Here is a 72,089-nt window from a genome sequence, read left to right on the forward strand (position 1 = left end):
AAGGCGGAGACATATAAGAAAATGAAACATACTCAAAAAGCAACTAGTCCAGAAGCATACTCTCTAAGTAATTGTATTGAATGCCTTGAGGGTCTTGATGAGATAAATGATGACATATATTTGAAAGCAACTGAAAAGTTCAAGGAATTGCATTATAGAGAATTGTTCATTAAGATGAGTATTTCCAGGAAGTTTGCTTGGTTGAAGAGCTTGGACTGACTTGAAGTTTGCTTGGTTGAAGAGCTTGGACTGACTTGGGTGGTTACTGAATGCAGGGTTTAGTTTTTGGTTGCATGTAACTTGAAACACATATTTGGTTTTATGTGTTATTGAACAATTTCCTTATGCCTTCTTTTTTTTTTTTTTTTTTCTTTGTTTTTTTTATGCATGTGACTTTATATTATATTCGTGTGGGGGACAATTTATTATGTTTTATGTTATGGAAACTTTGTTTTGGTGTACCTTTTATTATGTTTAATATATAATTTTTCATGTACCTCTTTTATTGTATTTAAATTTAGGAAGAATGTACATAGAGCCCCATAAAGGGGAAACAAAATACAATCATATAAACAAAAGTCCTTATCTTAAGGATAATATAACTCAAAATGACACAACAATGTTTTCAACACCAGCTTGCATAGTAGCACTAACCAAAACTTCAAAACTTAGACTCCAAACTCCTCAAACTTCAATGACTTCAAAGAGATCTTTGGACGCCAGCTTGCTCCCGAACACCAAACAGAGCCTTCATTTTGGAGTTATGCAAAAAGAGGATTGTAATTAAACTTGATATATGTATTTATGCAACTGCTATTAAGTTAAGACTACTAGTTAAAATGAATTTACCTCCAACACTTATTTACATTAATAGTTAAAATCATAAATTAAAGAAATAAAAAGTGAGGTATAATAATATTTTTATATATTTTCCTAGTTTAGAAAACTATTTTAAAAAACTCATACAACCAAGTAGTTTTATGAGTTTTTATTTTTTGAAAACTGTTTTGTAAATTCTCTTAACCAAACAGGTTTAAAATCTGAAAAAACTGAAAACTGTTCTCTAAAAACTATTATTGAGAACTGTTCTCTGAAATGCAATCCAAGCAAGGCCCTAGCTCTTTAAGCCACTACCAAAGAGGTTTAAGTTGAGAAAGCTCTTGATAATGAAGAAGAAGAAGAATAAATTGCACTCATCACCAAAACCGTGAGAAGAGTCCTTCAAATGAAGAAGTACTAAAAGAGCAACAATCTCAAAAGAAGTGGTTCCACAAGTGAACAAGGAAAAAAAGAAACACCCACTTGTTTTCATTGTGAAAAATCGGGGCATTTCAAATCGGATTGTTATGCATACAAAAATGAAAAGGAACGGAAGCCATGCGTGCTACATGGGAGGATGATGATTCAAATGGATCCGGAAGTGATGATGAACTTTATGAATTGGTCAATCTTTGTCTCATGGCCGATGAAGATAAGGTAAACTCAAACCATGACTCATTTGATTTAGAGACTACTTATGATAAATTAGTTGATGCTCACAATTACTTACTTGATGCTTTTAAAGAATTGCATGACGAATTAGGCAAGATGGTTCAAAAATGTGTTAGTCTTAAAAGAGAAAAATACATTATCTTTCAAAAGCTTGAAAAATCTCTTCTTGAAAATGAAGCATTGAAAAAGGAAAAAGAATGTGAGTTAGCTAAAGAATTAGCATCTATTGATTTAGTCTCCGAAAATAAGTCCTTGAAAGTCATAATTGAGGATCAAATTGAGACTTTAGCCAAGTTCACAAAAGGGAGAGAGAATTTAAGTCTTATGCTTGGTAAGCAAAGAAATGCTTACGCTAAGGATGGACTTGGATATGATTCTCACAATAAAGATTCTTGTTTAACAAAAAAGATAAAACCTTTGAATGACTATTTTATTAAAAATTCCTCTTAAAATCCAAAATGCAATTATTGTAAAAGGTTAGGATATAAGATTAATCATTGTCCCATTAGGCCATGCAAGATAAAAGAAATTTGGGCTATTAAAGGAACATTTATACTTCTTCCTAACTCCCATGGACTTAAGAAAATGTGGGTACCAAAAGAAGATTACTTAAATTCTTTTTGTAGGTTTGCTTGAAGACTTCATCATCATCCAAGGACAAGTGGTTCCTTGATAGTGGATGCTCAAGACATATGATGGGAGATTGTTCAAAATTTCTCTCTATCAAGCCTCACAAAGGAAGAAATGTCACGTTTGAAGACAACTCAAAAGGCAAGGTCATTGGCATTAGATCTATTGGTATCTCTTCTTCCTTATCTATTGATGATGTGTTACTTGTCAAAGGCTTAAAACATAACTTACTTAGCATTAGTCAACTATGTGATAAAGGTTATGATGCGCTATTTAAATCGGATAAATACATTATTAAAAAGAATAACAATGAAGTGTTTCGTGCTCTTAGAAATAGTAATGTGTATACTTTACTTTTATGTAAATTGCATGATCAAGATGTTAAGTGCCTTGTATCTTCAAATAAAAATAGTTAGTTGTAGCATAGGAGATTAGGTCATGCTAACATGGAATTGATTTCAAAATTATCTAAGCATGAGTTAGTCAAAGGCCTCCCAAAGGCTAATTTCTCAAAAGATAAAACTTGTAATGCATGCCAAATAGGCAAGCAAATCAAGTTATTATTTAAAAGAAAAAAGGACATAACGATTACAAGACCACTTGAATTAATTCATTTGAACTTATTTGGTCCAGAGAGAGTAACTAGTCTTGGTGGAAAGCTCTATGCCTTTGTCATTGTTGATGACTACTCTAGATTCACTTGGGTATTTTTTCTTACACACAAAAATGGGACTTGTACAATTTTCTTTAAATTTTGTAAAAAAGTCGAGAATGAAAAAGAATATAGGATTAAAACTATTAGAAGTGATAGAGGTAGAATATTTGACAACCATGTGATACCCCCGGATTTCCGAATGCGGGTTGGCCAGGCCCACGCCCGAATACCCGAGGATATCAAAAATAAAATCGATAATAAACGAATATAGAGTACAAAAGAATAAAGAAGAATAAATAAGCTGACAAGAAACTAAAATGATAATCTAATAATAAACCTCAGAATATATTTCCATTAATTAATAAACTCTTCTGATACAACTGATTCTCTAAAATACAACTCGAGAATCCATACTATGTGGACCCTTAGAAAATCCAAACTAAACAAATCATAGCAATTGATGAGCACCGAAAAGTGCGCATTTAAACCCGTTAAGCTTAAGCATTCTAGTACATTTATCTATCTTACTTTTCCGTTTTAGACTTATTGCGTGTTATTTATATTTTCAGGCACCAATCCCAAAATTGAGCTAACTCAGCCAAATAAGAGCTTAATTGAAGCAATCCTGAGATAAACGCAAGGAGGGAGCAAAGTGGAGAAAGAAAGGAGCAAAAAAGAATTAAGTTGTGCAGTTGAAAAGTTCGATCGATCTAACTTAGAGTTCGATCGATCGAACATCTATGATCGATCACAGTACTTCTCGATAGATCCAAACTTGGCCTTTGCTGAAATTCCAAGTTCGATCGATCGAACATCACCTTTGATCGATCGAACCCTATTTTGTCATATTCAAATGATTGATCTTATCCACAGCTATACGCCTACCAACCACTTTTGTCCTTTTCCCCATAAATATCTTCGAAATATCTCAGCCTTGTCCTTATCCAGAGGAGTCAGACCACTTCGATCGATCCAAGATGCAGTTTGATCGATCGAACCCATCTTCGATCGATCCAAGTTAAGGTTCGATCGATCGATCGAACTTCCTCCAGCGAGAAAAAGTTAAAGTCCTGCTCATTTATTCCGTCCTTCATCCAATCATTGGAGAATATGCCTTGCACGACCACAGCTCATCATAGGGTGTATTTGACCTACCTATATAAGAAATATGATACACTTTTTGGAGAGGGCTCTAGAGTCTCTTGTCACACATTGAAAATCATCTTGGAGGCTATTCTTGGAGAGGAAGAAGGGAGGAAGCTAGAGTAACCATTGGAGGAGATCTTCACCAACAAGGAGCAGCCATGGAGTTAGCCCTTGAGGGTTGGATCATCACTACCATGAGTGGCTAGACATCTTCTTGGGGCTAGAGTTAGCCCCAAGCATGCTTTCTATACTCTAATCTTGTGTATTATTGAGGGATTAGTGTTGTATGATACATCTTGATATTCATGTATATATAAATCTTGATTATTTCATGGTTTGTATGGTTTAATGCTTCCAATTGACTATTCTATTCTATCCATATGTCTATGTATGCTAGAGTAGGATATTCATGTGCTTATTTCTAGATTTAGTGTTTTTGATGCATGTCTATGTGTATTGATGCTATAGATCTAGAGATTATCAAGATGATATGCTTAATGAATGCTATTTTGGTTCATTTGATGGCTTTTGCCTATTCTTGATGGTTTGTGCCTCTCCCCTAGTCTAGATAGCTTTATTTTCATGCTAGTAGTGTAGATTTAGTGTAGTGGTAGTGAAATGTTAGATGGGAGGACAATCTACTCTTGATGTTTGATGTTCCATGCTTGTGAGTCCAAATGGCATATTCCTCTAACATTGTGTTGCATGTGGATTGTGAGCTTAATGAAGGATTAATGACTTGTTTTGATCATTGTGCTATCCCCATGTTGTCTAGACAATATATGCTCTATTGTTTAGATATATTATGCTCTTCACATGATGTTTAGACAATACTTGTGTAATACCCCTAATTTTAAAAGGATAGTCTCGGTATTTATTTATTTATTTTTATTATATTTTTTTAATTGTTTAATTGATTATTTGACTAATTGTTTATATGTTTAATTGAATTAAGTGTTACTTGGTTAATTGGCTACTTATCTATGTGTTATTTGTATTTTGTCTAGGTGTTATTTGTATTATTTGTTTAATTAGATTGTGCACTTAAATGATGTATTTGATTAATTGTAATTAATTATAAATTAAATGATTAAATGTTTTATTTTATTTTATTTTATTTTATGGTTATGATTAGTGGTAATGGACTAACTAATTGGGTCCCACGGACTACTTGAATAGGAGGTTGGATGGGTATGGATAATTACACATGGATAGTTGTATATGTATATATATAGATATATATGTATATACATATATATAAAAAGGAAAGTAATTTATTAATATTATAGTAACTTTAGTATTAATAAATAATCTGATGTATATATTTTATATATTTATATAATAAGGATATACATATATTTTATACGTAACATATTTTAAGTTACCTTTTTAATATTATGGTAACTTTAGTATAAATAAATAATCTGATGTATATATTTTATTTATTTAATAAGGATACAGATAGATTATATACGTAACATGTTTTAAGTTACTTTTTAATATTATAGTAACTTTAGTATAAATAAATAATCTGATGTATATATTTTATTTATTTAATGAGGATATAGATAGATTATATACGTAACATGTTTTAAGTTACCTTTTAGTATTATGGTAACTTTAGTATTAATAAATAATCTAATGTATATATTTTATTTAATTAATAAGGATATACATAAATTATATACGTAACATATTTTAAGTTACCTTTTTAATATTTTTATTTTTTATTTTTCTTTATTAAGTTGACTTGGATTGGGAAAAGGAATAGGGTTATTATTTAGCCTATAAATACACAACTATAGGTTGAAAAATGAGTGAAAATATATCACGTAATATATTCTATAGAGAAAGAGTTAGAGAGAGAATGAGAAAGAAGAAGGAATGAGGAGAAAACCCTGTAGAGAGAAGATCAAGGAAGAAGAAGTTTAACTTTCGATTCGAAAGTTTAAGGCAAGTTCTTCTTCTATCTCTTTCCCTTTGATTTGTGTTTCTGTACATGCCTAGGAAATTCCAGAATTTATTAAACACATAAAATTAAATAATTATGCATGTTTAATTGGGTTAGAACATAGGTTTTATGAAATTGGTTTATATCTATTCTTGTGTTATGAATTGATAAAATGCATGATTTTGATTTGATTTCTTATGTGAATTTTTACATGTTTAAATTATGTATTTTTCATATTTGTGGAATGATGGAACATAGAAATATACCTAGGATTCCTGAACATTAAATAGGGACTAGGTTTGGGTTTTCATAAATTTGAATAGACTCAATCATAATGATGCTTGCTATTTGAATGTTTTAAACAAACGAATGGATTTAATCTTTTAAAATATTTTAGCAATTGAGATTAAATGTGTAGGATGAATTGGATATAGAGAATCATTATTTAACGGTATAATAAAATATCATTATGTATAAGATTCAGTTTGTGTAGGACATATGATATAGGAAGTTTAAAGAAATAATAAGTCATTCCTATTATGTGATAACTTGATATCATATTTATCATAGTTATTTATGGAATGTTTGATGTATTTCCTTAATTGTTACATCAATTGTTGGATTGCGTGGTTTAATGCACCGGTATGGGACGGTGGCATTCTAGGGATGGATTAACTTATCAGTTAAGTCCTACCTATTTTATATAAGGGAATGGATTAACTAAAATGTTAAGTCCTACTTATATTTAAGTCAGGTCAGCTGAACAAGTTGAATGACTTATGGAGGATTAATTTATTATATAAGGGAATGGATTAACTAAAATGTTAAGTCCTACTTATATTCAAGTCAGGTCAGCTGAACAAGTTGAATGACTTATGGAGGATTAATTTATACTGGATAGGATGGTTACTAGATTTTATATATATAAATATGGTGCCATGATATGAGCTTGAGTCTCAGGATCAATGGTTAGGGCGCGTATATCGCCAGGGATGTGTAGCTAGATATAGTGTAGTTGTGTACCCTGGTAGGTCTAGGTACTCATGCCCACTATATGTGCGTTTTGCATGTTGCCTACTATTCAGGTTGAGACAACCCTATAGTCTAGTGGGGTTCCTTTAGTGTGTATATATATATATACGGACTATTAGTTACTGTTGGATTGATTAGGATGTATACGTGTATCGGATATCTGCTTGGACTGTAGTAGAGTAGAACTTGTTTGTGGGCCTGACCCACCATTATTTTTCAGGTGTTCGTCACGAGTAGAGGTTGTTCGTGCTGAGCGGGGATCAGTCTACTTCATTCTTCCGATGCTACATAGGAGTTCCTTTATGATTCAGTTTCCTGTTTTAGATTACTGTCATTTGTTTAGTTTGGATTTTCTAGGGGTCCACACAGTATGGATTCCCGAGTTGTTTTTTGGAGGATCATTTGTATCAGAAGAGTTTATTAATTAATGGAAATATATTATGAGGTTTATTATTAGATTATCATTTTCTTTTTTGTCAGCATTTTATTTATTCTTCTTTATTCTTTTGTACTCTGTGTTCGTTTATTATCAATTTGTTTTGATATCCTCGGGTATTCGGGCGTGGGCCTGGCCAACCCACATTCGAAAATTCGGGGGTATCACAACTTGCTTGATTTGTCATCCTTACTAATTGAATCAACCTAATGCACACACACCCTTATCATATTGCAACACATCCATTACCCTCAATTGATCACTTGTTAGTAGTATAGAAAAGTATTGCTTGGTGGTGATCTCTACACCCCAAGACCTCTCTCTCTCTTGTTTACGTCATATTATTTTATTTAGTTGAATTCAATTTAGCTTAATCAACCAACCAACCAATTGTGTGATCACTCGACCTACTAACCCTAATTACCATAGTTTCACAATTCGATACACCATCAAATCCCTTGGGACGATCCCTATTTGCCCTATCTATATTTTATATAGAAAAAGGTAGTAGTGGCTTCTATAAATGTAAAACTTGGCCACCTCCTAAATTCACATACAACTTTCAAGCTTTGTTGGTTGTGGCGACTCCATCAAGGAAACCAACAGCAAGTTTTTGGCGCCGTTGCCGGTGATTTTAAATTGGCAACGTCGAATTGTGAAATTCAATTAGGATTAGTATTCTTTTGATCGTGTCTTTACTTTCTTTTTATTTTCTGTTTTTGATTACTTATTAAGTTTGTTCTTCATTAACAAGGTGCATTGAGCAAGGAGCTAGCAAAGAACTTCAAAGCTAAGGAGCAAAGCAAGCAAAAAGGAAAAAAAAAAATGCTAAAAATGAAGAGTTTTTTTTTTTGTTAAGCTAAGCTTTTAAATTTGGAGTTGAAGTGCTAAAGGACTATTGTGAGACCTTCTTACTCAATCTCCTTAGTTAAATCGGGGGCCCACGTGGAGGCATTTATTTGACATACATTACATTTGAAAATTGTGGTTGTGAAGTTTAATTGCATTGTTGAAAAAGTTGCTTATTCATGTTGCATTGTGCATGCATGATCGTCGTTCATTGAGACCTACTATTGTCCCTCTTGATTTGCATTTAGAATCCACTATTAGGAATCCAAGGGGAAGAGGAAGTTCACATAGAACCAATCTACCAATGGACGTTCTCAATGATGATCATGTTGAAGACCTTGGTCACATAGACCAACAAGGCATCCTTCACCCTAATGTGCAAAATGATAATATGCAAGTTCCATTAGGCATGCCTAGGCCATACATTCATCAACCTCCTCAACAACAAGGCCAAATTCCAATGGGAATTCCAAGGCCAATGTATACACCACAACCCCCCATCATTAATCAAGCTCAATATAATCAAGGTGTCCATGTTGCACCTCAAGTTGCTAATCCACCACTCGCATTGAGAGATCACTATGTGCCTAATGAGTATAATGCACCCACATGCATTCAATTGCCACCATTTAAAGCACACCATTATGAGATTAAAGCACAAATTATCCAAATGCTACCTAACTTTCATGGACTTCCTAGTGAAGAACCTTACAAGCATTTGGATGAGTTTCTTGAAGTTTGTTCTACCGTTCGATACACGGACATGCCGGAAGAAGTTTTAAGGCTGAAACTTTTTCCATTCACCCTTAAAGATAAGGCGAAGTATTGGTTTAACAACCTTAGGCCTTTTTCTATAACTTCTTGGGCAGAAATGCAACAAGAATTTTTGAAAAAGTACTATCCGGTTTCGAAGACCAATGCTATGAGAACCGCCATTAGGGTATTCACACATGGGGAGGGAGAAACTTTCCACGAGGCATGGGAACGCTTCAATGAATTGCTTAGGAAGTGTCCTCACCATGACATGCCTAAATGGCAATTGGTCCAATTCTTCTTTGAAAGCTTATCGGACAATTATAAAGGCATGATTGATACTTCAATGGGAGGTTCTTATATAGACCGGCAAGAGGAAGACGTGTGGCGTCTTTATGAGAGCATGAGTGAAAACTCTTTGCATAGAACATTGTCATCTAGGAATGGTAGAAATTCTCAAGGTAGGAAGAGTGTTGGCTTGCATCAAGTTGACCATTCAAATGATATAACCACCGAGATGAAGTCTTTATCTCAAAAGTTTGATCAATTGATCAATCAAAACTTGGCGAATCAAGTGTCTTCCTTTCCTAACCATTCTCCTAGAGCTCAAAATGAATCATGTATGACTTGTTCTAGTGTTCTTCATTCTACTTCTAATTGTCCTCATGGACAAATTCAAAATGAACCCATTGAGCAAGTTAATGCAACATTTGTGAACCAAGGGAATAATCCTTATGGTAACCATTACAATCCCGGTTGGAGGAATCATCCTAATTTTTATTGGAAAAACCAAGGGGAGGGCTCGAACTCTTCCCAAGGCGGTTTTCAAGGGAAATACATTCCACCTCCACTTCAAAACCAAGGATCCCAAGGTTCAAGACCATATAACTCACAAGGAAATCAATTTGCTAGTTATCCTTTTCCTAACCAATCATATTCTCAAGGAAATTCTAGAGGTTCCGCTTTTGAGGAAAAGGTTTTAAATGCTTTGGGCACTCTAGAAGCAAATACTCAATTGTTGCATTCTCATTCTCAATCAATTGCCAAGCTAGAAACCTAAGTAGGGCAAATAGCTGAAACACTTAATGCTAGAGAGAAGGGAAAGATGCACATGAATGCCCCAATCAAACAACAATGTGCTGTAGAAACCAAATCCTCATTGGAAGGGCATAATGTTGAGCATGTCAATGCGGTAACAACCTTGAGAAGTGGTAGGGTAGTAGACAATCAAGTTAGAATGCCTAAAGAAGAGAGTGAACCGGTACAACCTCAAGTTGTCACCCGTCCTGTTCCACACACTATTCCTCATTCATTGCATGTGCATGATCTTGAGAATGAGAAGCCCTCAAATTGTGAGTTGAAAGATGATTTCCAAAGAGATTCATTGAAAACAGTGTTGAAAAATGTGTTTGAGAAAAGTTCTTTAAAAAATGTTATTCATGATTCTTCTTTGAAAAGTGATTTGAAATCCAATGAATCGAACAAGTCCAATGCTGAAAATTCTTTGGAAGAAAATGCTGAAAATTCTTTGAAAGAAAATGCTGAAAGAGTTTTTGAAAAAGCTCCATTTCCGGATGCCTTGAAAGGGTCCATTTCAAAAGAAAGGCAAAAGACCAAGAACAATGAGATAATGGATATGTTTAGGCAAGTCACAGTCAATCTTCCACTTTTGGATGCAATTAAGCAAATTCCGGCTTATGCCAAATTCTTAAAGGACTTATGCACCCAAAAGCGGAAGAACAAGAGCCAAACATCAAAAAAAGTGGTCTTAACCGAATAAGTGAGTTCCATTCTACAACACAACACTTTGCCAAAGTTTAAAGACCCCGGTGCACCTACAACATCTTGTGTCATTGGTGAACATGTCATCAACCGGGCACTTCTTGACTTAGGGGCTAGTGTTAACCTTCTTCCCTATTCGGTTTATGTCAAATTGGGCCTAAGTGAATTGAAACCGACGTCGGTGGTTTTACAACTTGCCGACCGATCCATTAAGAAGCCTAGGGGGATAATTGAGGATGTGTTGATTAAGATTGATAAGTTCTTCTTCCCGGTTGACTTTGTCGTCATTGACACGGAACCGGTGCCCAATCCAAAGAACCAAATTCCGGTTATCCTTGGCAGTCCTTTCTTGGCAACCTCAAATGCCAACATAAATTGTAGGACGGGGATAATGAAGATTTCTTTTAGGCACATGAGAGTGAAGTTGAACATCTTTAACCCCACACCCAATCCATTTGACAAATATGAGGAAGAGGTTAATGTGGTAGAGGAATATCATGATCTTGCTTGTGAAAGGAATGAGCTTTTGTGCATGAACAATGTTTCAAAGCCTTCATTTTCATCTTCAGCATTGCATGCAAGAAAAGTGATTTCGAACTCTTGTTGTGAAAGGGCGTGGAAGCCCAAGGAAAGTTTTGACAAGGAACTCAAGACGTCTTTTGAGTTTACCCCAACAAGTTCTTCTAAGAACCATTTGTTGGGAGTGACTCAAAACATCTCTCATCCCAAAAAGGAGGGGATCCATTGCAAGATCTTTGATCTGGGTTAAAAGAACCCTAGGTCTTGCTAGAGACGTTAAAGACTAGCACCGAAATTCGTAGGATGTCAAAACCCTATTCCTCCCTCATTTCTATCTTGCATTTTGATTCTTGTGAAGTCTAGATACTGTTTTTGTGGTTCATATACATTGGAAGGAACTGAGTAAGGGATTGCATGAGCATTCAGGTCATTTTGAGCATTTAGGCATAATTTCAATCGATCCAAGTTTTGGTTCGATCGATCGAACTTTGGTTCGATCGATCCAACTATGGACTCGATCGATCCAGCTCTCATTTTGCACCCAACACTTAGAAAAATTTTGGACCTGCATCCAAATTCCAAAATGCATGCTTTCGGGATCTCCAAATTTTCAAAAGTTCGATCGATCGTAAACCATTTCGATCGATCGAACTATCTTTCGATCGATCCAACATGTTGTTCGATCGATCATGAGTCCCAACACTTAAAAAAATTTTGGACTTGCATCCAAATTCCAAAATGCATGCTCTCGGGACTTTTCAAAATTTTTCATGTTCGATCGATCGAATTCCAAGTTCGATCGATCCAAGGTTCCAACACGTGTCAACTCTTGAACCCTTAAACTTGTACATTCTTTATCCTCTTCGATCGATCGAAATTTGCATCTCATTAATTTAATTTCCTTTGATTTTTCAAATTTCATGGTAAAAAAAAAAAAAAAAAATGCCATTAAGAGTGGAGACCTAAGTTCGATCGATCGAACTCCATCTTCGATCGATCGAACTCTGCATATCATGTTTTTAAAATATAACCGAGTTGGATCGATCACTTTGGATCGATCCAACTTCAAAAGGAAACCGAACCCTAGTCTCCCTCCTCTCTCAATCTCATCCTAATCCGGTAAAAACCCAATTCCCAATCATCTTCCCCATCTCCGGCGAGCAAATTCCGGCCAACTCAAGCCTTATTTTCACCGTGGCTTCGCCCCCTCTCTCTCATCTCATCCCTCTCGGTTTTGAGGTAAACCACGAGCCATTTCTTGATTTAAAAGTTAATCGATGCATGATTCATGATTTTCTATATTGATTTATGTTGTATGTGTATTAATCATCCATTTTGAAGCATCAATTTCATGATTATGATATACATATTCACACATGCATTCGGCCGAACCAAAATTGGGGATTTTTGATTTGATTTGGCATTTGGGGAGTGTTTGGGTGTTGAGGATTGGATGTTTGGTGTGTAGATGGGCCCACAAACACATTTGTGTGGGCCTCGTGCTCTAGATCTCACAGATCTGCCACTTTACAGATTCGGCATTCACACAGTTTGATTGATCGAACTTGTGCTTCGATCGATCGAAGTAGTGAACTGCATTTCAATACCTTCGATCGATCCAATCTTGTGCACTTTCATGCTTCGATCGATCCAAGTGTTGGATTGATCCAATTCACTTCGATCGATCCAACTTTTGAACATTTTTCACTTCGACCGATCGAAAATTTCTGTGATCGATCGAACTTAAAGTTCGATCGATCGAACTTTCAAAGATCACACATACACACTCCATTCATCTTGTGTCGTCTTCATGCTATCTTTATACGCACAATGCCTGTGATATTCCACATTGGATGCATTTTATACCTACATTGCTTAGCATGACTCACATTTCATCATTATCATAGATTCATGTCATCCATATTTTGTCTATCTTATTTGACATACATGTTTCTATTATGCATTTAAATTCTTATATATCTGGCATTGACTTATATATTGAAATTTTCTTGTCTTTTTACAGATCATGCCTTCGCGGTTCAAGACAGTAGCCAAGCGATCTTCGGGACCATAGCGACCCCGCAGACATATACGGCCCAGGATAGAGATGGTTGCAGAGCCATCTCATGCTCATGAGGAGCCTGCACAGGCTACTCCCCCTCAGTCCCCATCCCACGAGGCTGAGGAGGGAGCTGACCACGTGCCATCTACATCCTAGGCTCCTCCAGCCTTCACACCATCACCTTCTCCTGTGCACCATCAGGCAGATGCAGCCGCCATGCCATCACCACAACCACCTCTATCGGCTCAGCGCCGTGACTAGTTGCTGCCGAGATATGCAGCCATGACCGTGGCTCAGGAATCGTACTTCGATACTGAGTACTTCTCCGAGTCTATCCTGACCCGGTCTAGCTATCAGGATATCATGCAGCGGGGCCTCTCAGCCATCCTTGCCCCAGTCACCGGCCTAGTATACCCGCGACTGGTGCGGCTATTCTTTCAGCATCTCCGGCCCTCGCCACGATCTATCGCGGAGATGATCACTACACTGGACGTCCACGAGATTGTCATCACAGTTGACACTCTGGCCCGTGCTTGCCGGTGCCCACACCGGTGTCCACCTGAGCTTGCAGAGACATACCCGAGGCTGCATAGGCATTTTCTGACATGGATGTCTCCTTGACAGGCCATCATGCCGGTGGTTAGACATTCACCACCAGGACCTTCTTGCCTGACAACCTCTGGTTCATCGACACAGTTCTCTTCCAGAACATTTACATGGTAGGCCACAAGATCCAGAGGCGTCATGACTACTTGACAGCTCTTTACGCTTTTTACACGGGCTGCTGGGTATCTATCCCAGTCCTCATCTGGAGCGTGATGAGGTTGCTGTATGATTCTTTCATTTCCAGGAAGGACCCTAAGCGGTCCAAAGTCCTGCCCTTCGGACACCTCATCACGCAGATCCTTCTTGACCAGCGCTACAGAGTGCCCCCAGATGAGGAGCCCCTTGCACGGTCCAGCTTCTATAGGAGGAGCGACTGGAATAAGAGCTACAATGCTCTTATTCGGAGTCTTCAGGAGCCAGCTGTAGAGGCATCAGCTGAACTAGAGGAGGGGGAGGCAGCCCAGGCACAGTCGGCACCTCCAGCAGCAGCAGATATCGCAGCGGACGACGCACCAGTCGGTCCGGCTACCGATCGCATGGATATTGACCTAGAGCGACCTGCGGAGGAGTATGCCGATGCTGCAGATGATGCTGATGCCGATGATACCATTGATCGAGCCGCTGCTCAGGAGCGAGTTCGGGAGTCTTCTTCAGAGGCATCTCTGCCTGAGTCTCCAGTTCCCACTCCCGGATTCGGAGCACGCTTGCAGACACTAGAGGAGGACGTAGCAGCCATGCGAGCCGACATCACTGCCCACCGAGCTGAGGTCACCTCTTTCAGGGTGGATGTTATGACTTGCTTTGCCGATCTCTCCAGCCGACTCCCTGTACCCGCACCTGCACCTCCAGCCACTGCAGATCTTCACGATCAGGCCTCCTGAGACTCCACTTCCAGTTGTTCTATGCTTTCATTTCTTTTATTCTGGATCTATATTATACTGTCACTGTTACTGTATTATACTTTGCGGCCGGTCTGTCGGCTTTATTATTTTATTGATGTACTTGCACTTTATATTCTCTATATATTGCTTTTTGATTATGGATGTCTCTTAGTATCTCATATTTGTATGTTTGACTCCATCAGGTACACCACAGTAACTTCAGTGAGAGAGTGCTGCCCAATTTTTCAGGACCACTCTTACACCTCTCTCTCTAATCTCTATTTATCCCATTTTACACTTGCATGTCCACTGTGCACTGATTATCCTACTTGTTATCTAATGAGTTTATCCGAGTGCAAACTTTTCAGTACCACAGTTTATCCCAAGTTTGGGGGGGCCATGCCACCCACTTTAGATATTTCTATCCCGATCATTCATGTCTAAAGCACTGGTATACTCTTTCCTTTGTTCTCTTCACACATTGAGGACAATGTGCAGTTTAAGTTTGGGGGTATTGGTGTATGTTTCAGTGTTACTTTAAAATTCAAATTTTGAGCATGTCTTGTGTATTTGAGGGATATTTCTATACTTGGTCCATTTCTAGCTATGATTTTGATCTTTTGAGGACTATATTGCTTAAAATTTAAAAATTGCTTGACTTGAGAGTCCAATACTCCTTGTATGCCTTGAGGATGCCATTTAGGAGTAAATTTTTCAAAAGATTGATATCTTGCTTGCATTTGTGGTCCACATCATCCTGAATTTGTGATTGTTTTGAGATTCATTCTAGGATTCTACACTAGCACCGGTGCACACTAGCATTCATTTGTGGGGTACATACTTTGTTGATTATTGAATTGGTTATATCCCAATTGGGTTAGTAGTGCATTGAAAGCTTTCATTCTTGATAAAGGTGGATAACAACTCCTTTTTATTGAGTAGCCGGGATTCTTGCCTCATTAAGCAGTGAACTTCTCGCGCCGAAAGGTGGAGGGCCCAAACTCTAGGTTAATAATTGATTATTTCAAAAAAAAAAAAAAAAAAAAAAAAAAGTTGCAAAAGTAATAAAAGTGAGGACTTTTCCCAAAACGTGAGAAGTAGGAAATGATTAGATGGTTGTTGTCTTGATTTGTAGCCTAGTTGATTTGAGTTTGTAAGTCCGTAGGGGTGTCTTAACACCTAATGCCCTAAAGCCATCTGGTTTGGGAGTCATTGACCTAAAGCTCGCTACATGAATCTTCTAGAAAGCTTAAGAGATCAACACATTGCACAATACTTCCATCTTTGATCCTCAATAAAAAAAAAAAAAAAAAAAAAAATAGAGTGAAAAGAATAAGCGCACCTAGAACAATAAAGTTTTAATAAAAGGTCCACTTTTTGTCTTGATGATTGGGACTAGATTTGTGTGCTAGTTTGAGGGTAAGGATGTGATTACTTCTCTAGTTGGCTAAGATAGCAACACACTTGATGCCGGACCTCTCACATGGATTCTAAACTTGTTTCAATTTTCACGATCATTTTCTTGATATATGGAGGACCATACTTGCTTGCTTGATATTGAAATTTTGGGAGATTGCTTAGAAACGGTTGAAAAATTGCATACTTGAGGTAGTTTTCTCCCAATGCTTGTTTGCAATATTGGTGCCTCTTTTGAAAGAATGAGCTTAATGTTTGTGGGTATCATTTCTGGAAACCCTCACGAGACTTTACTCATCCACTAGGGGTAACCTAGGGGTTTAAAAGGCTTGTTGCATATGCTAAATGCAATCGTGTTCCCTACGAAAATGGTGTTATCATTTTACTTGCTTTCCAGTTTATACTTGTTTAGTTGTTCATTTCATTCCTTTACTTCTTAGTTCAGTGCTAGGGACTAGCAATATTTAAGTTTGGGGGTGTGATGAGCACCGAAAAGTGCGCATTTAAACCCGTTAAGCTTAAGCATTCTAGTACCTTTATCTATCTTACTTTGCCGTTTTAGACTTATTGCGTGTTATTTATATTTTCAGGCACTAATCCCAAAATTGAGCTAACTCAGCCAAATAAGAGCTTAATTGAAGCAATCCTGAGATAAACCAAAGGAGGGAGCAAAGTGGAGAAAGAAAGGAGCAAAAAGGAATTAAGTTGTGCAGCTGAAAAGTTCGATCGATCCAACTTAGAGTTCGATCGATCGAACATCTATGATCGATCACAGTACTTCTCGATAGATCCAACCTTGGCCTTTGCTGAAATTCCAAGTTCGATCGATCGAACATCACCTTTGATCGATCGAACCCTATTTTGTCCTATTCAAATGATTGATCTTATCCACAGCTGTACGCCTACCAACCACTTTTGTCCTTTTCCCCATAAATATCTTCGAAATATCTCAGCCTTGTCCTTATCCAGAGGAGTCAGACCACTTCGATCGATCCAAGATGCAGTTTGATCGATCGAACCCATCTTCGATCGATCCAAGTTAAGGTTCGATCGATCGATCGAACTTCCTCCAGCGAGAAAAAGTTAAAGTCCAGCTCATTTATTCCGTCCTTCATCCAATCATTGGAGAATATGCCTTGCACGACCACAGCTCATCATAGGGTGTATTTGACCTACCTATATAAGAAATATGATACACTTTTTGGAGAGGGCTCTAGAGTCTCTTGTCACACATTGAAAATCATCTTGGAGGCTATTCTTGGAGAGGAAGAAGGGAGGAAGCTAGAGCAACCATTGGAGGAGATTTTCACCAAAAAGGAGCAGCCATGGAGTTAGCCCTTGAGGGTTGGATCATCACTACCATGAGTGGCTAGACATCTTCTTGGGGCTAGAGTTAGCCCCAAGCATGCTTTCTATACTCTAATCTTGTGTATTATTGAGGGATTAGTGTTGTATGATACATCTTGATATTCATGTATACATAAATCTTGATTATTTCATGGTTTGTATGGTTTAATGCTTCCAATTAACTATTCTATTCTATCCATATGTCTATGTATGCTAGAGTAGGATATTCATGTGCTTATCTCTAGATTTAGTGTTTTTGATGCATGTCTATGTGTATTGATGCTATAGATCTAGAGATTATCAAGATGATATGCTTAATGAATGCTATTTTGGTTCATTTGATGGCTTATGCCTATTCTTGATGGTTTGTGCCTCTCCCCTAGTCTAGATAGCTTTATTTTCATGCTAGTAGTGTAGATTTAGTGTAGTGGTAGTGTAATGTTAGATGGGAGGACAATCTACTCTTGATGTTTGATGTTCCATGCTTGTGAGTCCAAATGGCATATTCCTCTAACATTGTGTTGCATGTGGATTGTGAGCTTAATGAAGGATTAATGACTTGTTTTGATCATTGTGCTATCCCCATGTTGTTTAGACAATATATGCTCTATTGTTTAGATATATTGTGCTCTTCACATGATGTTTAGACAATATTTGCTTGATTTGTCATCCTTGCCAATTGAATCAACCTAATGCACACACACCCTTATCATATTGCAACACATCCATTACCCTCAATTGATCACTTGTTAGTAGTATAGAAAAGTATTGCTTGGTGGTGATCTCTACACCCCAAGACCTCTCTCTCTCTTGTTTACCTCATATTATTTTATTTAGCTTAATCAACCAACCAACCAATTGTGTGATCACTCGACCTACTAACCCTAATTACCATAGTTTCACAATTCGATACACCATCAAATCCCTTGGGACGATCCTTACTCGCCCTATCTATATTTTATATAGAGAAAGGTAGTAGTGGCTTCTATAAATGTAAAACTTGGCCACCTCCTAAATTCACACACAACTTTCAAGCTTTGTTGGTTGTGGCGACTCTATCAAGGAAATCAACAGGAACAATAATTGTCTAAATCAGGGAACTGAATCATAAAGGAACTCCTATGTAGCATCGGAAGAATGAAGTAGACTGATCCCCGCTCAGCACAAACAACCTTTACTCTTGACAAACACCTGAAAAATAGTGGTGGGTCAGGCCCATAAACAAATTCTACTCTACTACAGTCCAAGCAGAGATCCGATACACGTATATATCCTAGTCAATCCAATAATAACTAGTAGTCCGTATATATATATATATATATACACACTAAAGGAACCTCATTAGATTATAGGGTTGTCTCAACCTGAATAGTAAGCAACATGCAAAACGCACATACAGTGGGCATGAGTACTTAGACCTACCAGGGTACATAATTACACTATATCTAACTACACATCCCTGACGATATACGCGCCCTAACCACTGATCCTGAAACTCAAACTCATATCATGGCACTATATTTATATATATAAACTCTAGTAACCATCCTATCCAGTATAAATTAATCCTTCATAAGTCATTCAACTTGTTCAGCTGACCTGACTTGAATATAAGTAGGACTTAACATTTTACTTAATCCATTCCCTTATATAATAAATTAATCCTCCATAAGTCATTCAACTTGTTTAGCTGACCTGACTTGAATATAAGTAGGACTTAACATTTTAGTTAATCCATTCATTTATATAAAATAGGTATGACTTAATTGATAAGTTAATCCGTCCCTAGAATGCCACCGTCCCATACCGGTGCATTAAACTACACAATCCAACAATTGATGTAACGATTATGGAAATACATCAAACAATCTAGAAATAACTATGATAATATGATATCAAGTTATCACAAAATAAGAATGACTTATTATTTATTTAAGCTTCCTATATCATATATCCTACACAAACTGAATCTTATACATGATGATATTTTATTATACCGTCAAATAAGCATTCTCCATATCCAATTCATCTTACACATTTAATCTCAATTGCTAAAACATTTTAAAAGATTAAATCCATTCGTTTATTTTAAATATTCAAATAGCAAGCATCATTATGATTGAGTCTATTTAAATTTATTTAAACGCAAACCTAGTTCCTATTTAATGTTCAGGAATCCTAGGCATGTTTCTACGTTCCATCATTCCACAAATATGAAAAATACACAATTTAAACATGTAAAAATTCATACCAGAAATCAAATCAAAATCATGCATCTATCAATTCATAACACAAGAACAGATATGAACCAAATTCATAAAACCTATGTTCTAATCCAATTAAACATGTATAATTATTTGATGTTATGTGTTTAATAAATTCTGAAATTTCCTAAGCATGTACAGAAACATGAATCAAAGGGAAAATGATAGAAGAAGAACTTGCCTTAAACTTTCGGATCGAAAGTTAAACTTCTTCTTCCTTGATCTTCTCTCTACAGGGTTTTTCTCCTCATTTCTTCATTTTCCTCCTTCATTCTCTAACTCTCTCTCTCTCTAGAATATATCACGTGAGTATTTCTAACCCCCTTTTATAACCTATAACTATATATTTATAGGCTAAATAAAATAACCCTAACCATTTTCCCAATCCAAGTCAACTTAGAAAATATATATATATATATATATATATATATATATATATATATATTAAAAAGATAAATAAAATATGTTACGTATATAATTTATGTATATCTTTATTAAATAAATAAATTATACACCTCCCATTATTTATCAATGGATTATCCAATAATACCTAAGTTACCATAATATTATAAAGTAATTTAAAACATAACACGTATCAAATCTATGTATATTTTTATTATTTAAATATAAAACATATACATCAGATTAAATATTATTACCCAACTTACCATAAAACTAATTAATAAATTACCCATTATTTATTAATACATTATCCAATAATACTTAAGTTATCATAATATTATAAAGTAACTTAAAACATAAAATGTATCAAATCTATGTATATTTTTATTATTTAAATATAAAATATATACATCAGGTTAAATATTTCTATCTAAGTTACCATAAAAGTAATTAATAAATTACCCATTATTTATTAATGCATTATCCAATAATACTTAAGTTACCAAAACATTATAAAATAGCTTAAAACTTAACACGTATCAAATTTATGTATATTTTTATTATTTAAATATAAAACATATACATCAGATTAAATATTACTACCCAAGTTACCATAAAAGTAATTAATAAATGACCCATTATTTATTAATGCATTATCCAATAATACTTAAGTTACCATAATGTTATAAAGTAACTTAAAACATAACATGTATCAAATTTATGTATATTTTTATTATTTAAATATAAAACATATATATCAGATTAAATATTACTACCTAAGTTACCATAAAAGTAATTAATAAATTATTTTCCCTTTTATATATGTATATAATATATATCTATATATATATATACACAACTATTCATGGGTAATAATCCATACCTATCCAACCTTCTATTCAAGTAGTCAATGAGACCCAATTGGTTGACCCATTACTACTAACTATAACTATAAAAGAAAAATAAAATAAAATAATAAAAGAAAAGAAAACATTTAATTTACAATTAATCAAAACACCATTTAAGCATATAATCTAATTAAACAATTAACACATAGACAAATACAAATAACATATAGACACATAATTAAATACTCAAGTAACACTTAATTCAATTAAACCCATAAGTAATGAGTCAAATAATCAATTAAATAATTAAAAATACAATTAAAACGAATAAATAAATACCGAGACTATCCTTTTGAAATTAAGGGTATTACAATCCAAGACGTTGAAAGGTTTTGTGATGAAAATGAATATAACCATAATTTTCGGCTCTTAGAACTCCTCAACAAAATGGAGTTGTTAAAAGAAAAAATAAGTCTCTCCAAGAAATAGTTAGGACTATGTTGAATGAACATAAATCTCCTAGATCTCTATGGGCCGAAACCGTTAGTACCTCATGCTATGTCATAAATAGAGTCATCATTAGAAAACTTCTCAATAATACACCTTATGAACTTTGGAACAAAAGGAAGCCAACATGTGTTATTTTAAAGTTTTCGGGTGTAAATGCTTTGTATTAAATGATAAAGATAATCAAGAAAAATTTGAATCTAAATCGAATGAAGGTATCTTCCTAGGATATTCTTCTCATAGCAAAGCATTTAGAGTGTTTAACAAAAGAACACTTATTGTTATGGAATCCATACATGTTGTATTCGATAAGTCACAAATGCCCCCTCTTACATGTTTATTGGATGATAATGAGGATGTAATTAAGATTGAAAAGAATTTTAAGAATCTTGATCCATACAATTCATCTCTTGAAGATCTTCCCAAAGATGATCCAAAAGATTTTTATCCTCTTAAAGACACACTTCCTAAGGATTAGAAGCAAGTGCCTAATCATCCAATAAATCAAATTATTGGCTATCCATCCAAAGGAGTAAGTACTAGATCTCAAATTAATGATATATGCAATTTTGTGGCTTTTGTTTCCCAATTTGAACAAAAAAATATTCATGAAGCCGAAAATAATGAGTCTTGGATTTTGGCCATGCAAGAAGAACTTAACCAATTTGAAAGAAATAAAGTTTGGGAATTGGTTCCTAAACCTAAAGATAAAACTATCATTGGAACAAAATGGGTATTTAGGAACAAAAATGATGAATCGAGAACAATTGTGAGAAACAGGGCTAGACTTGTTACTCAAGGGTATAACCAAGAAGAGGGAATTGATTATGATAAAACTTTTGCTCCCGTAGCTAGGCTTGAAGCCATTAGAATACTCCTTACATTTGCATCCCATAAAAATTTTAAGTTAGATCAAATGGATATAAAAAGTGCCTTCTTAAATGGCTTCATTGAGGAAGAAGTGCATGTAGAACAACCACCAGGATTTGAAAGCTATGATTGTCCTAACAATGTTTACAAATTGTCAAAAGCATTGTATAATTTAAAATAAGCTTCAAGAGCTTGGTATGAAAGACTAAGTGAATTTATACTTGAAAATGATTTTATTAGAGGAAAAATTAACAACACTCTTTTTACTAAAACTATTGATGGCAACATATTGAATATTCAAATATACGTCGATGATATCATTTTTGTATCATCAAATAGTGTGCTTTGTGAAAAGTTCGCTTCTAGCATGCAAAATGAGTTTGAAATGAACATGATGGGTGAACTTACTTTCTTTCTCGGATTGCAAATTAAATGAGCACTTGATGGCATTTTCATTTGTCAATCCAAGTATGTTAAAGATTTGCTAAAGAAATTTGGCTTGGAGAAAGTCAAACATGTTAAAACTCCCATGAGTTCATCTTTGAAACTTGATTAAGATGAGAAAGGCAAAGATGTAGATATCAAGAAGTATAGAAGCATGATTGGTAATCTTTTATATTTAACCGCAAGTAGACTGGACATAATATTTAATGTATGCTTATGTGCTAGATTTCAATCTTGTCTAAAAGAATCTCATTTATGTGCCGTTAAACGTATTTTTCGCTGCTTATGTGGAACAAGAAATTTGGGTCTTTGGTTTCCTAGAAATACTTCTTTCAATCTTGTTAGCTATTTGGATGCCGACTTTGTCGGATGTAGGGTTAATAGAAAAAGTACTAGTGGCCCTTGTCACTTCCTTGGTCAATCACTAGTATCTTGGTCTTGTAAAAAACAAAATTCCGTGGCTTTGTTGTGATACCCCTCGGATCCGAGACACGGGTTGATTAGGCCCAGACGTAAACCCGAGGGAATATCAAACAATTAATATTTTAAAAACGAACACAGATGACAAAATGAAATAAGAATAAATATTAAAAGCGGAAAGAAACTAAAATAAAATCATTTAAAATTAAATACTTAAATCCCTATAATCCAAAACCTCCAATAGATTAAACAACTCGAGAATCCATCTCTAGTGGACCCCTAATAATAATCCAAACCGAAATAAAAACAACTGAAAGAACATCCAGAGTAAACTATAGAGAGAAGTCCTACGTCGTCGGCAGAGTGAGTAGTAGTCTCTGCTCAACACGATCAGGTCTAAGTCTAATACTGACGAGTACCTGAAAAATAAAAGTGGGTCAAGCCCACGAACAAGTTCTAACCTACTACAATCTAAGCAGAAACTCGATACGCATATACATCCTAAGCAATTCAATAATAGCTAATAGTCCGTACGTAAGTATATCCACACTACAGGACTCTCGCTGGACTATGGAGGGGGTCTCAACCTGAATAGAAGGCAACATGCAAAAACGCACCCATAGGTGGCCATGAGTACCTAGATCTAATTGGGTACACCTCAACCTCTCATATCCAGCTACGCATCCTTCTGCATATACACTCCCTAACCGACGACTTTGAGACTCAAGCTCATATCGCGGTACCATAAAAATATATTTAAAGTCCTATCCTATCCATCCATAAGAAATCCAGTAAGTCATTCAGCTTATATAGCTTCTTTGACGTAACATTGATAACAAACAATCCAGTTAGTCATTCAGCTTGTGCAGCTTCTTTGACTTAACATAGAAAACAAACAATCCAGTTAGTCATTCAGCTTGTGCAGCTTCTTTGACATAAGTATAAGTAGGATTTATTTTAGAATCCATTCCCTTATTTCGTGTAGGTAGGATGTAGTATTTTGAAACCAATCTGTCCCTAGTATGTCACCGTCCCATACCGGTGCATACCATCCATCCATTCAGTAGTTGACAATACAAATATATATGTAAATACCATCTAATCCATAGCAAAAATAACAAGAGTCCATCACATGTATAACTAAAATATGTGTATAACATGCTTGTTCTGTATTACCGACATGATTCTCTAATCAGTTTACAATACCGGGAGTAATAATTATATATCCTGTGATCCCCTATGAGCATAATAATAACATTATCAAAATTAACATGCTCATTCAAGACCATTCCACAATATCCAGAAAGTTGCCAATTTACAGTACTGTAAAATTAGCTACTAAGGTCTCATTAAGCTTATCGGAGAGTTATCATACTTGACATGCTTATGTTTGTTTTTTAAAAAAAAAAACTGTGACATGATTTAACCCCCAAATTCCCTAAGTCACTTACTAAATTTTACATGAGCAACTTGAATCATTTACATCCAAACCAATAAACCAACTTTCTGAAGAGTCTCTTACTGTGTTCTATATTTGCTTCCTATGGTATATCCCGTATCACCATTCCTTCTGAGGATTTAATATGAGTTTGGACATTACTAAAAAACCCCAGAACAAACCCTAAATCAATCTGGAATTTTAAAACCCCAACCACAGTAGCCCAGAACTCGTAGAAATCAACCAAAGTTGAAGAGCCTTGAAGGGAGACGTCTCCAACCAAGTTGGAGCCGCCTCCAAACAAGATGGAGCCGCCTCGAACATACTTAGATCCGGCTCCATGATCTTATGGAGCCGCCTCTTTCACAAAGAGAGCTTATTCTCTTCAATTATGCCTCGTTTCTTCACCTACTTCGTCTCCGGTGAATCCCATTGGTTCCGTCCCTCTCTGTTACAGTTCCTAATGGTTTTAATTATATTCAGACTTAACCAGAGAAGATCCATCTAACTCCTTCATGCATTCATTAATCGCAATTTAAAATAAGCATATACACAGTCAAGCACCAAACTAGCAACCTAAGATGGTTTCAACACATACTGCTTTAAAACAAGTTTTGAACATGCATAACAATTTAATTCTTATGTTTAATAGTTCCTGGAACTGCTTAAGGATGCAAAGAACACGAGATAAAGGGAAAGAGTGAAGTTAGAACTTGCCTTACACCGATGTCGTTCTAAATTCTCCGATGAACTGTGTGTTTGCTCCTCTGGTTTCTCTCTGCCTCCACAACCGTAAACAGGGTTCTAAAACCCTAGACAGAAACCTTAAATGTATATTTATAGGCCAAACTACTCCTAGGCTCAATTAAACCCTAATCTAACTTACTCGGCCCATAGAATAACCTAGGTTTTAATCCTCGTCGGCTACTTATGTAAATTGCAAACCTAATGTAACTATATGTGTGCAACCATAAAACAGTCACGTTGAGAAATAATTAAATTTAAACAATCAAATCAATTTAAAACAATTAAATTAAAATAATTAAATAATTAAATATCAATTAAATTAAAATAATTAAATAATTAAAATCAATTAAATTAACACATGTGCACTTTAACAATTAAAAATGTAATTTAAACAATAAATTAAATACCAAGACTATCCTTTTGAAATTAGGGGTATTACATTTGTCAACGGCGGAAGCCGAATATGTGGTGGCCGGAAGTAGTTATGCATAAACACTTTACATTAAGTAACAACTTGAAGACTTCGGACTAAAATTTGACTACATTCCCATAAAATGTGATAATACGAGTGCTATTTGTATTTCAAAGAACCCTATTTTGCACTTAAGAACGAAACACATCGAGATACGATATCACTTCATTAGAGATCATGTTTCAAAGGGCGACATTGAATTGGTCTTTGTAAGCATAGATAAGCAACTAACGGATATTTTTACCAAACCTTTTCAAGAGGATACATTTTGCTTCATCAAAAGAGAACTTGGAATGGCATATGAGGAGGACATGCTATTCAGTGGCTGAAATTATGTCAAAGGGCATTTCGGCCGATCGAAAAATGTTTATCAGCTGACCGAAAGACATAGGATCGGTCGACCGATTCTGTCTTGTCAGTCGACCGAAAGTTAGATCTGTGATTTTTAATTAAGATTTAGAGCCACTCTTTCATTATTTCATTTTCTAATCTGGGGTTTCTCTCATGCTACTGGTCTATCTCTCCATTTTCGCGGCTGGTTCATCCCATCTAAGTTGTATCTTTCACTGAATCTCAATTTTTTCATTCGTAATCCATCTCCCTTGGTAAGTTCGTCTCTCCTCGACTAATTTCTTTTTCATTATATAAGATCGATTTTGGAAGTTATTCTTCATGCTATAAATTCTCTCTTACCCCAGATTTCATTATAGACTCCTCAAGCACGAATTCTAAGTTGGTTTTGTGGGTTGATGTTATGAAATTCTAAATCTCATCTTATGTGTTCATCTTAGGGTTTCCACTTATCGTAATCTCAAATTTGCAAAACCCTAATCTTATTCTGTCAAATCATTTTATGTTTATAGAGATTAGTCTATCTGTGCAAACTGATTGTAAGCATGAATTATTGGTTTCATTGTGTTATCCTTTGGTTTGATTCGTGCAAAATATTGTAGGTTTGGGTGCCATCTTGCTGTGGCTTCATCTTGTCAAACCCTAGAATTCTATTGCCCCAAAATTAAGACTTATTCAGTGCTATTCTAATAAAATGAAATTAAGATTTTCATTCATGCACTCATTCAAACTTTTCTAAAAATCTCTGTGATTGACTGCATTTTCTTATTAGTTCTCTATAAAAATCTATTTGAGCATTCAAATCATTTTCAGATCAATTTGATATGGGATTTCTGTCAAAATTGATTGGTGTTTGGGATTCTCAATTGGTTTTCTATCGAAAGGAATTTTTCAGAACCTCACCAAATCATGTCATCCTCTGAGCCTAGGAGAAACCCCGTTCGCTCTCAAAGCGAATGGAAAAAAACTAGTCACACTGAGCAAGCTGAAGTTAGCAATGTCGAGCCCCTACCAGTTTCCAACCTTGCTATTTTCAAGAATCCAGCCGTAAAAAATCTATATGACACTAAGTTCCTTCATAGAAAAGTTACTTTCGGGAAAGTTTTGTCAAAATCCAAGTGTGAGGCACTTTATCTCAACACTTACGAACTCTTTGATGCCATAGGGTTGGGAAAATTCGTATCTATGGATGTCACATTTTACCCTCGCTTAGTTCGTCTCTTTTATACACATCTTGAAAGAGTTCCACACTTTCTGAAAATGGAGTCTTTTGTTGGGGGTACTTCTTTCACCCTAGACACCCCTACCATTCGCTCAATCCTTGACTTGCCCGAGGGTTCCATCAAATATTTTACCACATTCACATGGTACCAAGAGGAGGGATTTAATAAGCTTGAGGCCGTTTGCCAAATGAGCTATAATAAACGAATTACCAATACTCAAAAAGTTCTTGCAAAACATCTCACCTTGGAAGCCCGAGTCATTTACAACATCATCATGTATGCAATCATTCCAAAATCCGGAGGTCGCTCGGATGTTTCATACATGGACGCATTTCTCATTTGGTGCATTCTTAATGGTAAAGACTTTCGATCTTGCATTCCTTATTTTTCACCACATTCTTGACTGCCAGTGAAGTGAAGACAAACGCCTCTTTTATGCCATGCCATTGAGTTGTATTTTTCATGCTATGGGGGTGTTGGTTGGAAGAGAAGTGAAAAAGGATCAAGGGCCTCGAAACAAACTTAAATCCACCACTCTTGGGCTGATGGGGTTTAAGATGGACCATGATGGGCATTGGTATAATCCTATTGAGAGGGCTTGGAATAAGGCTTTAGAATGGGGAGAACTTTGGGAAGATGGGGAATTTCTTGTCCTCTTAATATTCCAGCCCCTGCTATCCATGAGGATGATGATCATAATGACCCTCCTCTAGTTGATCCTCCTATCCCTATGCTACCTCTATAGACCGATCTTACTATTCTCGAGCTCCTCACGTAGCAAAATGCTCTTCTCCATGAGCATATTAGTATCTTTCGCCAGACTAAAGCCAAAGTCAATGATATGGCTGGTCATCTGGACACTATTGAGGGTGATGTCGATGCCATAAAAAAGAATCTCTTGGAGCTGCGTATGGGTGCCGATCTTCCTTCCTATTGAGGATTTCTATGATTTACTTTCTTTTATTTCTCAGTTTTTATTTTGCTACTCTATGCTATACTTTCTTTTTGAGGATAACAAAAGGGAGAGAAACTGTGTTGATAGTTGATATTAGTTCATAGTTTCTAGTGGTTGACACAGGGTCATTTTGGATAGACTGTTGATTTTGCTGACACAGTTCATGACTATATTGTACTCATTTTCTAAACATCAATGTTATTAGTCTTTATATGATTCTCTGGATATGCCTACTTGATAAATTTTATATTCAATGCTTAAAGATAGGGGGAGACTAAAATGTAAATGCCTATGTTCAAAATCTTCATTTGATTACATTGCTATGAAGTACAAATGTGTATAAAGATAGGGGGAGTATTTTTTTTTTTTTAATGCAACTCCACTAATTTCTAAAGCACATCAATGTTTTGTCATCATCAAAAATGGGGAGATTGTTAACCCCAAGACTAATTTTGACGATTAAAAAACATTAATTATGTTTTAAGAACTAACATTTGTTTTGAGAACATATAACAGGTTTGTCATTTGAATTCTAAAAGTGAAGTGGAAAACAAGGAAAGGTAAAGCCAAGCAAGATACATTCTATACAAAAAAAATAACGAGTCATTCACTTCCAAACTTCAAAGGTCAAACACGGAGAAGAAAAGTAATCAAGTCTGGCAATTCAAATGGGGTAGATAGGTTTAGTGAGTGCCATAGATTCAAATGTTAAAGTAATGTATGAATGTCATGAAGCTCACACATCCTAGGATCATGATTTGAATGACATCATATATTATCCATATATCTTTTAAAGCCAAGAAACAGAGAAGAAGGATAGAGGTTTACATTCAAAGATCCATCAGCCGACTGATGAATGTGCCCATTATGTGCTAGCCGGCTGATAAAAAAAATATTGAGTTTGGTTTGGCCAAAAGACGTTTCGGCCAATCGAACATGAAGGTTTAGTCGACCGATAAGGGTTTTAAAAAAATTATATATGCATCAGCTGACCGAAGAATTCTCATCAGCCGACCGACAAGAATCTTTTATGAGAAGCCGAGAGTAGTGACTTTTAACCATCGTTTCGGTCGACTGATTATTGGGAATCAGCCGGTTGACAAATGTCTTTCAGCAGACCAATGATACTCCATCAGCCGACTGATACATAGTCAATTTCAAATCAAACGGCTACCTGCGAACTTGGACTATGCACACCTTATCTCCAACAACTATATTGATCTCCAACAGCTATATTGACCTTTTCTCTCTATAAATAGGAGCTGCAGCTTGTGTTATGATATATAACTATTGAGAGCAATTTGAAGAGCATTCAAGAGCTTCATTCTAGACCATTCAAGGCTATTGCTTGATCATTCATTCCCTCATATCATCTTAGAGATTTGAGCTTCATTCCATTCATATACTTACTCTAGTTGTGAGCTTACAATTGTAAATCTATCTTGAGAGTGATTCAATCTTATATTTCAATTACATACTTTGCTACAAACTTGTAAGGGTTGGTGTGATCCAAAAGAAGCGTAAGAGAAGGGTATTCTCCTAACAAAAAAGAGAAGCAAGGGCTTGTTTCATGTGAAGGTTTGCTCTCCACCATTAAGGAAAAGCTCTAGTGGATTGGGAAGTCTCAAGAGGGATTTTGAGCCGAGAAGTAGGAGTTTCTGAACCTCGCTAAAATCTTCGTGCCATTGTTTGCAATTTCTTATCCCTATCTTTCTTACATTTATGCTTTGAATTATTATTATCTACTTTAATTGATTATTGAATAATTGTTCATCTCCAGTTGAAGTTGCAAATTTGAAAATTGGCCATTGACTCTATTCACCCCCCATCTAGAGTCAATTAGTGTTTAACAGGTTTAACTTGAACTTATACGGTTACACCTGTATATCAAGTAATTATTTAATATAATTTGAAAACATGGTAATGTTGCAATTGGGAGCAACGAATTAGCATCGGTTTAAAAATTCAGTGCTCCTAAGCAAGTCACCTCAAACCGGTCCTCATTAATTTTTATATGTTTAGGGTAGAACAAGTCACTTCAACCCCAACACCACTAGTCAAAATATTACTCGATCCCTTAGTTCCAAAATACATGACTACTTTGAGAACTTGTGAGTCAGTTCTCAAAGCGTTTATCTATTTTGAAACGAAGGGAATATAAAATTTCAACTAAAGATTTGAATTTTCTTTTCTTTACGTATTTTTAACAAAACATCATTGAATTTAGAATGCAAATTCAACATAAATGTATTTCATTTTTAAAATAAAGTTGTTGCACTATTGCATCTGATGTTTTTCTGTTACATTTTTTATATTGATAAAAGTTTGACATATTTTTTAGAAACTTTGTAGGAGAAACAGTTTCTCTGTTATTTGTTGCTACACTCAAGTCCAGCCCGCTACACTCAAGTCAAGCCCGCCACACTTATAGAGCGTATAAAAAAAACGTAAATGTTGTGATAATAAATAAAGTTTTTTTATTTTAAAAATACATAACCAAACCACTAAACCTTCAAAAGATTAACAAAACATTATAGCTAGTCTTACTATTCCATGTTTATGACCTCGTTGAGTTGACTCAGCGAGAGATCGCCCAAGTAGCCCACTGGGAGCTCCTCGAACAACTCAGCGAGTCGCACCTCCAATTGCAACCTCAATGCAATTCCAAAGCCGTATTGGGTAGCTAACCACGCATCCAGAGGGACCCGTCATCCTCGAAATTGGTAACCCATGAGGGGGACACCATGGTCAACACGTTATACTCGACCCAGCTCCACTGAGTTCGGTAGTACTGTTCGTAATAATGAACCACTCGGTCGATGAGGGGACGCAAGACTCGCTTTTCGTGGTAATGTGACTGGTTCCATTTTCGTGGTTGTTGCCGGAGGAAGGAGGCCGGGCTAGTTCTTGGAGGTCTTGGCATTGTTCGACAAGCTGGGACTCGAAGAACTTTCTGATGCTATCAATCTCATCAGTGCCGTTTCTTACAACTTGAGCCATGTATGGTTAGGAAGTAAGGTTTTGGCGGGTGGGTGGTGAGGTTGGCGAAGGAGAAGAGGAAAAAGCTAGGGGCAAGGAAAAAAGTTGAAAAAGGCAAGAAAGTAGTGGCAAAGTGCAAGTGAAAATAGACATTTAGATAGTAGTGAGGCACAAAGTCAACTAGTGATGGGCTTTTATAGAGACTTGGAAAGAGAAAAAGAAGACTATAAATTATTATTTGTTATGTATATATGTTTTTGTGTGGGATCCACAATAAATGATGTCAACCATGAAATCAGTTTTGCTTGGGGAGCAAGATCACACTTATAGCTTATATAGGAAGCTTCATTTTTTAAGCCTATAAATACCATGTATCTGGGGACGACCAAAAGTGGGTACTGAGAATCATTAAGCTTATATATTTTACTCTTGAGCTCTATTTCTCTCACTATATAGATATACATATATGTGTGTGTGTGCGCACTATTATACTGCCTACAACATATAATTTATTACATGTTATCAGCACGAGCTCTATCCATCTGAGATTTGAAGAAGAAGCTTTCTCTCCCTCTTTCTATCCCAACTATATATCTATTTTGTGATATTAGTTTTGATAGATTGTTGGGTTGGTTTGCTTTATCGGATAAAATAATATTTCTGACTCCAAAAGGTAAGGAAATGTTAATTATGGATTATTATTCATAAAATAAATTTGTTCACTTAAATGATATATGTGCTTACACTATGGTCGGTTCTACCACCTTTATTATTTAATGATTTATGGGCCGGTTTTACCGCTTTTATTGTTTACTAATTTATTTACTATGGCTGGATTTACCACCTTTATTATTTAAATAATTTATATTATGTTATTATCTCATTTAATGTCATTTTATTTTATATACTATGCTAAATTATATTTTTATATTGTTGTCACATCTAGTTATTCTGAAATGTCAAATTTGACAAAGCTGGAATTCGTGGCCCTGGATATTTCTGGCAAAAATTATTTATCATGGATTCTGGATGCTCAGATCCATTTGGATGCCATGGGCCTGATAAGCGCCGAATATTGTATATTCAAGCGCCCTAAATTGCATTAGTTAAGTTCTTTATTTGTGTATTTTATATAGATTATCTCCAATTGTATGTTTTTGCACATTTTCAGGTCCATTGGCCAAAAAGAAGCAAGAAGGATGCTTTGTGGAGTTTTGAACATCAAAGGTGCCAATTCTGAAATTCTGACAGCAGTGAAGCCTGAACTTTGTTCGCCATTTTGACCTACCAAACTCAAGAAATGGACTTCCATCATAACATGAAAGATTTAGAGCTCTGAATCAGCTTTCCAAATCTTCAAGCAGTTTGTCATTCGGAGTTCGGAGCAGAGAGTTATAATCTTCTTATTAGAGGTGCTCAGAACTGCCTGGCAGCAATGAAAGTCTGCCTTGTTCTTCAATTTCGACCAACCATCCTTGAGAATTGGATCTCCACCAAAACATGAAGTTTTTAGAGCTCTGAATTAGCTTTCTAAATCTTCAAATGGTTCATCATTTGGAGTTCAGAGCGCAAAGTTATGGCCGTTTTACCAAAGTAGGTCCGGGCGGAGCAAACCAAGCATAAGGCATTTTGGCCAATTTTCGAGTGCTCGAGGCCTTATTTCGAGTGCTCGAAATTAGGGCAGATTGCTTCACGAGATCAGCAGTGGAGTCAGGACTTTGCTCGCCATTTTGACCCAGAAAGCTCGAGAATTGGACTTCCATCATAGCATGAAAGATTTAGAGCTCTGAATTAGCTTTTTAAATCTTCAAACGGTTCATCATTCGGAGCTCGGAGCAGAGAGTTATGGCTTTGTTACCAGAGGTACGCAGAACTGCCTGGCAGCACTAAAGTACTGCCTTTCTCCCCATTTTCGACCAACCAAACTTGAGATTTGGGTCTTCATCAAAACATAAAGTTTTTAAAACTCTGAATCAGCTCTCCAAATCTTTAAACGATTCGTCATTCGGAGTTCGGAGCGTAAAGTTATGGCCATTTCATCAAAGTAGGTCTGGGTGGAGCAAGTGAAGCATGGAGCTTTTTACACTAAATTCGAGTGCTCGAGGCCCTATTTTGAGCACTCGAAATTTGGGCAGTTTGCTCCACGAGACAGCCCACTTGTGCTCTAAAAATTCCAACTTTGGATTTCCCTATTAATGAGGTGGTTGGGGATGTTTTCTTGGAGGAGAGAGAGGGTTTTGTTGGAGGACAAAAGGCAACCAAAGGCCACACATTTCATATCCTTGAATTTTTGCAAGATAGAGGAGAGAGAAGAGAACAAAGAGGAGGAGTTCTTGAAGCTTCAAGGAGGAAGCTCGAAAATGGAGGGGAAAGCCTTGCTTCTTCCTTCATCTAGGGCCACCATGGGTAACTAAACCTCCTCTAGGGAGGTGATGAAGCTCCATTTTGTAAGCTTTGCTTTGTTTTGATTTATATTTGGGGGTTAATATATGTATGTAATCCTTCCATGAACTAGAGCTCTTCATTTGATGTAATGAATTTCAATACCTATACATAATCATCTTGAGTTAAATATCTTGTCTTAGATGGTTTTTCTCCTATGATTATATTGCTACATTTTCATAGTGACAATGGAATGGAGTTTATGGAAGTGTTGTTAATGGCATGATATTTAGGAGATTTGATAATCTATTGCTTAGGATCTTCCTTTGATAGATTATTCTTGGATTCTATGTCATGTGCTTTTACTGTGTGATTAAGGGCTTGATAACTCTATGCTTAGTGAGTATGTCTAAGGTTACAACCTAGTTTAGGTAACCAAAACATGCAATGCTTTGATAGGTTATTCTTACCTATTGATTTCATAAATTTCTTGAAAGGAATGTAATAATTTGTGTTGTTGCATCCTATGGTTATACATATATGTTATTCCCCTAAGTAAATCATATCCTAGCATGCTTATTGATGGTTGTGGAGTCTCTTCCCTAGTCTCTTCTCTATTGTTCTATTTCATCCTAAATTCCTTGCAAATTAGTGTTTTATGCACTTTGAATTCCTAATTTAAGTGACAACAAACAAAACCTTTATGAACACCCCCTCATCATTCTAGAAAGATTCTAGACACTAAGGTTGCTGTAAGACTAGCGCAGTCCCAGTGGTTCGACTTACCCGACCAATAGCCATATTTTACAATGATTCGTGCTATTGCGAAGGTTGATGTTAAATTGACCAACCGATCAATTTTTGGCGCCGTTGCCGGGGACTGCAAACGGTTTAGCGACCAAAGTTCTAGGGTTAATTTTAGTTTGATTGTGAATATTGTGTCTTGTGAATACTCCTTGTGTATTTTTGATCATCTTCGTGTTTGTGAGATTCTAGGGACTCGAAACTCGCCGTGGGAACGCTAGCAAATTGTGAGTCTAGAGGACCCCAAGTAAGTCTCGTGACTTCTAGTTTCGAATTGTGGATATTGTGCATGTGTTAAGCTTAGAAGTAGTTAATTTATTTGTGAAGCCCTTGTCGAGGCTATTTTTGTTTTACTATATTGCAAAGCATCGGTCCTTGTCGTGGCCATTTATTTCCTATCTTGTTGATAATTGAGGAGAAAGGGATCATTGTATGTAGAGTTGATGATAAAGAATTGTTGTGTTGATTATGTTGTGTGTTGTTGATGTTTAAGTCCTAGATGGAGGGTAGTTATCTTCCAACTCAATTTTACACACCATATGCGTTTTGTGCTTTTTGCTCTAGTAATACACATCATACAAGAGATTGTCTTCCAACGAGACAGTTCTCGGATTTTTATCTAGAGCAACCAAATGCAAATTTCTCTGAACCGGGTAGTGATCCATACTTCAATGGTTATGACTCGGGTAGGGGAGATCACCAAAATTTCTTGTGGCATGACATGGAAAATTCAGCCCCACAATCTCATGGGCAACATTTTCAAGCCAATTTTCAACCCAATGATCATTATTTCCAGCCCTCTTCTCCTTTTCCACCGTCTCCATTGGATGAGCTAATTGTTGCTAACAAACAAATGATGGAGTCTATGCACACACAAATGATGGACTCCAATAATCAACTATTGGCCTCCCTTGCTAGCATGCAATCCACAGTAGAGTCTATCAATCAAGTGGTACCATATCACCAGTCCCAAGTTAGTGCAATGATAGATGACCAAATATCTCAAATTCAACAAAGGATTAATGCTAAAAATCATGAAGAGGAGGAAACATTTTCATTTGAATTTATGGCCAATCCAAAAGAAAATTCTATGAATGATGAGATTACTCCTAGTAACTTTCATTATGAGAATGATCAAGTGGTTATTACATGTGAAAATGATGAAATGGTGGTTGAAGATCAAATTGTTGCCACTCATAAAATGGAAGAATTTGTGGTTAAAAATAAGGAAAAAGATGATGAGATTGCATCCTTTAAAACTCCAGAACAACCCCTAAATAATCCTTTGCTTGATGCACCTCCTTCAATGGAGGATCCTCTAAAAGCTTGTTTGGCTCATTTCAATTGTGAGGATTTTAATGTTGACAATTCCATTTCGGAGGTGAATTCTTTGCTTAATATTCATCCACCTATTCATTTTCTTCCTTGGTCAACATCAAATGTATCTCTTTCTTGGGAGCTTGCATCTCATCCCATTCCCTCATTTGAGTTGTCTCAAGTTGTTGAGCCCGAACCGCCGGATAAGTGTGAGGAGGATGTTGAAATTTTGAAGGACAAGTTGTCGAGCATTCTCGTGCTCAATATGACCCTTCAAAAGCCTTTGCTAGGTGCACTCTCACCTACTCCATCTTCCTATAATCCAAATAAGCCCCATAATCCAAAGTTCTTCATTGAGGATGAAGAGTGGGTTGAGGTCTTTCCGCTACCTCTTTTCCACTTTTGTCTTCAAGCTCTTCCTTCTTCGCTTTTAAAAGAATTATCCTATTTGGGGAAGCTTGAATCTGTTGAGAGATATGGTATAGGGTAAGGAGGACTAACCTGATCTCGGTGTGTCTAGCTATAGAGATTTTTGAGGATTAGTACCTGCTCTAACTTCGTCTAGCTATCGACATTAAATTTAGCAAAGCAAGGGAAGCAATTCTTTCAATTTCCAAGCTTCCTTCTCTTTGAAATTGCTCGTGCCTTGCAAAATTTTCTGGGAAACGGTTTAGAAAAGCTAAAAATTTGATTTTTCTTAGACCTTCTCAACTCTAATTTTCATTCCCAGAAATTTCCATCGCTTCCTAGCAATTTCATCGGATCTTGGGAATGCTACTCATGTGCATAATGTCTCATTTGTAATACATTCTTAAAAATTTTCGCAAAATCATCCATGTATTGAAATTCTTACACTGTTTAAAATTTTTCCATGCATTTGTAATGTTTAAAATTTTTTCAAAATTCCCCATGCATTGTCCCATGCAAAATTTCAATTTCTTTCCATGCATGCAAAGCTTCAAAAATCCATCCATGCATTAGATTGGAATAATGTGCAAAGTTTTAAAATTTTCCATGCATGGCTTGAATTGAAGCTGCTGCTTGCAATGATTTTTCAATGCATGGGAATGACATGAAAAATTTTCGATGCATGGAATGGCATGCAAAGTTTTCAAATATTTTTCCAACTGCCATGCAAAGCTTTAAAAATCTTTCCATGCATGGGAATGGCATGCCAAGTTTAAAAATTTTCCATCCATGCATTGGAATGGAATGAATTTGCAAAGTTCAAAATTCATCCATACATTGGAAATGTGTTACATTTTGAAAAATTTTCCAATTATATTCATGCATTAGCAAGATGTTGCAAAGTTTGACACATTTGTTTCAGCAATTGCATCCACTCAAAATGCTCACTGGGCTAAGATTCTAGTGCTCGAATGATCTAACCAAAATTCCATGAGCTACTACCCATTTTGGAGCACTCTAAATTCCATTTGGATTGCTCCAAATGTCTTCACCATCAATCCCAAGCTCACTGCCCATTTTTGGAGCACTCTAGCTTCCATTTGGATTGCTCCAAATTACCACACCAACTTGCCGAAGTCACTGCCTTCATTTCGAGCAATCTAGCTCCATTTTAGAGTGCTCCAATTGTGAACCAATCTTGCATGCACCACTGCCCAATTTTATAGCGCTCTAAATTCCATTTGGATTGCTCCAAATTTCAGTCCTCACAGCCGAGCTCACCCTCTAGCCTACTGAGCCATTTTCGAGCACTCTAAATTCTAGTTTGAGTGCTCGAATTTCATGCACCAACCCACCCAACTCACTGCTCTCAGTTCGAGCACTCGCCAATCCTATTTGGAGTGCTCGAACTCCACCTTCTTTCTCTCTCCATTGCCAACGCCCCGAGCACTCGTTGCCTCACCCTCATCGCCTTCTCTTCCTCTCGGCCATCTCATCCAGGCCAACCCAAGCATGCAACCACCCCTGCATGCCAACTAACTACCACCCTACCCTCTCGGCATCCACTCCTATCTCCCTCCTTCAACCCACTCCACCATGCAACCTCAATCAAACACCAACACCACCATCTTCTCTCTTCTCCAACCCACAACCTCCTCTAACAGCATGCATGCCATCCCTCTCAACCATCCCTCTCCCTACCAAGCCACACAACCATGCCCCCTCATCTCGGAAACTCCCATGCATGAACCCAAAGCCAACGAACCTCCACCTTTTCTCTCTCTCATTCAACACACCCAATCACCAATCTCTCTATCTCATCCACCATGCAATCCTTATGCAACCCAAGCAACCCACACCTCATTTCCCTCAGCTTCCAACACCAACCCCACCCTCTCGGCATCTTGCATGCACCATCAACTTCCACCACCTCAACCCACAAACACACCTCTCGGCCACCCTCTCATCACCCACAAACCATCACCTACCCTCGGCACACCACCTTGCACACACTAAACTAACCCACCACCAAGCCACCACCCACAACTCCATATACCAACCCACCTCACAAACCATGCTCGAACTCCACCACCCTTCACACCTCTCACTCTCGGCATCCACCCATAAACCATGCCAACCCAATCCTCACAGCAAACAATCCCCTCTCGGCATCTTTGCATACCACCACATCAACCAAACCAACTCCTAAGCCCCATGCATGCATGCCCCTCACCATACACCAACCATATCAACCTTTGGCCCTTTTCCTTTTTGTCTTGCACACCACGTGTTTGACGAATTGCCTAAGCCAACTTCATCTCTCTAAATGTACGGCTTTTGGCATTATTTTGTTTTCCATTTTAAACTTATGACTCATGTGTGCCAATTTGTATTTTGTATGGATTTTTACCTTGCAATAACATTCATCTTAGTGTTTTCATTTCTGTTTTGATTTTTCTTAAGAGACCTATGCTTTTACCTGTGTATATTCGTTGTATTTTGATAGGTCTTCATGTCCAAGTTTGGGGGACGCAGTTGCGAACTCACATAGCTGAACATCTTCGCCTTTGTCACTCCACTTGGTATTATTGTTCCTTTCCCCCCTTTTTTGCTCTTATTTTGATTTACTTGTCTTCTCACATTGAGGACAATGTGACATTCAAGTTTGGGGGTGCATTTATGCATTTTTGGTTTCATAATTTTTGCTAAGCAATGATAGTATAACTTGACACTTGTCGGAGATGAAGCATATGTTTAATACCTTGTGTATAGAAGCAATTGACATTTTTGAAAATAAAGAAAAATTTGAGTTGAAATGATCATGTAGATTCAAATTAGTCCGTATAAATGTCTCAATTAGATTCTTGCTGGATTTACACTCTTATAAGCTTCACAATGCACAGATGCACATTGGAAACTTAACTGTGAGGCATGCAACTTGATCAACCTTGACCTTGGCCTAGTTAATCTGATTTGATGAACCTGATAGATGAATATCTTTGGCATGATTTAAGTTAAAAAAAAAAAAAAAAAAAAAAAAAAAAAAAAAAAAAAAAAAAAAAACTGAGAAAGAAAGAAAAAAATGACCAGTTGACGTTCGTAGCCTTTCCAACTCGAGCTATTAAGCCCTAGGAGTGTCTCTACACTTAGCACCCTAAAGCCGTCTGGTTTGGGAGTTGTTGGCCTAACGCTTGCTACAAGGGTTGGTTAGAAAGCTTAAAGGACTTAAACATTGCACGGTCATTCAAAAAAATTGTAATAAACATGGTTCGCTAGAGTTCGTAGCCTTTCCAACTTGAGCTATTAAGCCCTTTGGAGTGTCTCTACACTTAACACCCTAAAGCCATCTGGTTTGGGAGTTGTTGGCCTAACACTTGCTACATAGGTTGGTTAGAAAGCTTAAGGGACTTTAGCATTGCACAATCATTCTATGTTTCGCTTATGAGTTGCAATAAATTGTCAACAAGCAACAAAAGTTGTCTTGTAAATAAAATCATGCCTTAGGGACCTCATTTAAAGGGGAATTCAATGATTTGAAAACTTGTGCCTTGGAATTGGAAAAGAAAGTAAAAGCCGCATGTTGAGAATCCAATTCACTTTCACTGAAGTAGAGTTGATTTCCATTTAAGAGAAGACAATTGAGTTATTTATATGGACGATGATGTTGATGCATGTATGTGGAAATGTGTTTAGTATCAATGCTTCATATATGCAAGGTAGTCTTCCCAATGACCCCATCTCCAGTTCTTTGTTGTTCCAAGTTGTATTTGAGCTATGTATCTATTTTATTTTACCATAGTAGATATTTTTGTAGTAGCAGTCCCATGTTTGTCATTCCATTGAGTTTTGCATTTTGGTTTTGCTAAGGGACTAGCAAAATGTAAGTTTGGGGGTGTGATAAGCGCCGAATATTGTATATTCAAGCGCCCTAAATTGCATTAGTTAAGTTCTTTATTTGTGTATTTTATATAGATTATCTCCAATTGTATGTTTTTGCACATTTTCAGGTCCACTGGCCAAAAAGAAGCAAGAAGGATGCTTTGTGGAGTTTTGAACATCAAAGGTGCCAATTCTGAAATTCTGGCAACAGTGAAGCCTGAACTTTGTTCGCCATTTTGGCCTACCAAACTCAAGAACTGGACTTCCATCATAACATGAAAGATTTAGAGCTCTGAATCAGCTTTCCAAATCTTTAAGCGGTTTATCATTCGGAGTTCGGAGCAGAGAGTATGATCTTCTTATTAGAGCTGCTCAGAACTGCCTGGCAGCAATGAAAGTCTGCCTTGTTCTTCAATTTCGACCAACCATCCTTGAGAATTAGATCTCCACCAAAACAAGAAGTTTTTAGAGATCTGAATTAGCTTTCCAAATCTTCAAACGGTTCATCATTTGGAGTTCAGAGCGCAAAGTTATGGCCGTTTTACCAAAGTAGGTCCGGGCGGAGCAAACCAAGCATAAGGCATTCTGGCCAATTTTCGAGTGCTCGAGGCCTTATTTCGAGTGCTCGAAATTAGGGCAGATTGCTTCACGAGATCAGCAGTGGAGTCAGGACTTTGCTCGCCATTTTGACCCAGAAAGCTCGAGAACTGGACTTCCATCATAACATGAAAGATTTAGAGCTCTGAATTAGCTTTCTAAATCTTCAAACGGTTCATCATTCGGAGCTCAGAGCAGAGAGTTATGGCCTTGTTACCAGAGGTGCGCAGAACTGCCTGGCAGCACTGAAGTACTGCCTTTCTCCCCATTTTCGACCAACCAAACTTAAGATTTGGGTCTTCATCAAAACATGAAGTTTTTAAAGCTCTAAATCAGCTCTCCAAATCTTTAAACGGTTCATCATTCGGAGTTCGGAGTGCAAAGTTATGGCCATTTCATCAAAGTAGGTCTGGGTGGAGCAAGTGAAGCATGGAGCTTTTTATACTAAATTCGAGTGCTCGAGGCCCTATTTCGAGCACCCGAAATTTGGGCAGTTTGCTCCACGAGACAGCCCACTTATGCTCTGAAAATTCCAACTTTGGATTTCCCTATTAATGAGGTGGTTGGGGATGTTTTCTTGGAGGAGAGAGAGGGTTTTGTTGGAGGACAAAAGGCAACCAAAGGCCACACATTTCATATCCTTGAATTTTGCAAGATAGAGGAGAGAGAAGAGAGCAAAGAGGAGGAGTTCTTGAAGCTTCAAGGAGGAAGCTCGAAAATAGAGGGGAAAACCTTGCTTCTTCCTTCATTTAGGGCCACCATGGGTAACTAAACCTCCTCTAGGGAGGTGATGAAGCTCCATTTTGTAAGCTTTGCTTTGTTTTGATTTATATTTGGGGGTTAATATATGTATGTAATCCTTCCATGAACTAGAGCTCTTCATTTGATGTAATGAATTTCAATACCTATACATAATCATCTTGAGTTAAATATCTTGTCTTAGATGGTTTTTCTCCTATGATTATATTGCTACATTTTCATAGTGACAATGGAATGGAGTTTATGGAAGTGTTGTTAATGGCATGATATTTAGGAGATTTGATAATCTATTGCTTAGGATCTTCCTTTGATAGATTATTCTTGGATTCTATGTCATGTGCTTTTACTATGTGATTAAGGGCTTGATAACTCTATGCTTAGTGAGTATGTCTAAGGTTACAACCTAGTTTAGGTAACCAAAACATGCAATGCTTTGATAGGTTATTCTTACCTATTGATTTCATAAATTTCTTGAAGGGAATGTAATAATTTGTGTTGTTGCATCCTATGGTTATACATATATGTTATTCCCCTAAGTAAATCATATCCTAGCATGCTTATTGATGGTTGTGGAGTCTCTTCCTTAGTCTCTTCTCTATTGTTCTATTTCATCCTAAATTCCTTGCAAATTAGTGTTTTATGCACTTTGAATTCCTAATTTAAGTGACAACAAACAAAACCTTTATGAACACCCCCTCATCATTCTAGAAAGATTCTAGACACTAAGGTTGCCGTAAGACTAGCGCAGTCCCAGTGGTTCGACTTACCCGACCAATAGCCATATTTTACAATGATTCGTGCTATTGCGAAGGTTAATGTTTAATTGACCAACCGATCAGGGCCTTGGAGACACAATTAAAGAAAAGAATGATGCATCATTGCAAGATAAAGCAAAGGCCATGATTTTTCTCCGGCGCCATATTAGTGAGGAACTGAAAAATGAATACCTCACTGAAAGAGATCCACTTTGTTTGTGGAACAATTTGAAAGACAGTTATGATCATCAAAAAACAGTTATCCTCCCAAAGGCCAGGGCTGATTGGCTGCAACTGAGGTTGCAAGATTTCAAAACTGTGGCTGAATATAACTCTGCCTTTTTCAAAATCTGCTCTACATTGAAATTATGTGGTGATACTGTTACTGATGAACTTCTGCTAGAAAAAACATTCACCACATTTCATGCCTCGAATGTACTTTGCAACAATAATATCGAGAGCGTAGATTTAAAAAAATATTCAGAGCTGATATCATGTTTGCTTGTGGCAGAACAAAAAATGAACTTTTATTGAGAAACCACCAGTCCCGTCCAACTGGATCGACACCGATCCCAGAAACATATGTTGCCTCATCCCGTGGTTGTGGACGCGGACGTGGACGTGGTCGTGGTGGTAGAAATGAATATGGTCGTGGCAAAAATAACTACCACAATAATGAATATGGTCGTGGTAGAAATCATTCTTATTATCGTGAAGGATATCAATCCTCACATTTTCGCAATCAGCGATCCACACCATATCCTCAAAGGAAAGATCATAATGAAATGAGACAAGTAAAAGGGAAGGATGTGGCTCAACCTTCTAAGGCTCATGATAATACTTGCTATCGGTGTGGCATGACAGGGCATTGACAAAATATTTGTCGTACACCGAAGCATCTGGCTGATTTGTATCAAGCCTCAATAAAAGAAAAGGGAAAACAAAAGGAAATGAATTTCCTTGATCTTGATGAGCCAATTGACACCACAAATCTGGAAATGAATTTCATTAATCATGATGAGCCAGTTAACATCACCAATCTGGATGTATCAGATTTTTTTGATGATCGTGATGGAAGGATAGACTTCCTGATTGGTGATGGAAATGTCCACACCAGTTAATCTTATGTTTCTTTTTATGTACTGTCTACTATGCTTTTTGTTGTCCTTGTATTAAAGTTTTTATTTTCTAGTTTGTATTAAAGGTTTTTGTTATAAAAGTTTTTTTTCTGATAAAGAAATTTGCATGAATAGGAATGGATCTGACTAGTTCCAAAATAAATGGTGAAGACATATGTCTTGCAGATAGTGGAACAATGCATACAATCCTTCGAGATCAAAAATATTTTTCCCACTTAACTCTGACAGACGCTAATGTCAGTACCATATCAGGTCCCACCGACTTGATTGAAGGCTCCGGACGAGCCAACATCATTTTACCACATGGAACTAGATTACAAATCAATGATGCCTTAGATTCTACAAGATCTCGGAGAAATCTGCTGAGTTTTAAAGACTTGCGTCGTAATGGGTATCATATTGAGACTGCAAATGAAAGAAATGTCGAATATCTCTACATTACTTCCATTACCTCAGGCAAGAAACTGATATTAGAAAAACTCCCTGTTTTCTCTTCTGGGTTATATTATACAACCATTAGAACAATTGAGTCAAATGTTGTGATCCATAAAAAATCTGGTGACCCAAAACTTTTTTTACTTTGGCATGATCGACTTGGTCACCCAGGGAGTACAATGATGCGTCGAATTATTGAAAATTCACATGGTCACCCACTAAAGGATCAAAAAATCATCTTACCAAATAATCATCTATGCACTGCCTGCTCACAATGTAAGTTGATTATCAGACCATCCCCTTCAAAAGTCATTGTTGAGTTTTCTCCATTTTTACAACGAATTCATGGGGATATATGTGGGCCAATCCATCCACCATCTGGACCATTTCGTTATTTTATGGTCTTAATTGATGCATCAACACGATGGTCACATGTTTGTCTACTTTCTATTCATAATATTGCATTTGCTAAACTTCTTGCTCAAATCATCAAATTACGGGCACACTTTCCTGATTACCCAATTAAGACAATCTGTCTTGATAATGCCGCTGAATTTTCTTCTCAAGCTTTTGATGATTATTGCATGTCAGTTGGAATTTATGTTGAACATCCTGTTGCACACACTCATACTCAAAATGGTATGGCTGAATCTTTTATTAAAAGACTTCAGCTAATTGGTCGTTCTTTGCTTATGCGAACAAAATTACCTGTTTCTGCCTGGGGTCATGCCATATTGCATGCTGCATCATTAGTTCGTATACGACCAACTGCTTATCATAAGTACTCACCATTACAACTTGTTTTTGGTCAACAACCAAATATCTCCCACATACGAGTTTTTGGTTGTGCTGTATATGTTCCAATTGCACCACCTCAACGCACTAAAATAGGTCCTCAACGTAGACTTGGAATTTATGTTGGTTTTGATTCTCCATCTATTATTAGATATCTTGAACCCCTGATAGGTGATGTCTTTAAAGCACGATTTGCTGACTGTCATTTTGATGAGACTGTTTTCCCACCATTAGGGGGAGAAAAGGTACAGCAGCAACGTGATCTTACTTGGAATGCCCTGAAATTGTCTCATTTTGATCCTCGTACAAACCAATGTGAACGAGAAGTTCAGAGGATCATTCACTTGCAAAATGTTGCAAATCAATTACCTGATGCATTTACTGATACAAAGAAAGTGATAAAATCACATATACCAGCTGCAAATGTACCAGCACGAATTGCTGTCCCTGAGGGACCTTCTGTCAGTAATGCAGCAAATGCATCTAAAACACGCCTGAAGCGTGGTAGACCAGTTGGTGCAAAAGATATTGTTTCTCGTAAGAGGAAATCACAAAGAAAAGTTGACACTCCTGAAGAGGCCACAAAAAGAGCAACAGATATTATTGATCAATCTGAGATAATAGCCTTTGATAAGGCAGATGCTCTTGATGAGTCTCAGGTACCTAAAAATGATGAAATAATAAATATTGATGAGGCAAAATCAACAGATGATGATATGGCCCTTGATGAGGCACATGCTCTTGATGAGGCAAAGGTACCTGAAAATAATGAGATCTCATTAAATTATGAAACGAGATGGAATAGAAATGAAATTGTTGTCGACAACATATTCTCATATCTTGTTGCTCTTGATATTGAAAATAAGGATCCGGAATCTCAAAACGTCGAAGAAATGATTGGCCAAAATGGAAAGAAGTGATACAAGCAAAGCTAAATTCATTAGCTAAACGTGAAGTATTTGGACCAGTAGTCCAGACACCTGAGGGTGTTAATCCTGTTGGGTACAAATGGGTGTTTGTACGAAAGCGTAATGAGAAAAATGAAATCGTGAGATATAAAGCCCGACTTGTAGCTCAAGGTTTCTCACAAAGACCTGGTATTGATTATGAGGAAACATATTCCCCTGTGATTGATGCAACTACTTTTAGATTCATAATACATTTAGCAGTCACAGAAAGATTGCATATGCATTTAATGGACGTGGTTACAGCATATTTATATGGATCATTAGATAGTGATATTTATATGAAAATCCCAGAAGGATTTACAATGCCTGAAACAAAACTACGTAATATGCACCCAATAAAATTACAACGATCCTTATATGGATTGAAGCAATTTGGACGAATGTGGTATAATCGCCTTAGCGATTACTTACTCAAAGAAGGGTATGTGAACAGTCATGGTTGTCCATGCATATTTATTAACAAATCAGAATCTGGTTTTGTTATTCTTGCAGTATATGTTGATGATCTGAACCTTGTGGGAACATTGGACGAGATCGAAAAGACAGCCACATATTTAAAGAAAGAATTTGAAATGAAAGATCTCGGAAAGACAAAATTCTGCCTTGGGCTGCAGGTTGAACATCTTTCGAATGGTATTCTCATCCATCAATCAACATATACAGAAAAGATTCTGAAACGTTTTCATATGGATAAAGCATATCCATTGAGCTCCCCAATGATTGTCCGATCACTGGACATCAAGAAAGATCATTTTCGTCCTCATGAAGATGATGAAGAACTCTTTGGCCCTTAAGTGCCCTATCTCAGTGCGATTGGTGCTCTTTTATATCTTGCAAATTGCACAAGACCTGATATAATTTTTCCAGTCAATTTATTAACACGGTACAGTTCTGCACCAACTCGCAGACACTGGAATGGAATCAAACACATATTGTGATATCTTCGTGGCACAACTGATATGGGCTTGTTTTATTCGAAGGCACCAAAGTCTCCATTAGTTGGATATGCAGATGCCGGATATCTTTCTGACCCACATAAAGCTTATTCACAAACAGGGTATGTGTTTACCTGTGGTGGCACAGCTATATCATGGCGATCGATGAAACAGACAATGATTGCCACTTTTTCAAATCATTCTGAGATACTCGCAATTCATGAGGCAAGCAGAGAATGCATTTGGTTGAGATCAATGATCCAGCATATTCGAACAACATGTGGTCTCTCATCAATAAAAGAAAGTCTAACAATATTATATGAAGATAATGCGGCATGCATTGCACAGATGAAAGAAGGGTATATTAAAAGTGACAGGACCAAGCACATCTCCCCAAAATTCTTTTATGCACATGAACTGCAGAAAAAGGGTGATATTGGTATTCAGAAGATACGTTCATGTGAAAATCTAGCAGATTTATTCACTAAAACGCTTCCAACTACAATATTCAAGAAGCTGGTGCACAACATTGGAATGCGTCAACTAAAGGATCTTCAGGGTTGATCTAATGAGGGGGAACAATTCATCAAAGAGGTATTGGCATGCTGTACTCTTTTTCCTTCGCCCAGGTTTTGTCCCACTGGGTTTTCCTGGCAAGGTTTTAATGAGGCAGTTTTAAATCTATGCAATACCATGTTCAAATACATAAGAATACTGTACTCTTTTTCCTTCGCTAGGGTTTTGTCCCACTGGGTTTTCCTTAGCAAGGTTTTAACGAGGCATATTCTTAGTGTAATATTGTGGACCCCAAGGGGGAGTGTTATGTATATATGTTTTTGTGTGGGATCCACACGAAATGATGTCAACCATGAAATCAGTTTTGCTTGGGGAGCAAGATCACACTTATAGCTTATATAGGAAGCTTCATTTTTTAAGCCTATAAATACTATGTATCTGGGGACGACCAAAAATGGGTACTGAGAATCATTAAGCTTATATATTTTACTCTTGAGCTCTATTTCTCTCACTATATAGATATACATATATGTGTGTGTGTGCGCACTATTATACTGCCTATAACATATAATTTATTACATTATTATTTTTTTACTTTTTTTTTTTTTTTTTACCTTAATGACTATAATTATGGATCAAGATAAGATTGGGATTGCTGAATTAGTGTGGCTTTAGGCATCATTTATTGTACATGAAACAACGATTGTGTATGTATATCATGTGTGTGTATGTACATATATATATATATGTACATATATATATATATATATATATATATATATATATATAATGTTTTTTGGGTAAGGATATATACATGTTTTATAAACTAAAAAGTGAAAGCGGTGAAAGAGTTCAAAACAACCAACGAACCGATCTATTTTCAACCACGGGCTCATGGACTTTCTCTTTCACTTTCGCCTCCGCTTTGTTAAACAAGGAAGATTCTTGGGATACTGTAATAAAAGGAACATAGGAGTTTGTCCTTAGGGATTTAACCAAATAGGATCGTTCAATTCCTATAGATTTTCAGTTTATGGGGGGTAGTATGGGATCCGACCCACCACTCTTAACTAGAAATGCTACTATACCCTAAACAAATTAGTTTGACCTAATGGTTTTTTTTTCACCTTCTACAAGTTTAAAAAATAAAAATAAAGTAGAGGTGTGAATTTATTTTTTGTCAGTATAAAATAATAATAATAATAATAGAATAAAATGTAGGCAGGGTAATTTATTTTCGTTAAAATTTTGTGTCTGTTTGTTTCATTTTTGTGTAGGTCTTTATTTTTGTTGATGTGGTATATAATGTACACAAGACTGATTGACATCACATAAAAAAAAAAAAAAAAAAAAAAACGATGGTGAATTATTGATTTTTTTATTTATTATTTTTTTTCGAGACCCTTCGCACCTAAATTCCAAATTGTAGCAATACACTACTGTCTTAGTAAATTAGCACATAAAAAAAAAAAAAAAGAAAAAAGAAAAAAGAAGAAGGTAAAAGCAACTCTAATAGGTTGTTATTTGGGTTGCTATTTTCAAAATATAGCATGTGGGTTTAAGAGCATCTCCAATGCACCTTCTATGGGCTGCTATTTCAAAATATGGAAGGTGGGCTTGAAATTAAGCTCTCCAATGCAATGCTATTTGGGCTGCTATTTTTTAACTTTGCTATTTTTTGTGCCAATTGTAGCAAAACAAATAGCAATTGCTATATGGGCTGGCCTACAGAAAAGAAGGGACGGCTCCAATTTCGGTTGTATTTGTCTAGGGCGAGAGAGAGAGAGAGAGAGAGAGAGAGAGAGGGAGGAGAACAGTGGCAACAGAAACCAAAGAGACCGGCCACCAGCGACAAAATCCTCATCATTGTCTTTTCGATTTGTTGTCCGGTCACCGTCAATCCATTGCTCTTCCTCATCATTGTTAGACTTATAAACCCCTTTTATGGTTAGATTCATAAACCCCCTTTCTGTCCCTTATCGTTGTCTCTCCGATTCGTCGCTGGGTCACCGTCAATCCATTGCTAACCTCTAAGGTATATTGTTGTTCATTATCTTCTTCTTAATTTTAATTTTAAATCTTCCAGAAAGCAGAATCAATCAAAAATTGATTCATTAATATTATTATTTTTTAAATTGATCGCAATATAGGTGAGGGAAAATTTGGGTGAATTGGGTCTTTGATTTTGCTTGATATACAAGAAGATTTTTGCTTGTTAGATTGTTGATGAAAAAAATTGCCTTCAGAGCCATTATTCGCTGGTATTTCGAGACTGAGTCTTTGTATTCGTACTTTGATGAAGAATCAGTTTCATTGACATACCTGGTCATTGTTGCACACTTGCACACAGAAAAGACCACCATGGATACATCTTATTGCTTCATCCACTGGAAATTGATCATTTGTGTTTTAAAATAGAAAAAAAACTTCAACATTTATATATTAAGATGAGGTGATTTATATATAAATAAGTGGGGCCGATTGTCTACGAATCCATGATATTCAAACTTTTATCATGCATCTCACTGCTGGCTGATTTTAATTTTATATAAATAACTAGTGCCAAACAAATCTGGAAAAAGTTTTGCTCCAAAGAGTTGAATTATGTTTGTTTGCTCTCCTAAGCTCATACCTTTATTTATATTCTTAATTTTCATTCATCAGAGTAAATAAAAACAGAATGACACCAAGAAGCAACCAAGTAAATAAAATTAAAGTTGGACTTTTGTGAAGTAATGCCATGCATTTGCAGAGTCATTAAAGTTGCACTTTTCTTGTTTCTTTCTTCCTTTACTCTTCTTCTTTAGACAGTGTGAGGAGGAATATGCTGGGCACAATTCTTATTACACTAGTGTTATTGTATAAATTCATTATATACATGCATCAGTGCATCACATTACATTAATACATAATAAGTTGTTGTAAAATGGAATTAACACTCTTTGTATAATAGATAATTAATACTCCAGATAATGGATAAAAAAGATTATTGACATTTTAGGTTGGATTCTGTATGGAGTTTGTTTGCTGCATTTGCAATTACTACTTTGCTTACAGGCTGTTATCTTTTATTGTTTTCCTCAACCCATACACGGTGTTAGAGATGGAGAAAAACTTAATATGATTTTCATGTAAATTAATCAAGGAATAATAAAATAAGATAAATAATGGAGAAGTTTTAGGGAATTTTTATTTATATGCTTTAGTGTTCATTCACATCAGTTTATGTTTTTTTCAGTTTATATTCATTCACAACAGCTTTCATATATATATAAAGGGTGGGAATGGTAGTTGAAAAAGAATGGTGGTTGTGTCAAAAAATAGCATTTTTCACGAAATACACCATTGGAGCAGAATTGCTAAAATGTAGCATTTTGATACTGTAGCACTGTCAAAATATAGATTTGGCATCCGAATTTGATATTTTAGAATTGGAGATGTTCTAAGATGAGCACTCTAATGACATGTCAAATGGGCTGCTAAAATATAACTTTATCAAATATTGTGTCAAATATAACACAACGTACATATAACTATTTTCAAATCTGCTATTGCTTTCTTCCTCCTCTCTTCTCTCTTGCATGGGCTACCAATTTGGTATTGGGCTGCCAACTTGGTGTTGTGCTTATGTATACATATATGTTAGTTGTGCTTGTATATATATATATATGTTAGTGTTGTGTGTATATTATATATGTATATGTCTGTTGTGTGTGTATATATATGTCTGTTGTGCTTGTATATATATATATATATATATATATATATATATATATATATATGTATGTCAGTGTTTTTATTTATTTATTTATTTTTAATAAAGTAAATGAGTTAAATAAAATACAAACACTCACCAAAAAAAAAAATGGTTGTTGAAAATTGTAGTTGGGAAGATAGTTGAAAAATAATAGTTGTTGTGTCAAAAAATAGCATTTTGGATGAAATGTATCACTAAAGCAGAATTGTCAAAATATAGGATTTTGACACAATAACTCTTCTCAAAATATAGATTTGACATGCAAAAATGATATTTTACATTGGAAATGGTCTAAGTAGGTTTTGAAATTGTGATCGTGCAAGAACCTACCTTATATCCAATTGCTCCCATTAATTTTTTATTTTTATTTTGATATTTTATACTTATTATTAAAATTGCTCCTATTAAAATTACAAAAGAATAATAATAATAATAATAATAATATTTTCTAACTCTGTTTAAATTGTTTTGTTTTGTCCTATTTTCTCGTATAGCGTCGTCCATATATTATAATGGACACAAATTCTGTATCGACCAAATATAATAGAACCGTTTATTATGGTAATGAATTTTTCCAATCTCACATATAAACTCCAATACATTTCTTTAAATATTGGGCTTTTTATTTTTTTATTTGTCTCATTTTCAAATACGTCTAAAATATTAATTTTGTTCGAATGTGGTGAGAGCCGTCAGCTGGAGGGGCTGATGGGTTAGCAGCTAGCATGGGTGTGCATGCTCTCTGCCTGCATTCGTATTTGGTATGTTTTTGCTGCTAGCTTTAATAATTTGTTGGGACTTGGGGAACAAAATAAAGATTCCCATCAGCTGCTGCATTGGAATGGATGATGGTAGTCATCTGAATTTTGCGCATATTTTGATGTAAATTGTATCTATCTATTTCTACAACATATTTTGTTGAATATATATATATATATATATATAGATTAAAAATACACACCCAGTTTACCAATTGGAAGAAATTAGCTCATAATTGCAGTTAATTTAACACCTTTTTGCTAATTTTGACAATAGTCAGAACTTGAATTGATTTTCATATAAAAAAGACAAATCCCTTATTTATGGAAAATAGCACAATCATTGGAGAGTTTTCAAATTACATGCTCCAACTCTTTGGCCTATAAATTCAAGGTGACCTTACACATATGGGACACACAAACAGATAGACAAAGAAAACATCAAAACTCTACTGAATCTCACAAGTGTCATTCTTCTCCGAAACCCTTCAACACTAGAAGATTATGAAGACAAAGAACAACAAGCACGCCACACAAGTATCGTTTTTCTTTAAAGACCTTCAATCCACCGTTCGAGATCAAGCCCTGTCGGCCCTTGATCGAAAATCCACGTACTCAAGACTTCTTCAGCCTCGAAGATTTGAAGAAAAGCTCAACCATCGGTTCAAGATCAAGCCCACACCCCTTGCACTGACTTTCCCAAGAAGATTTAATCAGAGAAAAATTATGATTGTAATAGAATCACCTACAGAGAATTGTACTCATTTTTCCTGATATTTAATAAAATTGTTAATTGTTACTCATTTTCATTCTTAAATTTTTGAACACGAAATTTGTGTGGTTTTGTCCAAAACAAGTTTTTATTCTAGAAAGTAATTGAACGAATCTAACTTCTGCACCAGTTTATTCTATTCATGACCTAACTCTTACTAAATCATTAAGAGACTTCTTACAAAGTTCTTATAAGAAAGATTCAACTAAAATCAAATAATATTTGTTTATAAAAATCTTAGCGTTATTTTACTCTGAAGAGAAATAACTGGTAATTGAATTGAGAGCTTTTTGAGAGAGAAATTGCTTAAATTTTTATTTTTATTTTTATTTTTATTTATTTATTTATTTTTTCAATTCTCTGCACAATTTTTACGTGTGAGTGTTAGTAGTGGGTGATTTTTTTTTTTTTTTTTTTTTTTTTTTTTTTTTTTTTTTTTTTTTGTTTTGTTTTTTATCTCTAGTATTAAGCACATGTCTTCGCATAGGCTAATAAGAGAGAGAAAAATGATGAGGAATGGCTCATCATGAGGCGTTCGCATTGATGCGAATTAAAGTTATTATGATTCCAAAGGTATAGGGATTTAAGGACATTGAGTGTTAGAAATAATTGACTGCAGGTGATTCTCAATGTTTGGCGGGAAAGCATGGAGCATGATGGGTATTGTGGAGTCGGAATTTGTTCGGGGGTATTTTAGTAAATTCAACATATTATGTTGTCCTAGTATGATGATATATATCCATTTGAAAACTTTATATTCGTTGTTGTTTTTTTTATTATCACAGTGAAATTCCTGAATGTTGTCCTATATTTTGAGTGAACCAAGTAAAATCTTTATTGGTATTGTGTGTGTTTAATCTATGTCTTATGCTTTTCTGTTTAATTTCGCAACAGATAAGTGGGTTGCCGTGTGGTCGCGACAACATATTCTCTTTCAGTTTCGGGAGTGCCAGGACCGAGTTCGATTTGATGTTGCAACAGGACGAAGCCACGATCAATCCCGGTTACTACCAAGCAAAATCCTAGTGTTGCATGGTCACAGGGCCTACTGTCTTGGACTTGTATCTGACTTAAGCTATTGCGGAGCGCAAAAAATGATCCTCTCAAAGGTCCTTTCTCTCTATGGCCCTACTTAATGGGCAAGATTTAAGTGTTTACAAGGCAATGAGAAGCTTTGAATTTATATTTATCTTGCACTTAATGGATAACATTATGTGATTCACTGACACACTTAGCTAGGGCAACGCAAATCTCAAGACATTCTAAATGCTTCGAAATTAGTCTTAACAATTAAAAATCTCCCTCAAAATTTCAAACAAGATGATTGGGATATTTTCCAAGAAAATGTGGTGTCATTTTGTAATCGACATAACATTGATATACCTGATTTAAGTTCTCGTTATGTAGAGGGTAAGGGTCGTCATTGTCAGCAACAAGATCATATTATAGTTGAGCACCATTATTATTCTGACATTTTCAACTTTGCAATAGATTTACAACGTAAATTTCTATCCCTGGGACTTCACTGGTCAAGTTGATGCATTATCAACTTGACGTACCAAGTGATCTAGAGTTTCAAAATACTTCTTCTCTTATTTATTTATGTTGGGAACTAGTTGTAAGAAAGAAGTTCGAGTCCTACCCTTTGGTTGACAGATTAATCCGTTTTGTGTTAACTCTTTCCGTTTCTACAACAACTACGGATAGGGCATTTTCAGGCGTGAGACGTGCTAAAATAGCGATGCGTAGCACGATGGGAGATGAATTTCTTGCTGACTACATGACCGTCAATCTTGAACGGGACCTTATTTGAAAATTTGACTTAGAGTCTATTATCGACAAATTCGAGTCTTTAGAAACTCGTCGTGTATAACTTAGATAGATATTTTGTAATATTTGAATTCAAATATTTATCTAGATTATGTTACAAAACAATTTTTTTTTTTGCTTAATAAATTGTGTTATTAAATTTATGTTTGATATTAGCCCACCCCATTGACATTTTTTGGATCCTCCCTTAGAGACTTCTCTCTACTTTACTTTTTATTTTATTGTGTTATAGCTTAGTAAATTTTTCTGAAGAAACAATTACCTAAAATATAGAACTTCCACCAAAACAAATTTAAAAATTAGAAAATTTTAAAAAGTTCTACTAATTTAAAATTTTTATCACTTGAAAACTTTTATTTTTATACTAAACAATCCAGACTGTCAATTAATGTCGTTAATTCTAACCATAAAATTTTCCAGAATGAGTCTTGAAGAACGATAAATCCATGCTCATTAATTTTTATATGATTAGGGTAGAATAAGTCGCTTCAATGCCAACCCCATTAGTCAAAATAACATAAAATCAATAAAAATATCAATAAATGCATTCAGATTCCCGAATCCAAAACTAAAGCAGAAAGAGAAAAAGAGAGGGGAAAGTGGGTAAAATAGACCCAAAAGCTATCCCCTAGAAATTAAAATAAGGTTGAATTTTACTGAAACTGAAAATGATGAAAAATTCGTAGTTGAAAACTAAGAAACTTGATTCGTTGTGGTTGTTGGTTGTGCTCGAGGCGCAAACACGCCGTGAGACTTAGAGATCTATGAACTCAAAGTGAGAGAGAATAGGAGAGAGTGTGAGAAAGAGGATGTCACTGACGGAAGCAATAAAAGATAGATGGGGATGACCGAACTTCAAAGCTTGTTTGAGAGAGATTGATCAACAACTGGATCTCGCGACAATGAGAACTAAGAAGTAAATGAGGCGGCGTGAGAAAAGAAAAACAATGAGATCATAGAGGAATGTTGGCACACACCCAAAAATCAAAACAATGGGAGAAGTAAAAGCAAATAAAAAAAATCAGATAATGATGAATGTTGGCTCCCGTTTGATCGTTGTGCCGAAATCCCTTCCAAAGTTAAGAGTAGTATATAGGTTTAGCTATATATATATATATATATATATATATATATATATAAAATATAATATATCATTTATTTGTATACATTTTATAACGGTTCGATTTAGGCCGGTCCAGTCCTGTAGGACCCTATTCTGGGACCAAACCAAAAATTCACTGTTCCATTATTTTAAAACCATGATCGAGCCAAATCGCTATGAAACCAATCCAAACCCTGATTTGTCCGCTCCGGTTTATTTTTTGGGTTGACGATTTTTTTACAAACTACTATTGCATTCTCACAATAAAGTTTTTTTTTTTTTTTTTGGATGGTAAAACAAACACACACACAAACACACACATTTTTGTTCACGCCGGGGCTCGAACCCCTCCCCTCTTCTTTGAAGATGGGGAGGTTATATCATTGGGTCAAAGGCCCATTAGGTCTCACAATAAAGTTGTTACACTATTGCATATGTCTTCGTTGCATTTCTATTACATTTTTTATATTGATAAAGTTTGATATACTTTTTTTTTTTTAGAACATTTGTCAAAAAAAAAAAAAAAAAAAATCTTGAGAAAATATGTAAAAGGCATATAAGCGATATTACCGCAACACTAAATTGTTGAAATAAAAAATAAAAAATATTTATAAAAATAGAAAATTTTAGAGAAAGATAAACAAGGATAATAAGATTCCCTATAAATAGGGGAGACTGGTGTGGAAACCAAACTATCAACTCTAGCCTCCCATCACCTTGGACAATAAGTGATGCAATAAATAAAAATTCGTTATTTAGTCGAAGATAAATGATTGAAATTGCAAAAAAAGATATGCATTATAAAAAAAAAAAAAAAAAATCCATAATTTGTCCATGGTTGCCGTATAAGTTAACATTACATAAAGTGACATTACATTAAGTGAATTTGCGAAGAATAAGCAATGGCTTATTGTAAATTTCACAATACGTGAATAAGTGACAAACTTTATATTCACACGTCAATGTGGAATATGTGATCATTGCTAATAGAGTTATCCCGAAATAGCCCCCGGGGGCGAGTAGCTGTGATGGTTGGAGCTTGGCGCTAGGTTTGAAATGGCCGGTGTTCAACTCTTCCCAAGCCATCTATTCCTCTCGATTTACTGCTGCTTGGGGTGGGTCCCTACGGATCCTTGCCCAGGGAGTTCCTGTTTCCAAAAAAAAAGAAAAAAAAAAAGTTATCCCAACCGTTACAGTCATATTTATTAGGGTTAAGTGCACTAAACCCTCTTGAACTATGACCCGATTGCAAGAAACCCCCTTGAATTAAGAAAAACACCCTAAATTATCAGTTTGTTGCACTCAATGAAGAACCGTCAACCAGCCGTTACCAAAAAAATTAAATTACCCTTTAACCCTTACTTGAACAACGTCATTGACGAGTTTTATGTTGTTTGAGAAGCCACAATAGCCCCAAAAGAGAAGATTTATATGTATAAATATATATATATATATATATATATATATATATATATTCATCTGGTATATGTATATACCTCTAATCCTACACCCTTCCTGGCTTATCCTGTGCCCCCGGTCAACCCACCTCCATTTCACCAATGACGTGATCAAGATCACTTATCCTACACCTATGTAGCCATCTAGATCTTCATTAGCTTTACCGTCATCCTCTACAACAAGCTAGTACATCCCCGATTGCAAGCTCTTCTCTTCAAGAAAAATAGCTTCAAATCGGAAATAATGGCGAACATGGTTTCAATCATAATTGGGGTTGTGATTGCTGTATACGGAGAGACTAAAAGTGATTTGTGCGGTGTGTTTCTCCAATTGGATATTTTGGCAACTCGGTTGGTGATGATTTAGATCTTGCTCACATCAAAGGGTATTATCTATCTTTCAGTTTTACAGCTCCTAGCTTAATTAGCTAGCTAGTTCTTTCATTAATTTGATCTCTCTCTAGATCCATCGATTGATCTCTGATCAGCTAGAAATTAATTAATAAGAATCACTCAGTGCCCAAAAGCAAAAAGAAGCAAACACAGCAGCAGCAGGAAACAAGTAGATGCAGGTTTCTGGGTGTTCGACGGAGACCTTGGGGAAGATATGCAGCAGAAACAAGAGACCCTTCAACCAAAGAGAGAAATTGGCTGGGCACCTTCGACACCGTAGAAGAGGCCGTTCTCGCCTATGATAGAGCCGCCCGCTCCATGCGTGACTCTCGAGCTCGCACTAATTTCATCTACTCCGAGTCTTCGACATGCCACTTGGTTCTTCCGTCACCTACATCATCTCCCCGGACGACATTGAATCCCTTTAATTGGGTGTTGTGGCGACTCGGTTGGATTTTAATTTCGATTTTGTGATTTTTGGGACCAATTCTTTTTGTGCATTTGCATTGAATTTGGTTGTGTATTTGCTTATTGGGAAGACCTCTGCTTTAACTATTAATGTGGTTGGGATGGTAAAATATTGGTTGTTGATTGCATTTTTGTGGTCAGTGATTAAGGATACCATGACGCCGGTTAATTTGTTTGGATATGTATTGGCTTTCTGGGTGTTGGCTATTATAATCATTCAAAGTTGCAGGCTTTGAAGGCAAATGATGGGTAGAAGAACGCTCAACAAGATGAACAAGAAGCTGGTAGAGGAGAGAAAATGAAGACAAGGTGGAAATTGGAGGAAGTAATTCGCATAGGGTATATTTGGGATTATAATTTTGTCCAAGGTCATGTGCCTTCACTTGGCGTTAAATATGAGACGGCCAAGTAACGGAATTTGTTTTTTTGCAACAAATTGAATAATTTAGGGGGTTAAATGTCTTTCTTAAAGTTCAAGGGAGTTTATTGAAAAAGAGAAGAAAGTTTAGGGGGGTTTAGTGCACTTAACCCTATCTTATTATTATTAGTATTATTATTTTATTATGATAGTCAATTAGTATTATACAAATAAGTATTTCTTATAAAACTGAATTTATCAACCTAGCTACTGTATTTAGAAAGTATGAATACATCAAGTACTAATATTTTTTAAATATTTATAAATACAATTTTTTAAACATATTTATAATTTTAAAATATATTTTTTATCATGTATCTGTGAGATACTTCAAAATTAAAATGTTATTTTTTTAATAATAATATAATGATATAATTGTTAAAAAATGCTCAAAATATATTAAATGGACTAGGAATGCTTATTTTATGTTTTGTAAAATGAACTCCTAATGCATCTAGATAATAATATTTTAAAAAATTAACAAAAAAAGTAACTTTATATATAATATACATATATATTTTTATTATTATCGTATACCCGTTTATATATATATATATATATCCTTATCATATCGTATATGTGCTTTCAAGCTACGACGTATTCTACTATTTTATTGTTATATGAAAACAAAAAAGAAGTTTGTAGGTTTTGCATGCTTACATTATTAAGAAAAATTCTGGTTTTCATAATCATCTAAGTTGATATAAATTAATTAGTTTTCTTCTTAAATCTTAACCAAGAACGTCATCTCATTAATTAAATACAGCCGTGCAACATTCTCAAATATTAGTAGATATAAGTGGACTCAAAACATACGAACATGGATTCTAATAATCTATTTTTTTTTTTTTTTTTTTTTTTGACATCAACAAACAGACTAACCATTAAAAGAAAAGAAAGTATAGTCCGGAAGGAGAGCAACTGGGGCCAAATGCTCCACTCAATATCATCAGGAAAGAGTTTTCTTACTCAAAACATGAGTTACAACATTTTTTCAACGAGAAACCCAAGCAAGGGAAAAACTCTTACAAATCTTAAGAAGAGATTAACATCATTAAAAATAACCATTAAGACCTTAACAGATTTATGAAAGTTCATAACCGGTTGGCAATCTCCTTCCACAATCACAACTTTATACTCCCAATTTTTAACAAGAAGCAAAGATTCACAAAGTATAAGTCCTTCAGTCAGAGGAGGGCAACCAACATTCTCAAGAAAAACTGAAGCCACCTTAATGGGATGTCCGAGGTGGTTTATGAGAATCATACCTCCCCCACAAGTCTTCTTAACCAAGTTGAAAGCCGCATCAAAGTTAAGTTAATTTGAAATATCCCTCCACCGGCGCCATCCAAAGCTGAGGCGAAAAAATAGGAGGAGAGTTTACTTGGCAGAATCAAATGTTGTCTAATAATCTAATGAAATGGTGAATCAAAAGTTAAGTTAATGTTGTACTCGACCGTAATCGACCTGGCTCTGTAGTAATGCCGATAATGCTGAATCACTCGGTCGATGAGGGGACGCAAGACTCGCTCTTCGCGGTGGTCATGAGGTGACTCAGTTATAGTACTAGTTCTTCCATTTTCGTTGCCGTTGCTGGTGAAAGGAGTGGCCAGCTCTCGGAGCCGGGACTCGAAGAGCTTGTTGATGCTGTCAGCCTCGTCACTGCCGTTTCTTACGACTTGAGCCATGTATGTGGCACTAGGGTTGGGCGGTAAGTTCTTGGTTAGGTCAAAGGGTTGGCAAAGGAGAAGAGGAAAAAAAGCTAGGGCAAGAAAGAATGTCGAAAAAGGCAAGAAAGTAGTGCAAGTGAGGCACCAAGTGATTCCAACAAGCCAACTAGTTAATGGGCTTTTACAGAGACTTGGAGAGAGAAAAAGAAGACTAGAAATTATATTTTATTTTTTACCTTAAAAACTAGGTATTATGGATCAAGATAAGATAGGGCTTTGCGCTTCATTCATTGTGCCTAAAACTCTGAACCCAAATCGGAAACCGAGATGGTGTGTGTGTGTATATATATATATATATATATCATTACTCTTAACATAACGTAGTCCCGCGGATCGTTGGTATTCTTACTAATTATCATTATTTTATATTCAACTCAATTTTGGGACACAAGAATGTTATATTAAAAGTTAGTGGATGCAAAAGTTTGAAACCTGACTCCTTAAAATAACGGGAAACAATCCAATCATTAAACTACGAAGGCAAGTAAGAGTAACTTATTTTCTTAAAATTTTGTTATGTTTATTTCATTTTTATTACGGTCATTATTTTAGTTGATGTGGTATATAATGAACCATATTGGCATAACATAACAAAATTGATGTTAAATTTTGTTTTCAACCACCATACCTAAACTCCAAAATGTAGCTGTCTTTAAACCTTGGATGTAAAGGACATGGATCCGTATATATCCATATAATATAATAGAATCAATTAGTGGAATGGTAATTTTTTTCAATCTCATATATAAATTCAAGGTAAGCTTATCTTTTAAACTTTGGCTTATTGTTGTTTGTCTCATTTTCAAATACGTCTAAAATATTAATTTTGTTCGAATGCAGTGAGAGTCGTCACCTTATCCACATGAAGGAGAGGTTCATTCACATGGAAGGGGTTGGCAGCTAGCATGCATTGGTGTGCATGCTCTGCATGTATTGGTATCTTTCTGCTGCTACTTTTAATAATTTGTTGGGACTTGGGAACAAAATACAGATTCCCATCAGCTGCCGCACGTGAATGGATGATGGTAGTCATCTAAATTTTGCTCATATTTTAATGTAAATTGTATCTATCTATTTGTACAACATATTTTGTTGCATTTATTAATATCTAATTTTTATTTTTATTTTATTATTTTATTTTATTTTATTTTTAATAAAAAATACACACATCCATTTGCCTTCACAAAGAAATTAGTGCATAGTTGCAGTTAATTTAATACCTTTTTACCAAGTGTTGGCATATTTCAATCCACAACCATATCAAATTGTAATTTCTTTTTGAAATCTTTGTTATCTAAAGAGCTTCATGGTTTAAGGTTGAAGCTCATTCAATTAAAGTTTTATCAACTTGTAACTCACAATGGAGATTATATTTTGAATTATAAAAACTTGAAAAGTTGAAAAAGTGACTCACAAAAGTTGGATAATGTGCACTCTTGCATGAGTCTAACTTGAACTTGCACTTCTGATGCAGAACAGATGGTTGAAAATTTTGGAACTCGTTTGAACTGTCAAAAGGTTAAACGGGCAGGCTGACCAATTTTTATTGGACGATCTTGACGAATCCGTTTTTGACCCGTAAAGAGCCTAGTTTGATTAAATAAAAAAAAAAGGGCCCAACTTGCAAATATCGACAACTTTGTTGTTGAGGTAGAATGCTTTTTGGCCGAATTCAATCGTTTAGGGCTCAAAAATTGCGCTTTCCCAATTTTGAATATTTCGGGATTTTCTTTAGAAGCCTAAATGGATTCTAATTGCTTTCTTTTTTGATATTTAGCAGTTTTTAATAATTAGATTTCTTTCCTTATTGTTATAGAATTTTCAGAACAAATTTGTTTTTGAGCAATTTCCTTGCGCTGCAAGCTATTTAGGACAGACACGGGCACGAACATGATACGACACGGATATGTCGACACGTCAAAGTTTTAAAAAGTAGAACACGAGTACGACGTAGACACGGCTACATAATAATATGAATTTTTATTTTTATACATCTATTCAGTAATAGTATTATAAAACTTTAATTCATTTATAATTTTTAGGGTTAAATGCAAAAAAAAAAAACGGTTTTGCAAGAAACCCCCCTAAACTATTATTTTGTTGCAATTCACCCCATCAGGCCATTGGAAAAGGCAATAGACAATTTCACCCTTATTATTGAAGGGCACAGTTTCAAATATTGTCACTTTTTATTTTTTTTATTTTTACGGTCAAATATTGTCACTTGAAGTTGCTTAGTTGTAAAGTGAATTTAAAGGGCCAATAAAAATTTGACAACACACCTTCAAGAGATAAGGTTGACTTAAATGATATGGCCCCTTGTAATCTGAAAACCACTTAAAGTTTGACACGTCATCAACCTTTGCAGAGCTCTACAAATCTCTCACGCAACCACTAAAACCCTACCCATGAAACCATCACGATCTCTCTTGCTGCAAAGTCTGGAAACCTCTTACCTAATTAGTTGAGTTTACAAAAGCAAACCTCTTACCATAATTTGTTGAGTTTACAAAAGGGGCAATTTAACCTGTTAATAGTTGAGAATCACAGAGAATCAAAATCAATTTGGGAATTCTCTTCATCACAGAAAACTCTAAAATTAGGGTTGAACGCTTTGCAATCTAGTCGGGTTGGGTCTCAGTAGGTGGTTCAAAATCCTCAAGCACTGGACAGAGCGATGACGGCGACGAACAACGAAGGCGACGATGGCGATCCACGACAACAATGGATAACAACAATTGGTGATGACAATCGGCGATTACGGCTTATGAAGAATATAACTCTCGATTTGGGTTCACTGAAACAAGCAATTGGGTTTCAATCTGAACATCGATTCGGCGACGAGATCATGCTTTTGATTTGGGTTCACTGAAACAAGCAATTGGGTCTAATTTGAACCATCAATTCGGCGACGAGTGAAAGAGGGGTGTGTCGTCGGCTGAGTTACGGTTCCGATGAGGAGTGTAAGGGTATTGACGAAGAGGAGTGGTGAGGGTTTTGTTTGGATTTCAGTCCCTGTGCTTCATATTTAACTATTTCTCCCGCAAATGCTTCCTCTGGATATCTTCAATTCTCCAGACGAGCACGCACACACACACACACACACACACACACACACATATAGACACACATACATAGAGGGAGGGAGAGAGCTGCTGTTTACGCTGTCGTTGTTGGAGCGACAAAATTTTGTGGTTGGGTTTGATGAAAAAGATAAACAGTGTTTGTAATGATAAGGCTGTGTTTAGGTGTAATGTTCATAATAAGGGGTAATACAGTCTTTTTATACTCATAAGGGCATTATGGCCATTAAGTATATATTGTGTGATCATGTGACCGCACGTGATGGTTTTAATGGCGAAATTCAACCGGCCAGTCGCCGGATGGAGCTATTTGCAACAAAAATTATAGTTCAGGGGGGTTTGTTGCTAATTAGCCAATAGTTCAGGGGGTTTTTTCGCATTTAATCCTAATTTTTATACTAAGAATTGCTCTAAAATGAATTAGAAAATGAAATTATGTCATTATTTTAATCATTTTCATATCATATATACCATTATTTTACTACTTTGTCATGCTAGTGTTCATATTATTTTCAAAATTACTAGGTAGATTTGTGTTATAAATGTTTGAGAAGTATCGACGAAGTGTCCGGGAAGTGTCGATGAAGTGTCCGAAAAGTGTCGGTGAAGTGTCCGAAATAATAAAATTATTCGAGGAGTGTCGGTGTTCGACGCGGGTACGATATGGGTACGGCTCATTCGTTGAACTGTCCGTACTTCTTGGGCTGCAAGTTTCTTTAATTTTTTAGGATTTTCTTTATACCGTTAGGGGATTTTTCCTTAGTATTAAGACAATAAAGCTAACCGTATATTCAAATCATATTATGATATACGATTTGTCAATTAGGTATGCAAAAGGCTAATATCGACTCCAGAAGTTAAATTTTGTTCGAGAATGCCCTTTTGTAGCTAGTCAAGAAAACTTCAAAATTCAATAATAATTAATAATTAAATTTTTATTTTTATTTTTAAGAAGATAACTAAGTGACTAATAGATGTTGATGAGATGAGATGACTTCTGGTAAATCATTGAATGTGAACTGATAATTTCTATTGTCATTAATTGTTCATTTGTTCATTTTATTCATTTGTTGATAAGTACAACACAAACTCACTATTATTGCTTGCCCCTAACAAGACACCGTCCCCATCTATTATTCTAATATTTGTGTGCATGATACGATATCATTCTCTCTTACATATCTGTATTTAAGTGAGTATTGTCCACACTAAAAAATATTTATTATTAATTTAATCTCCATTTAGTCAATAATCTTACCCGATGATTTTTTCTTACTCATGATGATTAATCACAAGCAAAGGCAGCCAATGCCCCGCTATGCTCTTTGGTCTTAATTAAATTATTTTTTCATAAAAAAACAAAGCAAACCAAATCGAGCATATGACCAATGAGAGGAAATTGCAGGCACTCATTTGCAAGGTTTTCCATTTCGAATTACTGCATCTAAAATACCACACAAACTTATTACTGCTTCTGTTGTTTCTTATTTATTACACCAAAAATTAGAATAAAATAGAATAGTGTTTGCACCCTAAATTTAATTTTCAATTTAGACACATGGTGTTGGTTAATTGGAGGAAAAGATATTAATTCAGCCACATGTCATTATTTGATTGGAAGAACAGAGGTGTCCTTTTAGTGATAATAATTTAATATTTCTATCATAAAAGACTCCTATATAAAATTGGAGTCTAAAGTCAATAAATTACCAACGTCAATTTTATTCCACAAACACGATTGGATAAGTTTAAGACAAAAGACAAAAGGTGGATAAGATTGAGACAAAAGAAGTTTTTTTTTTTAAAATTCAAATATAATATTTGAATTTGAAAAGGAAACTTCTTTTATAAATTGCTGCTCCAGACATCTATAAATAGCACGATGGAGCCTTATGCAACAGGTTCCCGACCACAACAATTTCCTACTTCGGTAATTTCATTTTATCGATATTTTTCATTTTCTACAATTTAATACAGTCTTTTACTTCTATTCATAGGAATAACTTAGTGTTAGATTTACACTTCTTGTACTATGTATGAGAATTTTACTTATAAAATAAAAGTCGACGCTTGGCTTCAGTCCCTTCTACTTTTATTTTTTAAGTCTCTTGGAATAGATGGATGTTTGTGTAATTTGTTTTACTCTCTTCATCTATTCTACATATAGTGCTGAAAGTCCTCTTTATTGAGGTGTTAAAAAACCTGATGGAAGGGGTCATCCTTGCCTTCCAACAGTCACCTGATTCACTAAAGAGCCAATTTTAGATTCAGTCAGCACCAAGGATAGTTTGGCTATTCAACCTCTTGGGTCGAAAGACTTTGGCACCCCCAAAAAAAAGAGCCAAATAATTTGGCACGCCCGGTGGGACCTCAGAAGTGTCTAAATTCAACCTATATCTATGGCATTTACTCGGTCTCAGTTGCAAAATTTGCCTGAGAAACAGCCTCAACATTAGGAATAAGGGGCTGAAATCGAAATAAATTGACAGCCAAGTAATCAGATGTTGGCTAAAAATATTAACAACTTAGTGCAACAGATTGAAATTTCCAACCGTACCTTTCATGGAGCACTAAGGCCAATCCATAACACACTGGCTAATTTGAATGACTCTTTAACTATCCTATCAACAAGGTTTGATCAACACCATATGGCATTGTCAAATACTATAGATACTTTGTTGCATGCACAACAACAAGTTCAAGCGCCTATTGGGGTTCAACATAATTACTACCAATAATAGCGGCAAGGGTTTCAACCCCTTCTGCAGCCGTTGCATAAACAGTATCAACGCTAGGCTAATCAACCACAAGCTAATCAGCAGCAACATCATATACCATCGGAGTATCAAGCAATTGGAGGGGCCAATTAAAATGAGAACTGGCGACCATTTAATCCAATTTATTAACACCAACCGCAGGTATGTCAGCCTCAAGAGGGGTGAGATAATTTTAATGCTAGTTTTAATTTTCTAGCGCCTCAGCCTCAGGCGCCGAACGTGCCTCAGCCTCAGGTGCCCTATGTGCCTCAGCCTCAAGCGCCGTATGTGCCTCAGCCTCAAGTGCCGTATGTGCCTCAGCTTTAGGTGCCGAACGTGCCTCAGCCTCAGGCACCTTATATGTATCAGCCTCAAGCACAACAGCCAAATCATCAATCCTTTATGGTTGATAAAAATCAATTAGCTAATTTAATAAAAGAAACTTATGAACCAACCCCAAGAAGAGTTGGTTGCCTTACATATAGGAACCTATATCCGGATTATATAGACATATGAGTTTCCAAGAGGCTATAAAGTTCCGAATTTCGTTACCTTCTTGGGAAAAGACTCCACTTCGACCATATAATATATTGATCAGTTTACCATTCAATGTGGTGAGGCTGAAGAAAATGAATTCTTTAAATTAAGGCTATTTGCTAATTCCTTTACAGGGACCGCATTTTCTTGGTATATAAGTTTACTGGCAAATTCGGTCTATATTTGACAACAATTGGAATAAATATTTCATAACCAATTTTATAAGACCAAACCATATGTGTTTATGGCTGACTTATCTAGGCTGTCCCAAATGCCTGGAGAGACGGCTGAAGCCTTTATTAGAAGGTTTAAAAGTGCGAGAAATAAATGCCAAATAGCCCTTCCAGAAACAGAATATGTGACTCTAGCCTTGAATGGTTTAGACTTTGAATTACAAAGGAAATTTGAGGGAATGCAATTTCGGGACTTGTTCTAACTAACCTCTAGTGCTACAAGATATGAAAAGGTCCTGAAAAAAGAACAAGATAGAAGGAATGCCTCTAGGGAGACCTATTATAGGGACCCAAACTATGAAATTTATGTGATAGAGGTGTCGAATAATAATTATGTCAAAGATCCAACTTATGAGAATCATTTGACAAAGGCTGAAATTGGCATTAAAGTTGAGGCTGCAGAACTGATAAAAATCAAGCTTTACATATGTCGAGCGTCGAAAAAGCCTCTGGAAAAGGTTAATGGGGTTCATGTATTGAATTCAATAACCAAAAGGACACTAAAAGAGGCTTAAAATAATATAATTTTGAACCAAGGTTTATTTAGCCTTGGGGGGCAATTCGTTCGGCCTAAGAAGCCCCAAGAGGCCGAAGAATTTTCGTTCAATCCTGGAGGACCCATTAGGTTGTTCAACCACTTAGGGTACCAAAGAAAAATTGGTTATTATAACCAATTTAAATTATGAATTGTTGATTGACATCCAAATTTGCACGTTTTGGTTGTAAGTGTCAACAATTTAGTGTTGAGATTGGAAAAACAGTTGAAGAAATGTCAGAAGATGAAGGGACTGGTTAGTTATACGAAGGGCCGAATAAGAATGACTGATTTCAATTGTGATCCATCAGTTCAACTCTTAAAATTTCGGTCCGTCTTATTTCAAAGAGTTGGGAGGGGGGGGGGGGGGGAGGGGGGCATTGTTTGCACCCTAAATTTAATTTTCAATTTAGACACATGGTGTTGGTTGATTAGAGGAAAAGATATTAATTCAGCCACATGTCATTAGTTGATTGGAAGAACAGAGGTGTCCTTTTAGTGATAATAATTTAATATTGTTATCATAAAAGCCTCCTATATAAAATTGGAGTCTAAGGTTAATAAATTGCCAACGTTAGTTTTATTCCACAAACACGATTGGAGAAATTTAAGACAAAAGATGTGATACCCCTCATTTCTAGAGCCACGGGTGATCAAGTCCGAACGCAGATCCGAGGGATATAAGACAATCAATATGCAAACAAGTAAGAGTACAAAAGAATTAAAAATAAAATAATAAGCTGATAAGAATTCTAAATATGAAAATCCTCCAAATAAAATATTATAAATTTATTTAATTTAATTTTCCAATCCTTAAAACTCGGGAATCCATCCAGTGGACCCCTAATACCTCAAACGAACAATAATTACAAAACCAAACTCCAAAACAAAAATAAGAAATGAAATCCTAAGTAGTTGGAAGAGTGAGTGTCTGTATCTGCATCATCACGATCAAGCTCTAAGCCTGGTACTGACGAACACCTGAAAAATAAGAGTGGGTCAGGCCCACATGCAAGTTCCATCATTCTACAATCCGTACATAAATCCGATACGCAGATATATCCTAAAAAGCTCGGCAATAACTAAAATAGTCTATAAATATATAGATACACACTATAGGATGCTCATTAGCCTATAGTGTAGTTCAGCCTGCATAGAAGGAAACATGTAAACCACACTTTCCGTGGCCATGTACATCTCCGGTCAAGGAACATCAGCTATATCTAGTTACTCAACCTTTACGATATACGCATCCTAACCATGATCCTGAGACTCAAGCTCATATCACAGTACCATAAGTATATATATAATATCCTTTCTAATACAGAAAAATAAAGCAACCATCCGTTATGTCGTTTAACTGTTTTAGTTGACAGGACATGCATCCATGTAGGATTTAACTGTTTTAGTTAATCCATTCCGTATGTATGAAGAGGTAGGATTTAACTTTTAAATCTAATCCATCTCCAATATGCCACCGTCCCATATCGGTGCATATAATGCATATGATCCATAAATAATGCACACTCAAACGAACATCAAGTATATTCAGAAACCAGCATAATAGAAATCAGATATAGATAAGCTCCTATCATGCATCCAGTATATGATTATAATCATAAATCCTCCTTTTAAATTGTTAAAGTAGTGATAAACAACTTAAATTATCCACATCCATATAATTGATCGAACATAAGTTATAACAGTTCATAAATTAACATCCATTGCACAATATAATGATAGTCAGAAGTATACACCGAGCACATTATATGAAATTCCAAAAAATATTCTCATACCATTCCAGTTCATTTAAATTACTAAAACAAAACCTAGTAAATTAATCCTCCTCCATCCTTGACAACATGCGAATTAATACTTACATCACATGTTGTCTATTAAATCCTCCATCTTAAAACCTGTGCATGATATAATGATACTCAGAAGTCCAATCTGTATAGTATATGAAACCCCAACAGTGTTTTATATTAATCCATTTAAATTGATTAAAACATAACCCGCAAATAAACCTCCTTAACTCCTAACAGCATGCAACCTCGTATCTAAAGTTCATGATGTCTATAACTGTAACCTAAACCAATCTTTTTGGCCTTCATTAAATAATATATATCATTCATATAACATCCCATAAATAATTTAATATCAGTTTCTTTAAGTTGCTAACACAAACTTAGCAAAATAAACCTTTCTCCTTCCTTGACAGCATGCCCGTTATACATTTGTATTTCATGATGTCTCCTACAAACAGCACCCCAACCTATACTAACTATTTTAAGGGTCCAACCTGTTAATTTTAAACATTTCCAACCTCCCATAACTTTCCAGAAACTCCATTGAAGCCCCTGGAATCAGAAAATTACCCGAAAACACCCCGTAGGGATTTTTATTCAAGGGAGCCGGCTCCCCCACTATGGGAGCCAGCTCTATAACTTCTAGAGCCGGCTCTCCCTCATAGAGAGCCTGCTCTTTCTTCATGGGAGCCAGCTCTCCCCCCTGAAAGCCCCTCTCTGCTTCACTGTTTTGTCTCTGCTTCGTCCGGTTGTCGTCTGCGCTTCCAGCGAAGTTCAACCCTCTGTCCCAAGTCTTTTTAACATTTCTAGGGTTCAATTTTAGTTCTTATAGTCCTAGAAACTCCTCATATTCCAGTGTGAATTAATTGAAAAAAAAAAACCTTAAATCACAACCGAACAGTTTATGCAAAAACAACAGTTTAAGTTGAAAGAATGTAAAACAGATTACCAACTAATCTAACATACATAAACGTCCATTTTAAAAGTTTAATTAGATTCCTAGAGTTTATTTAGAATGCACAGAACACAAGTTTACAGGAAGAAGATAGAATGAAACTTGCCTTTAGGTTTCGGTTCGAAACCTTTCAACATCTTCTCTAAGTTCCGGCAACCCCAAGATTATCCCTTCCTCCTCTGTTCACTGTTCTTCATCCTCTATTGCTTCTTGACTCAACCCATGAGTAACTCCCTTAATCAAACTCCCTAGAACCTCTCTGTTTATCTCTCCAGCTTCTCTCTGTTTTGTTCATCTCAAGACACTATTACGTGAATAGGGTTTTTCCCAACCCCAGCAGACATATAAGAATATATATATAGGCATCCCAATCTTAAGTCTGATTATAACCATATATCTATAAGCTTTAATTAAAACCTAATATAAGTCTGCTACTACAATTCCATAAAACAATAAAACCTTAATCCTAAACTACATACACGACCAAATAAAACAAACAATTTAAACAAATAAGTCATATAAAATGCATGTCGTTTAAACCACAAATTAATCAAATAATTAAATTAACTCACAATTAACCAATTAAAATACAACCAATAAAACAATTACAGTTAAATAATTAATTTAAAGAAACACACCAATATAATTAAACAATTAATTTAAATAAACATAATTAATCAATTAAGAAAAACACATAAGTTACGTAAGTCACATAATTAAATAAAAATGCAAGAAAAATCAAAATTAAATTCCCATTTTATCCTTTTGAAAACTAGGGGTATTGCAGCTCCCTTGAATAAAAACCCCTACGGGGTGTTTTCGGGTAATTTTCTGATTCCAAGGGCTTCAATGGAGTTTCTGGAAAGTTATGGGAGGTTGGAAATGTTTAAAATTAACAAGTTGGACCCTTAAAACAGTTAGTATAGGTTGGGGTGCTGTTTGTAGGAGACATCATGAAATACAAATGTATAACGGGCATGCTGTCAAGGAAGGAAAAAGGTTTATTTTGCTAAGTTTGTGTTAGCAACTTAAAGGGACTGATATTAAATTATTCATGGGATGTTATATGAATGATATATATAATTTAATGAAGGCCAGAAAGATTGGTTTAGGTTACAGTTATAGACATCATGAGCTTTAGATACGAGGTTGCATGCTATCAGGAGTTAAGGAGGTTTACTTACGGGTTGTGTTTTAATCAATTTAAATGGATTAATATAAAACACTGTTGGGGTTTCATATACTATGTAGATTAGAATTCTGAGTGTCATTATATCATGCACAGGTTTTAAGATGGAGGATTTAATAGACAACATGTGATGTAAGAATTAATTTGCATGTTGTCAAGGATGGAGGAGGATTAATTTACTAGGTTTTGTTTTAGTAATTTAAATGAACTGGAATGGTATGAGAATTTTTTTTGGAATTTTATATATTGTGCTCGGTGTATACTTCTGACTATCATTATATTGTGCAATGGATGTTAATTGATGAACTGTTATAACTTATGTTCGATCAATTATATGGATGTGGATAATTTAAGTTGTTTATCACTACTTTAACAATTTAAAAGGAGGATTTATAATTATAATTATATACTGGATGCATGATAGGAGCTTATCTATATCTGATTTCTATTTTGCTGGTTTCTAAATATACTTGATGTTTGTTTCAGTGTGCATCATTTATGGATCATATGCATTATATGCACCGGTATGGGACGGTGGCATATTGGAGATGGATTAGATCAAAAAGCTAAATCCTAACTCTTCATACATACGGAATGGATTAACTAAAACAGTTAAATCCTACATGGATGCATGTTCTGTCAACTAAAACAGTTGAACGACATAACGGATGGTTGCTTTATTTTTCTATTTTAGGAAGGATATTATATATACTAATAAGCGCTGAAAAGTGCGTATTTAAACCCCTTAAGCTTAGGTATTCTAGTACCTTTATCTATCTTACTTTACTGTTTTAGATTGATTTCGTATTATTTCCATTTTTAGGCACTTATCCCGAAAATAAGCTAACTCAGCCAAATAAGAGTTTAATTGAAGCAATTTTGGGATTAAACAAAGAAAGGAGCAAAGTGGAGAAAGAAGGAAGCAAATGAAGCCAAAGGTGGAAAGCAGCAAAGTTCGATCGATCCAACTTTAAGGTTTGATCGATCGAACACCGATCGATCTCAGCACTTCAAGATAGATCCAAGCCTTGGCCCAAAAGCAAAAAGTCCAAAGTTCGATCGATCCAACACCATCTTTTAATCGATCGAACTCTTTTGTCCTTATTCAAATGATTGATCCTATCCACAGCTGTACCACCCACT

General features: G+C 35.7%; 1 protein-coding gene across 1 annotated transcript; it reads left to right on the forward strand.

Moving 5' to 3' along the window:
* Window positions 1-1,377: 1,377 nt before the first annotated feature.
* On the forward strand, window positions 1,378-43,249 carry LOC132305085 (uncharacterized). The gene is made up of 3 exons (XM_059802768.1): window positions 1,378-1,476; window positions 42,462-42,812; window positions 42,923-43,249. The coding sequence occupies exons 1-3, from the start codon at window positions 1,378-1,380 to the stop codon at window positions 43,247-43,249; spliced, it is 777 nt and encodes a 258-aa protein (XP_059658751.1).
* The last annotated feature ends 28,840 nt before the right edge of the window (window positions 43,250-72,089 follow it).

Source organism: Cornus florida, unplaced genomic scaffold (genome assembly GCF_030987335.1).
Source record: "Cornus florida cultivar Cherokee Brave unplaced genomic scaffold, ASM3098733v1 CherokeeBrave_3.0.0_Hap2_Chr04, whole genome shotgun sequence".
Lineage (NCBI taxonomy): Eukaryota > Viridiplantae > Streptophyta > Magnoliopsida > Cornales > Cornaceae > Cornus > Cornus florida.

Excerpts from the sequence above, each read along its gene's own strand:
- LOC132305085 (XM_059802768.1), top strand. The coding sequence starts at position 1,378 with ATGCGTGCTACATGGGAGGATGATGATTCAAATGGATCCGGAAGTGAT. Across the intron at positions 1,477-42,461 it reads TCATGGCCGATGAAGATAAG|GGCCTTGGAGACACAATTAA; the intron begins GTAAACTCAAAC and ends CCAACCGATCAG. Across the intron at positions 42,813-42,922 it reads CCACATTTCATGCCTCGAAT|TCCCGTCCAACTGGATCGAC; the intron begins GTACTTTGCAAC and ends AGAAACCACCAG.